The sequence below is a fragment of the Heterodontus francisci genome, unplaced genomic scaffold (assembly GCF_036365525.1).
Source record: "Heterodontus francisci isolate sHetFra1 unplaced genomic scaffold, sHetFra1.hap1 HAP1_SCAFFOLD_43, whole genome shotgun sequence".
Taxonomy (NCBI): domain Eukaryota; kingdom Metazoa; phylum Chordata; class Chondrichthyes; order Heterodontiformes; family Heterodontidae; genus Heterodontus; species Heterodontus francisci.
In genome coordinates this window covers 7,720,816-7,792,904 of record NW_027141852.1, presented here as the reverse complement: position 1 = coordinate 7,792,904, position 72,089 = coordinate 7,720,816, and the positions used below count along the sequence as shown (strand labels likewise).

General features: G+C 44.8%; 3 non-coding genes across 3 annotated transcripts; all 3 read right to left on the bottom strand.

Moving 5' to 3' along the window:
• Positions 1-21,610: 21,610 nt before the first annotated feature.
• trnar-ucg (transfer RNA arginine (anticodon UCG)) lies at positions 21,611-21,699 on the bottom strand. Its single transcript is given in 2 exon segments — positions 21,611-21,646; positions 21,663-21,699. It is a non-coding gene; the product is annotated as a tRNA-Arg (tRNA).
• A 5,652-nt stretch (positions 21,700-27,351) lies between these two features.
• On the bottom strand, positions 27,352-27,425 carry trnat-agu (transfer RNA threonine (anticodon AGU)). The gene has a single exon. It is a non-coding gene; the product is annotated as a tRNA-Thr (tRNA).
• Positions 27,426-65,338: 37,913 nt separating this feature from the next.
• Positions 65,339-65,420, bottom strand: trnas-acu (transfer RNA serine (anticodon ACU)). Its single transcript has one exon. It is a non-coding gene; the product is annotated as a tRNA-Ser (tRNA).
• Between the last annotated feature and the right edge of the window lie 6,669 nt (positions 65,421-72,089).

Below are 72,089 nucleotides of genomic sequence, written 5' to 3'. Positions count from 1 at the left end.
ATATGGCCCAACCATCAGCCTCACGAAAAAGAACATCATGGGACAGGACGTCAGAAATGCTCCATCCATCAATATCGGCGACCACGCTCTGGAAGTGGTTCAAGAGTTCACCTACCTAGGCTCAACTATCACCAGTAACCTGTCTCTCGATGCAGAAATCAACAAGTGCATGGGAAAGGCTTCCACTGCTATGTCCAGACTGGCCAAGAGAGTGTGGGAAAATGGCGCACTGACACGGAACACAAAAGTCCGAATGTATCAAGCCTGTGTCCTCAGTACCTTGCTCTACGGCTGCGAGGCCTGGACAACGTATGTCAGCCAAGAGCGACGTCTCAATTCATTCCATCTTCGCAGCCTCCGGAGAATCCTTGGCATCAGGTGGCAGGACCGTATCTCCAACACATCCCCAGCATATACACCCTAGTGAGCCAGTGGCACTTGAGATGGCTTGGCCATGTGAGCCACATGGAAGATGGCAGGATCCCCAAGGACACATTGCACAGCGAGCCCATCACTGGTATCAGACCCACCAGCCGTCCATGTCTCCGCTTAAAAGATGTCTGCAAACGCGATATGAAGTCCTGCGACATTGATCACAAGTCGTGGGAGTCAGTTGCCAGTGATCGCCAGAGCTGGCGGGCAGCCATAAAGGTGGGGCTAAAATGTGGCGAGTCGAAGAGACTTCGCAGTTGGCAGGAAAAAAGACAGAAGCGCAAGGGGAGAGCCAACTGTGTAACAGCCCTGACAACCAATTTTATCTGCAGCACCTGTGGAAGAGTCTATCACTCTGGAATTGGTCTTCATAGCCACTCCAGGTGCTGCTTCACAAACCACTGACCACCTCCAGGTGCTTACCCATTGTCTCTCGAGACAAGGAGGCCAAAGAAGAAGAAGATTCTTACACCTCTCTGAGATTTGCCGACATATTTTCTCCTCTATCTCTTCCTGTCTGTTTAGAGGCCTGTAGTACACTCCCAGCCAAGTGATTGTCCCCTTTTTGTTTTTAAATTCTACCCATATGGCCTCATTTGAGGAATTTCTAAGAAATCATCCTTCCTTACTGCAGTCATTGACTCCTTGATCAACAGTGCAATGCCACCTCCTCTTTTACCCCGTCACCTGTCTTGCCTGTAGATTCTGTACCCTGGAATACTGAGCTGCCAGTCCAGCCCCTCCCTCAACCATGTCTCTGTGATAGGAATAAGATCATAATCCCATCGCCCTCAATTCATCTGCCTTATTAGTAAGACTCCTTGCATTAAAATAGATGCAATCCAGCCTTGCATTTTTCACTTGTGCCGTAACAGGTCTATATTTGCTCTGCCTTCCAGACTGACTCAGTTTCTCTTTTAAATTTGACTGTGTTTAACCCCCTACTGTACCTCCACTCTGTATCCGACCCCCCTGCCAAATTAGTTTAACCCCCCCCTACCCCCCAAAACAGCACTAGCAAACCTCCCAGCAAGTATGTTGGTCCCGTTCCAGTTCAGGTGCAACCCGTCCAACTTGTATCGGTCCCACCTTTCCCAGAAACAGACCCAGTGGTCGAGGAAACTAAGGCCCTCCCTCCCGCACCATATCCTCAGCCATGCATTCATCTGCTCTACCCTCTTATTCCTATACTCATTAGCATGTGGCATTGGGAGTAATCCAGAGATTACAACCTTTGAGGTCCTGCTTTTTAATCTGCTATCTAGCTCCCTCAAATTCTGGTTGCAGGACCTCATCCCTCTTTCTACCTATCTCATTGGTGCCAATGTGTACCATGACCTCTGACTGTTCACCCTCCCACTTGTCCTGCAGCCACTCTGTGACATCCTTGACCCATGCACCAGGGAGGCAACATACCATCCTGGAGTCACGTTTGCAGCCACAGAAATGCCTATCTGTACCTCTTACGATAGAATGCCCTATCACTATAGCTCTTCTACTCCTTTTCCTCCCCTCCTGTGCAGCTGATCCACCTGTGGTGCCACAGACTTGGTTCTTGCTGCATTCCCCTGAGAAGCTATCTCCCCCAATAGTATTCAAAGTGGAAAATCTGTTAGAAAGGGAGATGGATCCAGGGGACTCCTTCACTACCTGCCTAGTTCTTCTACTCTGCCTGGTGGTGACCCATTCCCTTTCTACCTGAGCAGTCTTTACCTGCGATGTGACCACCTCCCTATACGTGCTATTCATGATGATCTCAGCCTCGCGGATGCTCCACAGTATCTCCAGCCGCCGCTCCAGATCCGAAACGTGGATTTCGAGTAGCTGCAGCTGGAGACACTTCCTGCACACGTGTTCGTCCTGGATACTTGAAGTGTCCCTGACTTCCCACGTTGCACAGGAGGATCACTCCACATTGCTGAGCTGCCCTGCCATAACTTACCCTTAATTTATCCCCTTAAATTACCCAAAAATTAAATTATTTACACTTGGGACCTTGATTCTCCCCCAAAAAACACGACCTCCTTTATTGAAAAAACTGTAGACCTTTCCCTTTACTTTTAGTTACTTACCCATCTATTTAGAGTAACTCCCTAACAGCAGATACTCACCAACCAATCACCTTGCAGCCTTCCTGTGACATCACAGCTCCTTTGTTTTCAAACTCCGGCGTGCCTGGACTGCTCTCCGCTTCTTACCTGGAAGGTGAGTGACTAGGCCGCGATCCTCAGGCTCAATTTATCGGCTCCACTCTCGGTGTTCTCCCCACAGGTCCGCTCCACTCCCGGAAGGTGAGTGACTGGACCACGATCCTCGGGCTCAATTTATCGGCTCCACTCTCGGTGTTCTCCCCACAGGTCCAGTCCTCTCCCGGAAGGTGAGTGACTGGGCCGCGATCCTTGGGCTCAATTTATTGGTTCTGCTCTCGGCGTTCTCCCCACAGGTCCACTCCTCACCGCTCCGCCCCCGGAAGGAAAGTCAGTCTGGTATCTGTGACGGACAATGAGGAGAAACACAATATAAGGAGAGAGTGAAATACATTTTACTCTTTAGACGATATTATTTATTATATTTCAGCTGTTCCTTATTTCACAAATATTTTTGCGGGCTTTTCAAATTTGTGAATGGATTTCAGCTCTGACAATTTGCCACTGTCAATCTCCGCCCCATTTTCTCATTGCCCTTTGATGATCGGCGAAATAGCAGCTACCTGATTGGTGACATGAACCAGCCAATGAGATTCAGCAGACAGTAACCAATCAGAAGTAGCCGGACTGCATTCCTCCAGAAGGTAAAGCAGGGAAGTGCGGGAGGAATTCCTCACTCTTTGTGAAAGTATTTGTGAGATTGTGGAAATGTCTGGAAGAGGAGCAGGGGAGAGACCATGATCCTGTCTCAGGTAAGTTTTTGAGTAAAATGGCTGTAACCAATTCTGTAACTTCAGGCCAGGGAGTGTGTAACACCGTTCGGGTGGTAGTGAAGGATAATGATGGAGATGCACCGGTTGATCGTGCCTTCTTCATTAAGAAAATCCTTATTGATTGCTGTGGATTCCAAGCTGCGAACATCTTCTGCCTGCAGGACTTCCCCAGCTGTGGATATTTTGACGTGACGTCCAAGAACGTGGAGGATGCATCAAGTTCCTGAAGGTGATCAAGAAGAAGGGAAACCAGGCGCCGCTGTCAATCCTCACAGTGGAGCCACTCTTCACACTGCCATCGCAACGTGACCGGGTGGTGAGAAGCCACCTCTACAACCCCCATGTTCCTGTCGTGGATGTACTCACCTTCCTCACCAGGTATGTTGAGGTGGCCGGCGGCAGCACTGATGTCAAGGACCCATTTGGATTTGGACCAGCTAGCGGCAGGTCAAGGTGACCTTGAAGGTCGATGCCAACGGAGCCATCATCCATCCTCCCTCCAGCTTCGCTTTCGGGAGAAGTCGAGGCTTCATGGTCTATGCGGAGCAGCCCAGAGTTTGTCGTACCTGCGGCAAATCTGGTCACGTGGCAGCTAAATGCAGCACAGTCGTCTGCAAGAACTGCAAGAAGGAAGGCCATCAGACCAAGGACTGTAATCATTGTAAGTACTGCAACCTGTGAGGTGGGGCAGGCCACCTCTACTAAACCTGCCCAAACGCTGCCTCAGTTATGCTCAGGCAGCAAGGATCAAGGAAAGACCGGGTTAAGGAACGGTGAACATGTCTGGTGCTGGGAGGGAAACAAGCAATCCTCCCCACAGCGATGAAAGTCTATCTGAGAAAGACAGGAAAGGGGAGGCAGCTGCAACCAGTGACCCAACACCTACTCCGTGCCTGGAAACTCCTCCTCCACAGACAGAATTAATGGAGGAGGAGGCAGCAGATGGACAAACAGGTCAGTGGCAGGTGGTACAAAGGAAGACCACAAAGAAAAAAGCTCCAGAAAAAGAACAGGTCAACACCCAACCAGTGGCAAGAGGAGGCTACCGTCTGAGACAGACTACAGCAGCTCCTCCTCACTGGACGAGGAAGGGCCGGAACGATGGCACCTCCAAAAGAAGCAGCAGAACTCAAAGGAGCTGGAAGATAAAGCCCACCAGCTCCGGGGCACTGGAAGCTGTGACACGCCCAGCGCACCCCAAACCAAAAGCATGGAACCCAAGGAGATGCTCAGTGCACCCCAGCTCCGGGAGACCGAGAGCAGCGAAGTGTCCTGCGCACTCCAGCTCCAGCTCCGGGAAGTCAGGAACAGTGATGTCTTCGAGGAGGGACCGAGGGGAACGACACCAACAATAGAGGACAACCCAAGCCTTGCTGCCTACAAGACCCGCCCCCCACCCGCCGATGTCACCCCAGTGGAACAAAACCCTCATGAATAACCATGAGGTTTTTCTGGGCTCAACGAATGTGAAACAGCTTGCGTACACTATGGGTATGCAGGAACATACTCAAGGACCGGGACTAGCAAGGACACCTGGTGTGGTAAGCAACACCCAACTTTATAGTGGATATAAAGATTGCTTCGATTAACATGCATTGTGTTAAATCCACCACGTGATGTGTTTCAACCTTGGATGACTTCGCAAAGGTCAAAGCTGGCGCACTGTTTCGTCAGGAGTGTGGAATCCTGCACCGCAGCACTTACAGGCAATGGTCACGATGGTGATCCCATGGGTCATCGATCTGGTCCAGAGGAAATGGTTCCTGTTCCTCCGGCCTGGGGATTCTGCTGCGGGAAGGCAACTTAACCATCTCTGAAGTTAAGATGCTGGTGGGCGGTCGCCTTCTCGTAGCAGATGTAATGTACAACAATGCTCCGCTCCAGTTAAGCAACGTATATGCCCCGGTCCAATACAGTGAGCGGCTGACCTTCCTCCAGCAACTCCCACTGCTGCTGGCGACATCCAGGCCGATCATTCTTGGAGGTGACTTCAACTGCTTCATTGATGCAGCTGGACGATCTGGCAGTGAGGACAGAAAACTGGACGCTCCGCCCAGATTCTTAAAGGAAACAGTATAAAATGCCAAACTGCACAATGTCTTCAGCAAACCTGCAGACAGAGAGCAGCGTAGATACGCCTGGTCAAGATCGGACGGGTCTGCCCGTTCCAGGATTGACTTCCTGTATGTGTCCCCTGCTTTCACGGTCAGATCCACCGACGTCAAGCCGGTGTTCTTCTCCGGCCACTGCCTCTTACTGGTTGACTGTCACTTACAGGATGACCAGCGGGTTGGCAGGGGGACATGGAAGCTCAATGCTACACTGCTAACCCCAGAGAACATTGAGGAACTCAAAAGAGATTGAAAAAGTTGGAGAACAGTGAGACCCTCTTTGAGTATCCGGTGAACTGGTGGGAAGTGATCAAGGAGAACATCAAGAGGTTCTTTATCTCCAAAGGTGTTCAGAGGGTGAGAGAGACAGAGGGAAATGTCCGCACTCCAGAAAAGAATGCAAAATCTGCTCTGGCTGCAGTCGATGGGGGTTGAGGTCAAGGAGGACTTCCAAGAGGTGAAGAGCCAGCAGGCCTCGCTCTTTGCCACGGAGGCCTCCAAGATCATCCTCCGGTCCAGAGTCTGCTTCATTGAGCAGGATGAGACGTGCTCGCGTTTCTTCTTCCAAAAGGTACACAGAGAGAGCTCTGTGATCAGCAGCTTGAAGGAAGAAGATGGCTCGGTCACAACTTCGCAGTCCGACATACTAAGGATTAGCAAATCCTTGAATGCTGGGCTGTAAGACGTGAAGTCTATGGACAGCACGTCCTCCCAGTCCTTCCTGTCATCCATCACAGAGGTCTTAGATGACAGCATGCAGGAGAATCTGGACAAACCGCTAACTCTGGACAAGCTGACAAAGGCCATCAAGTCTTTTGAGACGAAGAAAACTCCCGGAAGCGACGGCTTACCAGTTGAGTTGTATTCGGCCCTGTGGTACTGGGTCAGCCCAGACCTGCTGGAAGTGTACGAGAGTACGCTCCTGGACGGCAGCATGTCAGAATCCATGAGGAAAGGCATCATCACCCTCATCTACAAGCAGAAGGGGGAGAGGGCAGAAATCAGAAATTGGCGGCCCATCTCACTGCTTAATGTAGACTACAAGGTTCTGTCCAAAGTCATCGCCAGTCGAGTCAACTCTGCTCTGGAGTTGGTGATTCACCCTGACCAGACCTGTACTGTACCCAGCAGGAAGATCTCTGATAGTGTCGTGCTACTCAGGGATACGATCGCCTATGTACGGGTCAGGAGGGTGGACACCTGCCTCATCAGCCTGGACCAGGAGAAGGCTTTTGACAGGATATCGCACACATACATGATGGATGTGCTTTCCAAAATGGGGTTTGGGGAGAGAATCTGCAATTGGATCAAACTGCTCTACACAAACATCAGTAGTACAGTCCAAAAAAATGGGTGGTAATCAGAAAGTTTCCAATCAAATCTGGAGTCAGACAGGGCTGTCCTCTTTCCCCTGCCTTGTGTGTTTGCTGTATCGAACCCTTTGCTGAGTCTATTTGGAAGGATGCGGGCATAAGAGAGGTGACAATCCCAGGCAGTGGAGTCACTCAGGTCAAAGCCTCCCTGTACATGGATGATGTTGCTGTATTCTGATCGGATCCGCTGTCCATTCACAGACTGATGAGCATCTGCGACCAGTTCGAACTGGATTCGGGAGCCAATGTTAACCATGGCAAGAGCGAGGCCATGTTCCTTGGAAACTGGGCTGACCGATCCTTTGTCCCCTTCACTGTCAGGTCAGACTACCTGAAGGTGCTGGGGATATGGTTTGTCAGGGCCGGGACGTGCACCAAAACCTGGGAGGAGCGAGTAGCCAGGGTACAACATAAACTGAGCAAGTGGGAGCAGCGATCTCTCTCTATTATGGGTAAGAACCTGGTCATCAGGTGCAAGGTGCTCACGTTGTTGCTGTAAGTGGCACAGGTCTGGCCCATACCCCCCTCCTGTGCTGTGGCGATCACCCGAGCCATTTCCCGCTTTATTTGAAGACGCAAAATGGACAGGGTCCAGAGGGACACGATGTTCAAACCTCTGGATAAAGGCGAAAAAATGTACTCAACGTCGCCCTCAACCTGATGGCCGCCTTAGTATGTGGCTGCATCAAGCTGTGCGTAGAGCCCCAGTATGCAAACACCAAGTGTCACTATGTGCTGAGGTTCTATCTGACCCCGGTGTTGCGAAGGATGGATCTGGTCACATTGCCACGGAACGCTCCATCCAGTTGGACTGTGCGTTCGTGGAAATGTTTGTGTGGAAAACACCTTTGACCACCAATCCATCAGGCAGTGGTCTGCACGGAATGTCCTCAAGTCTATTTTTGGAAAAGAAAAGTCTGGAAGAGGAAAGACCGGCAGGAAAGCTCGGTCCAAGGCCAAGTCTCGCTCCTCCCGGGCTGGACTGCATTTCCTGGTGGGCCGTGTTCACAGGCTCCTGAGAAAGGGCAACTATGCTGAGCGTGTGGGTGCCGGAGCCCCGGTCTATCTGGCTGCTGTGCTCGAGTATCTGACCGCTGAAATCCTCGAGTTGGCCAGTCACGCAGCCCAGGACAATAAGAAGACCCGCAAAATCCTCAGACACCTACAGCTGGCTGTCCAGAATGACGAGGAGCTCACCAAGCTGCTGGGAGGGGTGACCATCACTCCAGGCTGGGTGCTGCCTAATATCTAGGGCATTCTGCTGCCCAAGAAAACCAGCGCTCCGGGCACCAAAACCAAGTCAATCTGCCAGGATTTTATCAAATACCCAAAGGTTCTTTTCAGAGCCACCCACAGTATCATTCTTGTAAATCTCCTCTGTACTCTCTACACAGCAATTATGTCCTTTCTGTAATGTGATGACCAGAACTGTACGCAATACTCCAGCTGTGGCCAAACCACCGTTTTAAACAGTTCTCGCATTACATCCCTGCTTTTGTCAACCAAGAAAGGAAAGCATTCCATATGCCTTCTTCACCACTCTATCTACCTATCCTGTCACTTTCAGGGACTTGTGGACATGCACTCCAAAGTCTCTCACTTCTTCTACCCATCTCAATAACTTCCCGTTTATTGTGTATTCCCTTGCTTTGTTTGCTCTCCCCAAATGCATTACCTCACACTTCTCCAGATTGAATTCCATTTGCCACTTTTCCGCCCACTCAATTAACCCATTCGTAAGTCTACAGCTATCCTCCTCACCATCAATTACACAGCCAATTTCCCAATCATAGCTCCCACATTTAATTCCAAATAATAATTATTTTTTTTTGAAGAGATACAGCACTGAAACAGGCCCTTCGGCCCACCGAGTTTGTGCCGACCATCAACCATCCATGTTATACTAATCCTACACTAATTCCATATTCCTACCACATCCCCACCTGTCCCTATATTTCCCTACCACCTACCCAGGGACAATTTATAATGGCCAATTAACCTATCAACCAGCAATTCTTTGGCATGTGAGAGGAAACTGGAGCACCCAGAGGAAACCCACACAGGCAGTACCCAGAATTGAACCCGGGTCGCTGGAGCTGTGAGGCTGCGGTGCTAACCGCTGCGCCACTGTGCTGCCCGTGTGGTAACATACACCACAAACAGCAAGGGACCCAACACTGAACCCTGTGGAACGCCACTGAAAACCGCTTTCCATGTGCAAAAACATGCGTTGACTACTATCCTTTGTTTCCTGCCACTGAGTCAATTTTGGATCCAACCTGCCACATTCCCCTGTATCCCATGGGCTTTCATTTTATTGACCAGACTGCCATGTGGGACCTTATCAAATGCCTTACTAAAATCCATGTAAACCACATCCACCGCACTATCCTCATCAATGCTCCTTGTTACTTCCTCAAAAAACTCAATCAAGTTAGTGAGACATGACCTTCCCTTAACAAATCCATGCTGACTATCCCTGATTAACCCATGTCTTTCCAAGTGGTAGTTTATCCTGTCCCTCAGAATTGATTCGAATAATTTACCCACCACTGAGGTCAGACTTACCACATCCTTTTAAAATAATAGTACAACGTTCGCAGAGCTCCAATCCTCCGGCACCTCCCCCATATCCAGTGAGGATTTGAAGATGATCCTCAGCGCATCCACTATTTACTCCTTGGCTTCCTTTAACAACCTCAGATGCAAACCATCTGGCCCTGGTGATTTATTCATTTTCAAGGATGTCAGACCCTCTCGTACTTCCACTCTCATTATGCTTATCGTATCTAATATTTCACACTCCTCTTCTTTTACTACAATGTCTGCATCATCCCTCTCCTTTGTGAAGGCAGAGACAAAAAACTCATTAAGAACCCCGCCCACATCTTCTGGATCCACACAGAAGTTCCCTTGTACATCTCTGATAGGCCATACCCTTTCCTCAGTTATCCTCTCGCTCTTCATGGACTGATAAAACATCTTTGGGTTTCCTTCAACTAGTTGTATCCAGTCCACATCCACCAAATCACCTCTCAGTTTTGTAAAATTTGCCTTCCCCCAATTTCGAACTTTTACTTTTCGAGCTGCCCTGCCATTACTTAGCTTTACAAACTCATTATTGCTCGTGTAATAAGTAGAATAATTTACCAGTTACTCACCGATCAGCTTCTTCCCCTGTATCATGGAGGCTGAAAAGGCAGAAGAGAAGAGACCAAAGAGCACCTCCTTCCCCTAGTCAGTGAAGTCCCTCACACATCAACTCACAGCTTTACACTCTGTCCAAACAGCACTTTCTAATTAGTAATTATTCATAAATTACACTAACTAAAACATTAGTAATCTGACCAATTATAAGGTAGCTATTTGAGGGTTTTTAAACAAAGAGCTTTTTTCCCAATCCCAAAGGCTCTTTTCAGATCCACCCACAGTATCTGAAAGGGCTGATTACTGTCTGAAGTCTGCTGTACCCACACCTCTGTCTATCCCTCTTCATCGAGAACAACCAGCGTCATCTTCCATTCCTTTCACCATCATGTGTTTAACTCGCTTCTCCTTATAGACAGTCAGATATCAATGTAATAATGAAATGATCTGTGTCAGTGCTGGCCATTTCCCTGTCCTGATTTCAGACCCCACTCTGGACACTTGTTTCCCATTCCAGGACCTTCTTGTATTAATATTCAGCACCACCTGTCAGTCAGAAACTTGTCTCAATGAACCGATCCTTTTACTGAACTTCCAACTGCTGCTGTCTATTTCTCGAGGGAAAGAGCAGCTCACTGTGTAAGGAAGTGAGGGGAATGTAACCCGGCTGCTGGTGAGAAGGTCCCGTCTTCTCAGTCAAAAGCCTTTTATTTTACTTCAGTGATTCCCAGATTCCCAGCTGGTCCGTTGAGGATTTTGTTTTCACAGAAATAGCTTGTTAAATACAAATCTGATTCCAACATGTCAGTAACAGGACAGAATGGGAACCTTTAAAAGGATGAAGCAACTATTTCAGCGGCTTCTCACTGTCCCCCTGAAGCCTGTGTGAAGGGGAATTACCAATAGTCTGTAATTTATTACTTCCACACCGGGTTTGAGTTATTTGTCGTGTGAAAGATTGCTGAACGGAGTCTTTTACTGTCAGTTACGGATGAGAAGTTGACAAAAATTGGCAAAATAAAGCTGTTCATAAAATAGCACCAGAAATTTGAGTCGTTAAAAGCAAAATTGTGTTTTAAAAGTTTATTTAAACCGCTACGGGAAAATAGATTTTTATGTACTTTTCCAGTCGATCACTTCTTTTCCACAGTGAAATTGGCGGCTTTCACAAATTCAAATATTCTGCCAGGTTGACAGGTTCAACCAATGATTTTTTGTATTTTGTGCTTCGAGATTCTCTGATTGAATCGTTCCTGAGGACTAATGGCTGTGTGGTCCAATGGATAAGGCGTCTGACTTCAGTATATTCGATGATGTTATCAGAAGATTGCAGTTTCGAGTCCTGCCGCAGTCATTTTGACCCAAAGGGATGATGCAGGGCTTTGGGGATCAAGTCGGGGACTGAACAGATTGGAAACCCGACATGGACTTGATGGGGCGAATGGCCTCCTCATGTGCTGTCACTGACTTTATGAGAAGAGGGTGACCAATCAGAAGTGGGCTCGGGTTCCAGCGGGCTCAAACTGCAGGAATTCCAGGTCCCTGAATGACTGAGCTGAAACTGATCAGTTTCACTGCAGGAAACACCGTCTCGGGAGAAATAACATCACAAATAATTCAATTTGACTAATTATTCAATTATCAAACAATGGGCAGATGTGAAGGTGTGATGTTACTTTTCACTGTGAGGGGAGAATCCACCATCTGGGTAAATCAGCAACTTTATAACATCGTCTGTACGTTTGGAAAAGAAACGATGAAAACTCTCCCCATATCCCTGGTGCGGTGGAACGGCTCAATTCAGAGATTGGACTATAACGAGAGCACAACATAAATCATTAACTGATATTTCCGGCATAAAACACACCCCAGCTCCCGTTCCCATGTCACTGCTGTCCCTATGAGGCGGTGGCTGACTCTGAAAAGAGACTTTGTTTTGTGTTTCTGCAGGAAAACCACAAAGATCCTCCCAGGCAGTGAAACTCATCTTCCCAGAATCTCCATACCAGATTGAAACAGAAAACACAAAGACAGTGAGAAAGTTCCAGAGAGTTACTGAGCATTAAAACCAATGAAATAAACCAATTCTAGAGAGATGTTGGTGCAGCTTTTTCAGAGAGATTGTGGGTGGCTCTTAAAAGAGCCGTTGTGTTTCGAGTGTTTTCACTACACGGTGGAGTTTTACTTGGAGTTGATGTACTTGGTCACTCACTTTGTCCCTTCTCACATTCCGAGCGCTTTGTTGGGTGGAAATGTTTCTTCAGGCAGTTTCAACAGCTTTGAGCCGACATTGAGTCAGAAACCAGAAATGGAAGTACGGGACACAGACAAGGAATTGAGGCTGAACCTTTATAAATCTCACTGGTTATGGGCCTCAGTTAGAGCGTTGTGTCTAATTCCATGCTCCACACTTTAGCAGGAATGGCAAGGCCTTAGAGAGGGTGCAGAGGAGATATACTAGAATGTATCAGAGATGCAGGAATTCAGCTAATGTGGAAAGAATAGGGGTCTGGGGTGTGTGAAGCTGGGGTCCTTCTTCTTAGAGAAGAGCTGTTAATGGGGCAGTTAATAGTTGTGTTCAACATTGTGAAGAGTTTTTATAAGAAGAAAGAAGTTTGACTACAATTAGGCAGAGCCTTGGTGAGATCACACCTGGAGCACTGTGTACAGTTTTGGTTCCCCTTATCTAAGGAAGGATATACTTGCCTTAAAGGAAGTGTATCAAAGTGTCACTCGATTGCTCCCTGGGATGAGGGGATTGTCCTATGAGAAGAGATTGAGTAGACGAGGCCGATATTCCTCAGAATTGAGAAGAGTCAGAGGTAATCTGACTGGCACCTAAAAATCTTAAGGGATTTAACAGGGTAAATGCTGGGAGGATGTTTCCTCTGGCTGGGGAATCTAGAACTAGGAATCACAGTCTCAGTATAAATGGCTCCATCATTTAGGACTGAGAAGAGGAGAATTTTTTTTCACTCAAAGTATTGTGAATCTTTGGAATTCTCTACGCGCAGTGGTTAGCACCGCAGCCTCACAGCTCCAGTGACCTCGGTTCCGTTCAGGGTATTGCCTGTGCGGAGTTTGCAAGTTTTCTCTGTGACCGCGTGGGTTTCCGCCGGGTGCTCCAGTTTCCTCCCACAGCCAAAGACTTGCAGGTTGATAGGTAAATTGACCATTGTAAATTGCCCCTAGTGGAGATAGGTCGTAGGAGAATGGTGGGAATGTGGGATGAATGTAGGATTAGTATAAATGGGTGGTTATTGGTCGGCACAGACTCGGTGGGCCGAAGGGCCTTTTTCAGTGCTGTATCTCTCTGTGACTCTAGAGATGTGGATGCTCAATCATTGGGTATATCCAAGAGAGTGATCGATAGGTTTTTGGATACGAAGGGAATCAAGGGATAGATGGAGTTGATGTAGGAGATCAGCTGTGATCTTATTGAATGGCAGAGCTATTTCGATGGGCCGAATGGCCTACTCCTATTTTTTATGTAAAGTTCCATTCCTCTCGGAATATTTAATTTTCAAAAAGAGAAATACTGCACACACTGGAAACCTGAATAATAACAGAAGATTCTGGAAACACTCAGCAGTTCCAGCAGTATCTGTGTAGAGAGGAAGGTAGGAGCAATGTTTCAGGTCTATAGAAGGGTCACAGAACTGGACCACTAACCCGAGCTTCTCTTCTCCACAGTTGTTTCCGGACTGGCTGAGTGTTTTCAGTATTTTAGGCTTTTTCTTTCTGTATTTCATCCTTTTCCCATTTGACTATTTGCTGTGAAACTTTCAGCGTTGTGCTCAATTCTTTGTGTCGTTGTGTTTTCTTTATTTGAAGTAATGTAAATAGTAACCTGAAATGAATTTGCCAAATGGTTGGGCAAATTGTTACAACCAGTTTTTGAGCAAGTTCTCCACAAACACAGTGAAGGATTCCTTCACATTTGTGAAGACCATCCAGGACTTGCATATCGATAGCAATGCCGTGTCCATGTGTCATTTGACATTGCTAGCCTATTCACCAATGCACCACTTCAGGAAGCCATAGATATTTGCACTGCAGTGCTATATCATGGTGATCTAGACCCGTCACCATTGTGCGAATCAGTATTCATTGAACTTATGAACTCGGCAACTTGCACAGTTGAGTTCAGTTTTATTGACACCATGTATCGCTGGTGTTGCCATGGGATCCCCTCTAGGCCCAGCTCTCACAAACATCTTTGTTGGATTCCATGACAAACCTGTTTTTAAGGGAATGACACCTAACCTCCGACCTCTTGCATATTTCCAATATGTAGATGATACGTTTGCTATATTTGAATCCGCAGCTGCATGAAATAATTTCCTTGCACGTCTTCATGGGCTCCATCCTGCACTCAAATTCACCTTTGGAATAGAGCTGTCAAATGAGCTCCCTTTCCTTGATGTACTAGTTGAGAAATCTGCTAAGGGGTTTTTGACCACGGTCTACCGCAAACCTACCTTCACTGGTCAATACACGCGTTGGGATTATTACAGTTCCACGCGCTATAAGATTGGCCTTATCGGCAACCAATCACTGACCGACATTGGCTCCTGGTCCAGCAACAACTCAACCTCAAAATCCTCAGACCTGCTGAGTGGTTCCAGCATTTCTTGTTTTTATTTCAAAATACTCATCCTTGTTTCTAAATCCTTATGTGTTCTCACCTGTCCCAACCTCCTTCCTCCCTCCGTAACCACCTCCCTCCCTCCCTCTGTAACCACCTCCCTCCCTCCGTAATCACCTCCCTCCCTCCCTCCGTAACCACCTCCATGCAAGCTTGATGCTGAAATAGGGCGAATCAAAGACATCCTGCATTACAATGGCTGCACTGATCAGATCATTTCTCACTGTATATCGCACAAACTTATAAACGGGCTGAAGGACGTCATTTTGAGCCCTGAAAAGTGCCCAGTCTCCCTCAAATTACCCTGGAAGGGTAATTTAACCCCAGTATTTGAGTAACAGGTGAAGCGAGCTGTTTCCTGCTGTTACTATGCAGGAGCAACAAGTGTGGTGTTCACCACTAACAGGATGCTGCTGTCAAACAAAAGAGACGTCCTGCCTATCACACAAATAAGTAACGTGATATATGAATTTCAATACCAGTGTGATGCTCGGTTTCTAGACCGTACATCCCAAAACTGGCGGATTGTATCAAATAACATGTCCCTTCCGCTGTTCGCAATGGGCCCTACCCAACCAACCCGTGCTTGCAAAACTCAAAACACAGTATCCAACATGAGATGTGATTCCACAATAGGACAACATTTGCTAAATAATTCTCAGTGTGCTAAGAATTACACTGACAACCAATTTAAGACTGTCAGTAGGGCTCGCAGTGTGGTGCATTGGTGTGTACTGTAAACTACATATATTAATACACAGGGCCCTGTTCTTTGCAGACAGAAAGAACATGCACACACATTGTGCCAGTTTAAGCTAAACAAAATAAGTGACAGCCATTCACTGGCTCATTCCACAGGGCAATGCCCTGACCAATCAGAGTCAAGCTGCCTGGTTTAAACTTCAAACAAAGCTGGGCAGTTATCTGTCAATGACCATAAACTGATGCATTCTGAATGGCAATGCCTCGACCAATCAGAGTTCACTTGCCAACCAATCAGCACTCTCTTCTCACACAGAAGAAAGTTGGTGTTTTCCCTTAAATTGGTATTCTTGTGGATTGCCCTGCTGAGTGCAAGACGAAAACAACTGGCTACCAAAGTTTGGACAACATGTCACTATTTTCACGAAATGATTACTTTTATTTTCAATATAAAAATATAAAGCAATATGAGTGTAACTTTTACAGACAAATTCTATTACCTCACATTGCCTGATTCTTTCACACTGACAGACTATGTGAACTACTGTCCCGATTTTGCAGTTCTCACTTCCAGTTAGCAAATTTCCGCAATCTGTGATACAGTGCAGTTTACAGACCAGACCGTCAATCACAACATGCAATAATTGTTCAGCTTATGTTGGACTGGTGGGATTTAGAAATACTAGGAATTGAGATGAGCTGTTATTGCATTTAATTATTTGTTTCATGGGATGTGGACGTCGCCAGCCAGGCCAGCATTTATTGTCCATCCCTAATTGCCCATGAGAAGGTGGTGGTGAGCTTCCTTCTTGAACCACTGCAGTCCATGTGGGGTAGGTACACCCACAGTGCTATTAGGAAGGGAGTTCCAGGAATTTTACCCAGCGACAGTGAAGGAATAGCGATATAGTTCCAAGTCAGGATGATATGTAGCTTGGAGGAGAACTTTCAGGTGGTGGTGTTCCCATGCATCTGTGGCCCTTGTCCTTCTAGGCAGTAGATGATGTAGGTTTGGAAGGTGCTGCCTGAGTAGCCTTGGTGCATTGTTGCAGTGCATCTTGTAGATGGTACACACTGCTGCCACTGTACGTCAGTGGTGAAGGGAGTGAATGTTGTGGACGGGGTGCCAATCAAGCGTGTTGCTTTGTCCTGGATGGTGTCGAGCTTCTTGAATGTTGTTGGAGCTGCACACATCCGGGCAAGTGGATAGTATTCCATCACACTCCAGACTTGTGCCTTGTAAATGGTGGACAGGCTTGGGGAGTCAGGAGGTGAGTTACTCACCGCATGCTTCCTACCCTCTGACCACCTCATGTAGTCACACTATTTATAAGGCGACTCCAGTTCAGTTTCTAGTCAATGGGAACCCCCAGGAAGTTGATAGTGGGGGATTCAGCGATCGTAATGCTGTTGAATGTCAATGGGAGATCGTTAGATTCTCTCTTGTTCGAGATGGTCATTGCCTGGCACTTGTGTGGCGCGAATGTTACTTGCCACTTATCAGCCCAAGCCTGGATATTGTCCAGCTCTTGCTGCATTTCTACATGGACTGCTTCAGTATCTGAGGAGTCGCAAATGGTGCTAAATTTTGCAATCATCAGTGAACATCCCCATTTCTGACCTTATGATTGAAGGAAGGTCCCTGATGAAGTAGTGAAGAAGGTTGGGCCGAGGATACTACCCTGAGGAACTCCAGCAGTAATGTCCTGGTGCTGAGATGACTGACCTCCAACTATCACAACCATTTTCCTTTGTGCTAGGTACGATTCCAACCACTGGAGAGTTTTCCTCTTGATTCCCATTGACTCCAGTTTTGCTCTGGCTCCTTGATGCCATACTCAGTCAAATGCTACTTTGATGTCAAGGGCAGACACTCTCACCTCACCTCTTGAGTTCAGCTCTTTTGTCCTTGTTTGAACCAAGGCTGTAATGAGGTCAGGAGCTGAATGGCCCTGGCGGAACCCAACCGAGCGTCAATGAACAGGTTATTGCAAAGCAAGTTCCCCGTCGATGACACCTTCCATCACTATACTGATGATTGAGAGTAGACTGATGCGGCAGCAATTGGCTGGGTTGGATTTGTCCTGCTATTTGTGTACAGGACATACCTGGGCAATTTTCCACATTGCCGAGTAGATGCCAGTGTTGTAGATGTACTGGAACAGCTTGGCTAGGGGCGCGGCAAGTTCTGGAGCACAGATCTTCAGTACTATTGCCGGAATATTGTCAGGGCCCGTAGCCTTTGCTGTATCCAGTGCCTTCAGTCGTTTCTTGATATCACGTTGAGTGAATCGAATTGGCTGAAGACTGGCATCTGTGTTGCTGGGGACTTCAGAAGGAGGCCGAGATGGATCATCAACCCGGCACTTCTGGCTGAAGATTGTTTCAAATTCTTCATCCTTGTCTTTTGCACTGATGTGCTGGGCTCCCCATCATTGAAGTTGGGGATATTTGTGGAGCCACCTCCTCCTGTTGGTTGTTTAATTGTCCACCACCATTCATCATTGGATGTGGCAGGGTGTAGATCTGATCCGTTGGTTGTGGGATCACTTAGCCCTGTCTATTACATGCTGCTTCTGCTGTTTGGCATGAAAGTAGTCCTGGGCTGTAGCTTCATCAGGCTGACGCCTCATTTCAAGGTCTGCCTGGTGCTGCTCCTGGCATGCCCTCCTGCGCTCTTCATTGAATTAGGGTTGATCCCCCAGCTTGTTGGTAATGTTAGAGTGGGGGAATATGCCGGGCCATGAGGTTAGAGAATGTGGTTGACAACAATTCTGCTGCTGGTAATGGTCCACAGCACCTCATGGATGTCCAGTTATACATTGCTAGATCTGTTCAAAATCTATCCCATTTAGCACAGCTGTAGTGGCACACAACACGATAGAGGGCATCCTCAATGTGAAGACAGGACATCATCTCCACAAGGACTGTGCAGTGGTCACTCCTACCAATACTGTCATGGACTGATGCATCTGCGGCAGGCAGATTGGTGAGGATGAGGTCAAGTATGTATTTCCCTCTTGTTCGTTCCCTCACCACCTACTGCAGACCCAATCGAGCAGCTATGTCCGTTAGGACTCGGCCAGCATGGTCAGTAGTGTTGCTACCGAGCCACTCACGGTGATGGACATTGAAATCCCCCAGGCAGAGTACATTCTGGACCCTTGCCACCCTCAGTGCTCCCTCCAAGTGGTGTTCATCAGTCTCTCGCTGTCTCTTGCTGGTTTACTCAGTCTCTTTCTCTGTACCTTTCAAAACGTCAAAGGGTCACTGACCCGAAACGTTGACTCTGCTTCTCTTTCCACAGATGCTGCCAGACCTGCTTAGTGATTCCAGCATTTCTTGTTTTTGTTTCAGATTTCCAGCATCCGCAGTATTTTGCTTTTACCTTTCTCTGTCTGTTCATTTCTGGGTCCTGATAATCTCTTCCTGGTTTTCTGTGTGTCTTTCTCTGCCTGCATCATTGTTGGTGCTGTTACTCTGTGTCCTTGTGTCATTGTGCAATGAGGGTGAGTCCGTCAGCACGTGTGTTGCTGAGTCCGGGATTCTTGAGAAATCCGACGACAATCCTATTTTCATAAAAACATGGGGGAAATGAACATATTTCACTAACAGGCAGCTGCAATTTAATGCAGCAGTTAGCAGAGTGGCGCAGCGGAAGCGTGCTGGGCCCATAACCCAGAGATCGATGGATCGAAACCCTTTTCTGCTATTTATGCTTTGTAAGAATGCAAACCGTTCACTTTCAATACGTCAAGTATTTACCCATAATGACAAGATGCTTCCAAAGGCACTCTATTGCAATCAGCATTTTCCTTCCAGTGAACACATCAATCAGCAACAACTCACTTTTGCTCACACGAACACAAGCTGCAAACACGGACCAGCCGAGTCTCTCCCACTTTGTCAACCCCTTCCTGCAGAGCCTCCGCTCCACCACCAGATGGTGATGTTGGCCACAATAAAACCAGGGCAAATGGTCACAGTGAGGAGACGGTCAGTAACAGAAAATAAAACAATAACAGGGAAAACCTTTACACAACAACAGGGTACATCTTTACACAACAGAAACATATTTACACACCAGGAAATACCTTTAGACAACAGGGAGAATACAATCATGTTTCTCCATCTCAGTCTCGTTGTCTCTCTCTCTCTGTCCCTCAGTTTTGCTTCCTCACAGTCTATTGGTTTTCTGTGTGTTTTTCTCTGTCCTGTTGTCGATGGTGTTACTCAGCGTCTTTGTAACATTGTGTAGCCAGGTTGAGCCTCCCAACACCTGTGTTGCTGTAATAAAAACAGAAAATGCTGGAAATGCTCAGCAGGTCTGGCAGCATCTGTGGAGAAAGAAACAGTTAACAGTTCAGGTCTGTTTCCTTAGCTCACATTAACTTTGTTCCCTCTCCACAGATGCTGCCAGACCTGCTGACTATTTCAAGCATTTTCTGTTTACGTTTCAGATTTCCAGCATCTGCAGTATTTTGCTTTTGTACGTGTGTTGCTATGTCTGGGACTGTTTGAGTGCAATGCTATTGCTTTATAAACAGCGTTGAAACAAACATTTATCTCGCTAACACACAGCACTAATACACAGCTGGATATAAACAGCAGCCTGCAGCAGAGGGCACAGTGGAAGTTTATTAACACAAATAATTCACCAACACTATATTTACTGCTATCCACATTCACACCACGCTTCATTTTAACACGTTTTACTCTTTATTTACATCAACTTCTTGCTTCCAATAAACACTTCAATTTGGAACACAGCTTCCAAATCACCTTGATTCACTAACCCGAACACAAGCTGCAAATGCTGCAAACACACACCAGCCCAGACTTTCACCTTTCTGTCAACACATTCCTGCATCACTGCCTCTCCACCAACAGTTGTCGCTAGAATCATACAATCAGAATGGCGACAGAACAGAAGGAGGTCATTCGGCCTGTCGAACCCGTGCTGGCTCTCTGTTGGAGCAACTCACCTCGTCTCACTCCCCAGTCAGTTCAATTTTGGTGGTGGGAAAACTTCTCGAAAGAATAATTCGGGACAAAATTAATAGTCCCATGGACAAATGTGGGTTAATTCAAGAAAGCCAGCATGGATTTCTTCAGGGAAAATCATGTTTAACTGTCCTGCTGGAGTTTTTTGATGAGGTAACAGAGAGGGTTGATGAGGGCAATGCTGTTGATGTGGTGTACATGGACTTTCAAAAGGTCTGGCAGCATCTGAATGGTCACTGACCTGAAACATTAACTCTGTTTCTCTCTCCACAGATGCTGCCAGACCTGCTGAGTATTTCCAGCACTTTTTGTTTATATTTCAGATTTCTGGCATCTGCAGTATTTTGCTTTTATTGACTTTCAAAAGGAGTTTGATACAATGCAACACAACAGACTTGTGAACAAAGTTATAACTCATGGAATAAAAGGCGCAGTAGTAACATGGATATGGAATTGGCTGAGTGACAGGAAACAAAGAGTCGTGATCAATGGATGTTCTTCGGGCTAGAGGAAGGTTTGTAGTGGAGTTCCCCAGGAGTCAGTGTTGGGACCCTTGCCTTTCCTGATATATATTAATGACCTAGACCTTGGTGTACAGGGCAGAATTTCAAAGTTTATGGATGATACGAAAATTGGAAGCATTGTGAATGTGTAGTAACAATTCTGTGATTCTGTGATTCCAATATTCAAGTCATTTATTATATATGGTGGTCCTGACACTGACACTTGTGGACATCACTGTCCACCATCTTCCATTCTGAAAAACAACTAAATACCACAACTCGCTTTTCTTGATATTTCATACATTTTTTAATCTAAGCAGATACTGACCCTCCTATTCCAGGAGCCTCAGTTTTGTTACCCAGCCTTTTATGTGGTAGTTTGTCAAACGCTTTCTTAAAATCCATGTAGACAACATCCATTGCTTTCCCTTCATCAACCATTCTGTTACTTCATCAAAAAAGTCAGTTATTTATGAATAGATGCAGTACTGAAACAGGCCCTTCGGCCCATCAAGTCTGTGCCGACCAACAACCACCCATTTATGCTAATCCGACATTAATCCCATATTCCCCATCACAGCCCCACCATTCTTCTCCCACCTACCTGCACTGGGGGCAATTCACAATGGCCAATTTACCGATCAATCTGCAAGTCTTTGGCTGTGTGAAGAAACCCACGCAGTCACAGGGAGAACTCAAACTGCGCACAGGGACTGAACACGGGTCGCTGGAGCTGTGAGGCTGTGGTGCTCAACACTGATCGCCCAAAATGACCGTGGCAGGACTCGAACCTACAATCTTCTGATAACCTCGTTAAATACACCGAAGTCAGCCGCCTTACCCATTAGGCCACACGGCCAGTCGTGAAGGTTTGAAAAGGTGCTGAACCTCTCAGTTTTCGGTCTACCCAAACTAAGTTCAAGGCCTGAATAATGAACCAATTGCCTCATTAGTTCTGTGAATAATACAATGATTTAATAGACAAAGTTTTGAAACATTCCTGCCCATAAATCTTGATAACAGAGAGTGCGTGGATCTTTTGACTCAGAATGTTTAATGGATACAGTCCTCAGATCCTACAAGGAACCCCTGAACATCCACAGTAAAGATAGTGTGGATGAGGAAATGGAAGAGCCGGGAGCTGAAACTCAGGGACGGCCGAGCTCTCCTGTCATTGAGCTTGTGTGTCTGCTCTGCTCGCCGCACTTCCGGCTCTACTTTGTTTCCAATGAAAAGATGAAAAGGGCCGTTCGGTTTTCCTCTCACTGACAGCGTGTTTCACTCGGGTTAATATAACCCGGGACTTTTGCTGCTGAAATGAATTCTGCAAGGTCCCAGCAAACACACCGGCTCCCTCCTTTCTCCCCTCTTTCTATCGGATTGTTTTACCAGGAGGGGCTCAATAATAACAAACCCCCTGCAGGGAATGACCGCAAATTGAGCATCAAAATGGGGCAAGTGGGCAGCTTTCTGGGTTCTAGGTTCCCCCTACCCCGTCCCTCCCTCCAGTCCAAGCCCCTCTTCACTTTCTTTGGGACTTTGATGAGGGTGAAATGGGGAAAGTTCCCATTGATGTTTGAATGCTGAATTGCTGCAGAGATCTGCGCACGCGCTGTGTTGCCCCGCCCCCAGTGGGACATCACAATGAGGAGTGGAGCCATTGCGCATCCTTTCCCCAACCCAGTCTGTGAGGCCATTCACTCAATCAGGGGAAGATGCTTTAAATCAGCTGCTAATGGAGACTTCCCGGGCCCGGGGGAAGGGAACAAACAGCATCTGCTTCCAGCAGCCATTGCTTTGGGAGCGTGTCCGCAGATGTGCTCAGAGATTAGCACTGAGTGGTGGGAAGTTGAGGGGGAGTCGGGGAGTGTTTGTAACAGAAACTGTGGAGCAGGAGCTGCTCCTGGAACATGGAGTGAGCCGGGGACACGGGGAAGGGAGAGTTCATTCTCGGACAGTGTCTGTACAGGCTCAGGGAGACACAATGGGAAGAAATCACTATTGAAAATCACTGACAATTTCACCACCCAAAGGAGAGGGAATTTTCCTGCTTTAGTTCCAGTCTCTCACTGTTTGTTGGATTGTGAACAGTGGGGGGAAAATAGCCGCAAAATAACGATGTGGACAGTTAGACAAAGAGCATTTATTGCAGACACCAGGTGAGAAGTGTGAAAGGCACATTTTAAATAGTGGCTGCTTGTTTTCCGTTGAAATAGAAATGTGACTGTGTAAAGGTCACTGCTCTATCGGACAGTCCCAGTCATTGAGCAGTGCAGGGCTTGTGTTGTTTCTGAATGTCAAAAAACTTGTTGCAAATCCACTGCAAACACCTGGTAAACAGAAGCTGAATACTGTAGTACTGTAGTGGAGTCAGACACTGACACTGTTTGTGTTCCTGGTTTTCATTTTATGATTGTTCATAATGATTATTATTGGGACGATTACATTGATCGCTTTTGTATCTTCTATCTCACCAGTTCTTTCATTCCTGCAGGAAAATACATGAAGGAACCTGACTGGATGTGGTGATTCTTGGACACAAGGAAAAGTGCAGTGATCTCGTTCCAACACACAGTCGGTACAGGATCACTCCCAAAGCACAGAGATACTGCCAGCTCATCAGTTCCACTGGAACAAACAAAAGAAGTAGTCAGACAGACACTCATCCCAAAGTCAAGAGAGACACATTTTCAATCCAACAGTCAAACAACAGCAGGAGAGACAGAAGTTGTTTCTATTTCACTCCAATTCAGTACAGCTGACAGGTTGATACATCAATCACAGTCCAAAAACAAACTCACTATCAGATCTAAATAAACTCTGTCACCATGGTCACATTTTAAATATAAAATCTGAAATAGAACAGGCAAAATTTACAGAATTCAAAGGTACAGAATGAATGCAAGGAGGCTTCAAGGGGATTTGGACAGGTTAAATGAATGGGCAGAACATGGCAGATGGAATATAATGTGAATAAGTGTGAAGTTCTCCACTTTGGTCGAATAAACAGAAAGACAGAGTATTTCTTAAATGGTGAGAGGTTGAGAAGTGTCGATGTCCAAAGGCACCTGGGTGTCCTTGTTCATGAGACACGAAAAGCTAGTATGCAAGTGCAGCAAGCAATTAGGAAGGCAAATGGCATGTTGGCTTCATTGAAAGCGTATTTGAGTACATGAGTAAAGATGTATGAAGTCTAGATGAGACCGCACCTGGAGTATTCTGTCCAATTTTGGTTTCCTTATCTAAGGAAGGATAGACTTGTCACAGAGGGAGTGCAACAGAGATTCACCGGTCTCATCCCCTGGGATGGTGGGATTGTCTTATGATGAGAGACTGCAGAAACTGGGCCTAAATTCTCTAGAGTTTTGAAGAATGAGAGGTGATCTCATTGAAACAGACAAAGTTCTTACAGGGTGTCACAGGGTAGATATGGAAAGGATGTTTCCTCTGTCTAGTGAGTCCAGAACAAGGGGACACAGTCTCAGAATAAGGGCAGACTGAGATGAGCAGGAATTTCTTTACTCAGAGGGTGAGAAATCTGTGGAATTCTTCATCCCAGAGGGCATTGAACATATTCAAGACAGAAATCGATAGATTTCTAAATACTAACAAGATCAAGGGACATGGAGATGGCAGGGAAAAATGGCGTAGATGCAGATGATCAGTCACGATCTGTTTGAATGTTGGAGCAGGCTTGGTGGGCTGAATGGCCTAATGCCCCTATTTCCTATGATCCTATGAATCCCAATAATGTACATCAGAACGTTAAACCAAGTTATGCATTACATACCAGTTCAAAAATCCAACAGAGATTAAGACTGAAAGATACAGTATCAAGCCATTACTACAAAATGAAGGACTTGGAGCATGCAGACCAGCCCATGTATAAGATTGAAAGTTATATTTTCATTCACAATCATTTTCACAGAGCTTAATATTAAATACCAATCCACAACTTGCACAGGATTACCAAATAAAACCTACAACTGTAAAATACAGTTAATCCATATTTTAAATTAAACACAAGACAAACAAATATTGATACATTAAGAGAGCGGGAAACAGTGAGAGCAGAGTGGAGCATAAAGAGCCCAGGAGAGAGAGGGAGCAAGAGTTCACTCGGAGAGCAGGGAACAGCGAGAGCAGGCGTCAAAAAAGGCAAAGGAATACACAATTAATGGGAGAACACTGAACGGTGTAGAGGAAGTGAGGGACGTTGGAGTGAATGTCCATAGATCCCTGAAGTAGCAGTACAGGTCAATAAGCTGGTTCAGCAGGTAAATGGAATCCTTTCCTTTATTAACTGAGGTATAGAGTATTAGGGTGACCTGGTATCCATGGCAATAAGTCACTGACAGCTAACATTCAGGTGCAGCAAGCAATTAGGAAGGCTAATAGTATGTTAGCCTTTATCACAAGAGGATTTGAGTACAGGAGTAGTGAATTTTTGCTTCAATTGTATAGAACCTTGGTTAGACTGCACTTGGAGTACTGTGTGCAGTTTTGGTCCCCTTGCCTTAGGAAGGATATTATTGCCATAGATAGAGAGCAAAGAAGGTTCATCAGACTTGTTCCTGGGATGGTGGGACTGTCCTATGAAGAGAGATTGGGGAAACTGGGGCTGTATTCTCTGGAGCTTTGAAGAATGAGAGGTGATCTCATTGAAACCTACAAAATATTTAAAGGACAGTCAGGGTAGATGCAGCTAAGATGTTTCCCCTGCTTGGGGAGTCGAGAACCAGGGGACGCAATTTCAAAATAAGGGGCAAGCCACTTAGGACAGAGATGAGGAGAAATGTTGTTACTCCGAGGGTTGTGAATCTTTGGAATTCTGTACCCCAGAGGGCTGTGGAAGCTCAGTCATTGAGTATGTTTCAAGCAGAGATTGACAGATTTCTAAATACAAATGACATAAGGGAATATGAGGAAAGTGTGGGGAAAAGGGCATTGAAGTGGATGATCAGCCATGATCATGTTGAATGGTGGGGCAGGCTCGATGTGCTGAATGGCCGACTCCTGCTCCTATGTTCCTATGTTCCCAACTCCACATTATCGATGAGACACAGCCTCAGGCCGACTTGTCGGGTGTTGCAAACAGATAACACTGCTTCTGATCTTCACCAGAACAGAGAGTCAGATGTAAAATTGATCATCAAACAGACTGTGAGAGAATACAACAGAATAAAACACATGGAGAGACACTGTGGAATAACAAATAGATTTGATTGGAATGTTGAATTATGATTGGAATGGATAAAACAGCAGATTAAATTGGGACAGAAAAGAGAAACTGATGGGAAGAAGGAAGAAAAGAAAGGATGGATCTGTTCACTTTTTTCAGTTTTTTCACTGGTCCATAAAAGCTGGATTTAAAAAGATGCAAAAAACAGAGAATTTCACCAAAAAGGGAGATTAAATGCTGCCGAAACCTTGGATCGAAGGATGCCCCAACAGATCACCTGTTTAACTGTCTCCTCACTGGGGGATTTCAATCATTGAGCAATATTATTCTCTCCTTTTCTTTTGTTAAATGAAACCACTACTGTCACTTGGAGTTAATATCACTGTGTTCCAACTCCTGAATAATAAAATTGTGAGTTTCGTGATATTTTCTGGATACATTTCCTGCTGAAAGAACTAAGAACTCTTTTCTAATTTACACAATACTATATACACACTCATCAAGCCTCCGAAACTCGCATCCCTGGTGCTGCTCTCTCCTCCCAAACCTCATCTCATGTGACTGTTACATCATCACTCTGATTGTGGGAGGGGTTAATCCCACTTCTCTTCAGCATTAACCCTTTACATCCTCATACTGCACTGTCTGTCCAAAAAAATCGGTGGAGGGAACTTGAATTATCAAAACAGCAACAGCTGCCAGTTGAAAATCAACTCCACCCATCAGAGAGAGACTGTCAGAGAACTTCCTGCATCCAGTCCTGACCCTGTCACATGAAGCAGCTGCTCACCCAGACCCAACTCTCATCAACACTGAACATTTTTACTGAGACCCTTCAAATACTGTTTATAAAAGTCAGGAAAGATCAAAGTTCACACAGTTGTATTAAATACAACAAAGTTTAATATCTTCTCACCGTTTCTCGGTTACCACATGAGACTTAGGTTTTCTTATTGGTTCCTTTGATTTTTCTTGTTCCTGACTGACAGATATTCCAAACCTCAGATAAACCCTCCCACTTGCGTCATGTCCCAGTCTCGGTTAAAAGCAACACATAATGACACAAACACTCTCCTTCAGTGAGATTAATATCAAGCTGTTTTCCAGGTTGAATTGAACTGTGAACAAATTGATGTCAAAGAAGTTACCTTTGATGTATCAGCACTGAAATTCTGTACAAGGAGGAACAGCCATTCTAATCTCATATCCTTCACAAAGGCTGTTTTTTTATGCGATTGAAACTCATCAAGTATTTTGAATTAAAGTTCACAAGACACAGATGTCAATGTTGATAACGAAACTTTTCAAGCATGTTGTTACTGTGAAATAAGGCTCTGCTGGGAATTGAACCCAGTATCTCCTGTTTACTAGACAGGTGCTTTAACTAACTAAGCTACAAAGCCAGATCACGAATGTGTGTGCAATTGAAATCAGAGGAAGGCCTTGTAGATAGTGGGCAGGCTTTGGCGAGTCAAGAGCTGAGTTCGTCACGGCAGTGTTCCCAGCCTCTGACTCGCTCTTGTAGTTGTAGCTGTAGTTGTAATTGTAATCGGCAACCGTCCGTCTCGGAAGACGATGGGCTACACCCGGGGTGTACGTCACTTCTGTGTGAAACATCGTTTGTTGTGGCTGGAGAGGACGACTCGTGAGTGACGATCCCTTCCTCAGCTGGTACAGATGAATATCATTGGCCCGAGGTCGACGGATAATTTTTCCTTCCTCTGAGCTCTCTTTCCCACCATCTGGTCATTTCTTTTGTCCTCTGCTTTTCCCATGGTCTTCCTGAATGCCTTTCTCCAGGAATTCCAGTCAGCAGGAAGGACTTCCCATGCATCGACTCCAATCCCAGTCAGCTTGAGATCTCGCTTTGCAGATGTCCTTGTATCACAGACGTGGGTGACCTGTTGGTCTCGTGCTGATAGCAAGCTCACCAAAGAGCATGTCTTTGGCAAAGCGACCGTCATCCATTCAGCACACATGACCCAGTCAACAGAGTCACTGCTGACTCAAGAGGGCAAACATGCTGCAGATCCCTGCACGCTGGTGTACTTCTGCATTCGGCACTCTGTCCTGCCAGGAGATGCCCAATATCCATCTGAGACAGCGGAGGTTGAAGCTGTTCAGCTGCTTTTCTTGGCTTGCATAAGTTGTTGATGCTTCTCCACTAGAAAGGAGGGTGCTGAGAACACAAGCCTGGTACACGCGGAGTTTTGTATTTTCGATCAGTTTGCTGTCGGATCACACTCGTCTTCTCAACTTTGACATGACAGCTGCAGCATTGACAATCCTGGTGCTGATTTCAGTATCAAGGGCCAGATTGCTGGTGATTGTTGATCGAAGGTCTGTGAAGCTGTTGACAACCTCCAAAGTGAGGCTGTCGATGTTGATGGAAGGTGGAGTCTCTACGTCCTGGCCCATAACTTTGATCTTCCTGATGCTGATCGTCAGTCCAAACTCCTTGCAGGCCAGGGAGAACCGATATACAAGCTGCTGTTAATGAACTTCATTATGGGATGTCAGCACAGCGTCATCAGCAAACAGCAACTCACAGACCAAGAACTGACTCATTTTGGTCTTGGTGCGCAGTCTTGCCAAGATGAACAGCTTGTCATCAGCTCTGGTATGCAGGTGGACACCCCCATCTGAGTCACTGAAAGTTTAAAATAGCAGCATGGAGAAGAATATGCCAATTGTAAAGGATGTGAGCTGTGAGGAGGTTACAAGGAGGCTTCCAGGGGACTTGGACAGGATAAGTGAATGAAATGACAGATGGAATATAATGTGAATAAGTGTGAAGTTATCCATTTTGGTAGAATAAACAGAAAGACAGAATATTTCTTAAATGGTGAGAGGTTGGGAAGTGTTGATGTCCAAAGGGACCTGGGTGTCCTTGTTCATGAGACACTAAAAGCTCGCATGCAGGTGCAGCAATCAATTAGGAAGGCAAATGGTATGTTGGCCTTAACACAAGGGGTCATGAGTACAGGAATAAAGATGTCTTGCTGCAATTGTATAGAGCCTTGGTGAGATCCTGCTGGAGTATTGTGCACAGTTTGGGTTTCCTTATCTAAGGAAGGATATACTTGCCACAGAGGGAGTGCAACGGAGGGTCACCAGACTAATCCCTGGGATGGTGGGATTGTCTTCTGAGGAAACGGGGCTTGTATTCCTTAAAGTTTCATTTAAAAGGCCATTTAAAACTGAGATAGGGTGGAATTTCTTCACTCAGAGGGTGGTGAATCTTTGGAATTCTCTACCTCAGGGGTTTGTGAAAGTTCAATCATTGAGCATGTTCAGGACAGAAATTGATAGAAATCTTGATACTCATGACATCAAGGGATATGGGGAGAGCGCGGGAAAGTGGTGTTGAGGGAGATGATCATCAAGGATGTAATTGAATGACAGATCAGGCTCGACAGGGTAAACTGCCTCCTCCTACGTTCCGAAGAGAGTTTGCACCAGGACACAGCCCTGTTTTACCCCACTGCTGATCGTGAAAGTGTCTGATGTTGCTCCATTGTAACTGACGGAACTGTGCATGTTCTCGTGGAAAGAAGAGATGACGCCCAAGAGTTCAGGAGGGCAGCCTAGTTTCCACAGCAGTTTGAAGAGTCCGTCTCTGCAAACAAGATCGAAGGCCTTGGTGATGTCTATAAAGACAATGTAGAGTGGTCTGTACTGTTCACAGTACTTCTCCTGTAACTGCCGAAGTGAGAAAATCATGTCGACTGTCGATCTACCAGCTCTGAAGCTGCACTGAGACTCAGGATAGATGTGATGTCAGGGTCTGCAATCTGGTCAGAGCAATGCGAGCAAAGACCTTCCCCACAATACATAGCAAGCAGATGCCTCGCTAATTGCTGCAGTCACTGCGATTGCCTTTATTGTTGCACAAGGTGACAATGTTTGCATCACGCATGTTGAGAGGCGCAGATCTCCCCTTCCAACAGAGACACAGAAGTTCATGGGGATGCTGCAGCAGAGCTGCTTTTCCACTTTTGATGATTCCAGGTGGAATATCATCATTTCCCAGGGCTTTACCACTGGCAAGACGGTCAATGGCGTTGTTGAGCTCCATGGTGGTGTCGCTGTCCAGCTCCTCCATGACAGGGAAGTCTGGAATGGTGCTGAGAGCTACTTCAATGACAATGTTCTCCGTTATGTAGAGTTCAAGGTAATGCTCCACTCACCTTTCCATCTGCTTGTTAGGTTCAGTGATGATCACCCCTGTCTTTGTCTTCAAAGGTGTTGATTTAGTTACTGCTGCTCCCATTGCTTTCATAATTTTTTTTTTATTCATTCATGTGATGTGATCATCACTGGCTAAGCCAGCATTTATTGCCCATCCCTCATTTCCCATGAGAAGGTGGTGGTGAGCTGCCTTCTTGAACCGCTGCAGTCTGTGTGAGGTAGGTACACCCACAGTGCTGTTAGGAAGGGAGTTCCAGGATTTTGACCCAGCAACAGTGAAGGAAAGGCCAAGTCACGATAGTGTGTGGCTTGGAGGGGAACTTGCAGGTGGTGGTGTTCCCATGAATTTGCTGCCCTTGTCCTTCTAGTTGGTAGAGGTTGCGGGTATGGAAGGTGCTGTCTAAGGAACCTTGGTGTGTTGAATTCCTTCATATGTCCCTCTAGCATCCCCCAGATTCAGTGGCAGTTTGTATGCTGTTGCAGAGTTTTAACCAGTATTGATTGGTGCAGTGCTGAGCAGTCTGCAGAGACTTGTTTCTGGCAGCTCTGAGAGCGTCTAGAGTTTGTTTGCTGGTGACTTGTTTGTAGTTCATGAGGACTCTCTTCTTAGTTGCAGTAACTGACTCCATTTCAGTCCAATAAGCCTCAAACCAGTGAGCATTCCTCCCATCTCTTTTCCTATACACAGCGAGTGCAGAGTTATAGATGGTGGCGTGCAGATGATTCCACTTTGATACCACACTGAGGCCTTGGGCGTTTTCTGAAAGAGCCTGATCGAGGATGTTGAGGAACTCCTGGGTCCTTTCTGGATCAGTGGTTCGGCAAGTGTTGATCCGAGAACGACCTTTCTTCTTGGATGGGTGAAGCTTTCTTGGCTGAAGCCTGACCTTGCTACACACCAGGGAGTGGTCAGTGTCTCAGTCAGCGCTATGATAGCTGCGTGTGATGAGGACACTGCTGAGGGTGGTACGTCTGGTGATGATAAGGTCTAGCTGGTGCCAGTGGCATGATCTCGGATGTCTCCAGGACACCTTGTGGCACAGCTTGACCTGGAAATAGCTGTTCGTCACACAGAGTCCATGGTGACAGCATAGCTCCAGAAACCTCCGTCCATTTTCGTTCATCTTGCTAATCCCCTGGTGCCCTATGCTCGTTGGCCAAGCTGTAGTCAGTACCCAAGCTTGCGTCGAAATCACCGAGAAGATACAGTCCCTCAGTGCTGGGAATTCTACTGATGGCAGTGTCAAGTGTCTCATAGAATTGAACCTTGACATCTGGGGTGGAGGTGTGTGTCGGCACATAGATGCACATGAGATTAACTGGGCCCGCGCTTGTTGACAAGTGAAGAGTAAGAAGTCTCTCTGAGCCTACTGTGGGTGGTTCACTCATCACAAGTAGCATGTTATTTACTGTGAAACCCACTCCATGCTCACGAGTTGCCTCTTGGGCTTTCGCCTGCCAGAAGAAGGTGTAGTGTTTCTCTTTGAGGGATCCACTTTGAATGAGTCTAGTTTCTTGCAGCACAGCAATGTCCACATTGAGCCTTGTGAGTTCCTTGTCAATCACAGCTGTCTTGTGTGTGCTATCAACCTGCAGAAGGTTGTCGGTAAGGCCAGGACACATGGTTCTTACATTCCAGCTTGTGATGCGAAGCACTGGTGTCTTCTTTGTTGAGTTTGTCTTGCCTGGTGCATAGATTATCAATCCGCCAGTTGAGAGATATCTTTCGAAGCCGCAAGCACCCATTGAAGCAAGTAGGTCGTGGCAGGACAGCACCTAACTGACGGGGGGCTGCACAGCTTGGAGTAGGTGGTAGTTATCCATTGAGACGCGATGATCTCTCCCACTGTCAAAAGTAGCCCCTGGTGCTCATACTCTACACCAATTGAGTGAGAGCTTATAATCGGTAACTGTTTCTTCCCATGTTTTGCTAATGTTTAACCATGAAGCTGGAGTGTCCTCTCCAGGGCACAGGCCTGGGCAAATAGTATGGAGACACTGAGCATCAGGACCCCCTCTCAGCATTGCTAGTATTGTCCAAAGGAAAGGAAAAAAACAGTACTATTTGGTACCAGCTCTGCTGTAGGAGTTGCTGGAAAACTACCTGATAAGTAACAGGTATGGGACTCCACTCCGGATTTACTGTCCAGGTTTACTCCCTAAGCCTTCTTCTCTCTCAAGACACCCACAGGGAAGTGAGACTTTTTGCCCATAGATGGGGCTCTGTTTCTTGGCATCAGGATGGAACCACACGCCAGTGGGCCTGCATGACATGCACAAGGATATCACACACTGCCCCATCCCTGTGACAGCTCAGAGAGATACCCTGATGATAATATACCCCACAGGAAAATCACAAACAGCCCCCTCCCTAGGACAGCTCAGGGTCAGACACTGCACACACTGCAACAACAGTGACATTACTGTATTAGTCCCTCCATTCTGAAAAACAAGGATTCACCCGACTTTATGCTTTCCGTCTCTCAGCCAATCTTGTATCCACGCTGCCACTGCCTCTTTAATCCCATCTGCTCAAATTTTGTTAACAAGTCTATTTTATGGTACTTTTTCAAACACAATTTTGAAGTGCAGACACACACCATCAACCTCACCACCCTGGTCAACTCTCTCTGAAAGCTCATCAAAGAAATTAATTCATTAATTAATTCATACACAATCTTCTGTTAACCAATCTGTGCTGGCTGTCATTTATTAGCCCATGTTCTACCAAGTGCCAGTTAATTTTCTCCTGGATAATTGTCTCTAAAAGTTTCCCCACCACTGACATTAGACTAACTGGTCTGTAGTTCCTGGGTTTATCTCTCTTTTTAAACAGGGCTGTTAAATTAGCAATCCTTGCAGACTTATCTTTCAGTTCTGGAAAGTCTATTGTGGACAATCTCTTTGGGCATGACTTTAACCAATTAAAGCAACAGGATACTTGATTAATAAGTCCAGAACTTTTATTGAGAGTAAAATAGTACTTAATAATTGGAAGTAAAATTATCTTGAACAAACTTGGGGAATATAACTTTACAGCTCTGGCAGGTGTGTGGACTAGTCGAGCTTGGTCTCAGAGTGTCACGGTCCTCTTTGTCCAGCCTAGATCCCTCATCAGGTGGAGAACTTGGTCGATGATCTGAGCCTTTACCCCTGAGATCTTCTCGTGTTCCTGCACACTGAAACCTGACAAGATCCCTACTTTTAACCCCTGGATGGCCATCACACCACCTTGTAAAATAATAATTGGTCTGAGCTGTTGTTACGTACATTTAATTGATGATGTCTTCCACTAACAGCCAACTGTCCTCAGAATCTCAGACATGAGTACAATGGAGTGGTTTCACACTGTCTCCCAATCTGATCTGAAACAAGTTTCCTATTCATTAAATCGAGACTCTTGAAAATGATGGAAATACTCAGCAGGTCTGGCAGCATCTGTGGAGAGAGAAACAGAGTTAACGTTTCAGATCTGTGATCTTTCATCAGAACTGGGCTGAAATTGTCTGAGGGACTGAGATTGTGGAATCATTTTCAGGGTCAAAAACATTGTACTCTGTAAGGATAGGAAGATGGTGATTATTAAGTATAGTGCAAGAATATAGATGCTTTTACATTATTTGAATCAACATTGATTTAAACTTTGTGCTCACGAAACCTATCTTTTGATCACAATGACATTGATAACAATGGAAAAAGCAACACATGCATTTCACGACCACAGGACTTTGTAAAGCCTTTTACAGCCAATGAAGTACTTTCCAAGTGTAGTCACTGTCCAGTACAATACAATACCCTACAATAAGGATATTTCACATTCGAGTCACGCAAGTCCCAGGCAATGACCTTCTGAAACAAGAGAGAATCTTACCCTCTCCCCTTGACATTCAACAGCATTACGAGTGCTGAATCCCCCACTATGAACATCCTGGGGGTTACCATTGACCAGAAACTGAACTGCAGTAGTCATATAAATATCATGGCTACAAGAGCAGGTCAGACAGTAGGAATCCTGCGGCGAGTAACTCACCTCCTGACTCCCCAAAGCCTGTCCCCTATCTACAAGGCACAAGTCAGGAGTGTGATGCAATCCTCTCCATTGCCTGGATAGGTGCAGCTCCAACAGCACTCAAGAAGCTCAACGTCATCCAGGACAAAGCAGCCCACTTGATTGGCACCTCATTCACAAAATTCACTCTCTCCATCACCAACGCACAGTGGTAGCAGTGTGTACCATCCACAAGATGCACTGCAGCAAGGCAGCAAGCCTCCTTACACAGCACCTTCCAAACCCGTGACTTCTACTACCTAGAAGGACAAGGGCAGCAGATGCATGGGAACACCATCACCTGCAAGTTCCCCTCTGAGCCACACACCATCCTGGAATTGGAACTATATCACCGTTCCTTCACTGTGGCTGGGTCAAAATCCTGGAACTCCCTTCCTAACAGCACCACATCGACTGCAGTGGTTCAAGAAGGCAACTCACCACCACCTTCTCGAGGGAATTAGGGATGGGCAATAAGTGCAATAAATAAAAATAAAATCAATAAAAAATGACAATATCCTGTAATCCCCAAAAGTAGAAAATACATATGAAAATGAAAATATAATAAAACACAGTCAGCATGGATTTCACAAAGAAAGACTTGATTAAACTTATCTTTGAAGAATCAACAGCAAGAGTAATACAGCAGATGTAGAAGAGTTTAAGTTAATAAAGCCTCATCCTTTTAAGTGCTTGAACCAACAAATTGTGGGTTAACAAACAAGCACACTAACTGACAGAGCTGGGTGTTGTGCTTTCTAGATTACCCGAAAGCAGGGTGTCAATGAGTTAAATCTTCAGGTTGCTGCAACCAGAATAGCCATTGTCCACGATCAGTTTTACTGTCACAAATAAAGGGTGGAACATTCATTGAGAATCTATAGAAACAGTCTGGTCCTGCACACTGCAGACACATCCATGTCATCAGCAACCAGCTCTCCTCCAATAGATGCAGTTATTTGACTTTTCCCCATTAGCTCCATGGAATTAATTTTGAAAGATTTTAAATTCCAAGAAGCTTTGTGAATATTCAGCCCTTGAGAAGAAATCATTCCCTGGCCACAGTGGAGAGAGCATTGAAAATAAAATAGTAGACTATCAGGTAACACAGAGAATGCTCATCAGCTAATCTATAATTGCTTAGTTTTCTTACTTTTGCTCTTATTATTCGGTTTTTCATCCTTTTCAGTTCCTGACTCCGGATATTATTGTGATTAAATGTGAAAAGATACACTGTGTCTCAGCCCCGGTATATTGGCTCTTTCTCTGTGCAGTGCTGTGTGCACTCAGATACTGACAGTGTCTCTCCCTCCCTCAACTTTCCAGCCCTGACGGTGCAGAAAGCGCTGCTCAAAGTTACACATTCTGACTGTTTGCAGTTGATTAGTTAGAGATTATTAACGTATCCTTCTGCAGCGCTGCCTCGGTTAATAACAGCAGATCGAAGTCACATTTCAGATACATAAACAGATGCATCAATTATTCACTCTTTCCCAGAGTGAGTGAGGCCGGGACAAGCAGCAACATTCCGGCCCCACACTCTGCAATTACCCAGCACCAGCGGAAAGCAGTGAATACAGATTCAATCAGTGGGTTAATGTCCATTACAGGGATGCAAGATTCCACGGCCCAGGACAAACATCCCCATACACCGAGAACAAGCTCAGGAAAACCCGGGGGAGTTAATATCCCAATCACTGAGCATTCCAGTAACATTGAACAAGCTCCTGAACTGAGTGAACCTTTCAAAGGACAGAAGTGATGACGAGGTCAAAAAGGTCTGAACAGTTGAGGTGACTGAGCGGTTTCAGCTTCTCTGTTCAGGTTGCAGCTTTCACTGGAGGCATGTGTTTAAATCCCACTTCTGACAACTTGATTTTCAGTTACTTTGCAGAGCTTCCTTGAAGGTTTGAGGTAGAGTAAATACTGAGGAACTGTTTCTAACTGCTGAACGGTCAGTAACCGAAGGTTACAGATTTAAAGTGACTCACAAAACCAGAAGGAACATGAGGAAAAATTCCTTTCTGCAACGTGTGGTTAGGATTTCAGTTATGTGGATAGATTGGAGAAGCTGGGGTTGTTCTCCTTCGAGAGAAGATTTGATAGAGGTGTTCACAATCATGAGGGGTCGTGACAGATCCGATAGAGAGAAACTGTTGGTAGAAGGATTGAGACTCAGGTAAAAGCTGTGGCTCAGTTGGTCACACTCACCTCGAAATCACAAGCTTCTGGGTTCAGATTGCACAGCTGACACTCCAGTGCAGCACTGAGGGTGTTGAAGGTGCTGCCTTTCAGGTGTGATGTTAAACCAAGACCTGGTCTGCATGTTTGGGTGAATGTAAAAGATCCCATGCTGCAATTTCAAACAAGTGAAGAGCAATTCTCCCTGGTGTTGTGATCAATATTTGCCCCTCAATCAGATCAGTTGGTCATTATCACATTGCTGTTTGTGGGTATTAGCTGCTGCATTTCTGACATTACAACAGTGATTACACTTCAAAAGTATTTCATTGTTTACAAAGTGCTTTGATATATCCAGTGGTCTTGAAAGGTGCTATATAAATGCAAGTCTTTTCTTTCTTTATCACAACACATTGCAGTGTAAAAAATGGTTCCTCAGGTCACCTCTGGTTCTTCTGCCAATCACCTGATATCTGTGTCCTCTGCTTACTGACCCTTTTACCACTGGAAACAGTTTCTCCTTATTTAAACTATTGAAAACCTCCATGATTTTGAACAAATGTGTCAAATCTTTTCTGAATTTTCTCTGCTGCAAGGAGAAGAACCCCAGCTTCTCCAATCTCTCCACATAACTGAAATCCCTCACCCTGCTACCATTGTGGTAAATCTCTTTTTTATTCTTTCCTGGGTTGTGGGCACTGCTGACACAATGTGATTCCTATCAACGGAGCGGCCTGCTGACATCATCAGAGAGCGCCAAGCTGCGCATAGGCACAGCTACATCTTGCCAGGGTTAAGTGGCACATGCACAGGATGATGTCATGGCTCAGCACCAACATCATCGCAAATCAGCGCCTGGTCCATCTTCGCACATGCACGCTAAAGCGTCATCGGGTATCCAGCCTCTCACTCAGCTGAAGGAAGCGGCTGAATGGGAGACTTTGAGGTTGGAGCTCTCCCCACTCGGCCTTGACGCTTCTTCTCCTCAGCTGCTCGCTCTCCACCTCGCTGCTCCCCTGGCCGATTGTTCCCTGTTCGCGTCACCCAGCTCTCCTGCCACTCGCTCCCAGCCCCCCAACCCCCACTCCAGCCATTAGCTCTATGCCGTGCCACTTTCCTCCTCTTGGTCACTCGTTCTTCACTCCTACGTCACGCTTTATGAGAGGCATAGATAGTGTAGATAGCCAGACTCTGTTTCCCATGGTCGGGGTGACTAAAACTAGAGAGCATAGATTTAAGCTAAGAGGGAGGAGGTTTAAAAGGGGTCAAAGGGGTAAATTTTTCACAGAAAGAATAGTGGGTATCTGGAATGAGCTGCCTGGTGGAGGCAGGAACAGTAGTCACATTTAAGAGGCATCTGGACAGGTACTTGAATGAGCAAGGCATGGAGGGATATGGAATAAATGCAGGCGGGTCTGATTAGTATAGATAGGCATTATGGTCGGCATGGACGCGGTGGGCCAAAGGGCCTGGTTCTTTGCTGTACGACTGTATGACTCTCTGTGACTCCTGTTAATTGTTTAATTATCCACCACCATTCAGGACTGGATGTGGCAGGACTGCAGAGCTTTGATCTGATCTGTTGATTGTGAGATTGCTGAGGTCTGTCTATTGCATGCTGCTTCCGCTATATGACATGCAAGTAATTCTGTGTTGTAGCTTCACCAGGTTGACACCTCATTTTTAGGTCTGCTTGGTGCTGCTCCTGACATGCCCTCCTGCACACTTCATTGAACCACTATTGCTCCCTTGGCTTGATGGTAATGGTAGAGTGAGGGATATGCCAGGCCATGAGGTAACATATTGTGCTTAAATACAATTCTGCTGCTGCTGATGGCCCACAGTGCCTCATGGATGCCCAGTTTTGAGCTGCCAGATCTGTTCATTTCTTCCCTCAGACATAATTGAAAAGGAAAATTCTGAAGAAATGCATGAACTAAATAAAAAGGAGAGAGAAATAAATACTGACAAAATAGATGGCAGCATTTGGAAGGTAAAAAGATTTCAGATTTATTATTGATGAGTGAGAGGAATTTCTCACACTTTGGGGCTTCTGTAAGTGGATTTACTGTATCAGAGTAGAAGTACTGTTTCAGGCCTTGTTAGCTCAGTTGGTACAGCATGAGACTTTTAATCTCAGGGTCTTGGATTTGAGACCCTTGTTGTGTGGTTGCTCTTCCCTTTTTCAGTCTTCATCGGCAGAGAGTTCAAGGAGTGTTTGAAATTAAACTCAACAACATCACCAGATTTCAACCCCCACCCCTTGCCCCCCTCCCAGTGTCGTTGACAGGACCATCAACCTCTGCCTTCCCCCTTCCCCTCCCTCCCAGAACTGCGACAGGAATCCCCTTGTCCTCACTTTCCACCCCACCTGCCTCCACATCCAAAGGATCATCTTCCACCATTTCCACCACCTCCAGCGTGATGCCACCACCTACCTCATCTTCCCCTCCCCTGTCAGCATTCTGTGAGAATAAGAAATACTGAAATGTTGTTTCTACAGCTTGTGGAAAGTTACCAAGAAGTCATTTGTACGCAACATAATGAAATCACTGAAAAAGAGAACTGATAAGGGTATGTAAGTAGAGACCTTAAGACAGTACATCACTGAAAAAGAGAACTGATAAGGGTATGTAAGTACAGACCTTGGGACAGTACATCACTTAAAAATTGTGCTTAGGCAGATAAAAGAGAAACAGCAAGAGTTAGAACAAAGGATGTAGTGAATAAGAAACTGCCCCACGAAGATAAAGGCTGACAGCTGCAAGTTAAAACACACAATGGAGAGCCAAATAAGGTGAAACAAAAACAAGAGTTAGGGGCTAGAAAGTTAGAGTAGGGGGAGAAGTAAACAGAGGAGGAGACTGTAGCAACCAGAGGATAGGTTAGTGTCATAATACGTTATAACCAATAATGTAAAATAAAGGCGTGGACAAATGGATTTGTATTGTATAAACATGAACTGAATATGTTGATCGGTGTGCCTGCTTGTAGGACACCCGATCTTGCAAGAACGTTAAATAAACTTACTTCTTCAGAGTTTGACTTGGTGTAAATTATTATTAAGTGGGCTACGTTTCTCACAATTGGGGGCTCGTCCCGGATCTCTTCATCATTGCCGGGACCGCGGCCGACGACAGACGAGAAGACGCGTCCCGTTAATTTAAAAACGGTCTCGTTTCTCTCGTTGGTAGCGGACCCGAGTAATTGACTGAAAACGATCCTAGGGAAGTCACTCTGAACGAGTATTTAGTGCGGCAGGTACACATGTGAAGTCAGGCAACTCCGTGCACGGACCAAGGTAAGAAAAAGGACTTTTAAGTATTATCTTGGTGACTTATGGTTAACTGTAGGATAAGACCTTCTAAGTACCAAAAGTCCTTGAGGAGTGAATTTTACAGTCCTGCAGTATAAGACCCTTCAGCTAGGAGGTGAGTACTGTATGGTATAAGACCCTTCAGTTAGGAGGTGAATACCGTAAGGTACAAAACCCTTCAGCTAGGAGGTGAATACCGTAGGGTACAAGACACTTCAGTTAGGAGGTGAATACTGTCGGGTATAAGACCCTTCAGTTAGGAGGTGAATACCATAGGGTACAAGACCCTTCAGTTAACCATGGGAAATAAATCGTCTAAAAAGAAAGACGATGGGAGACAAGGAAAGTCTGCCGGCAACATCCCTCCAGAAAGTCCATTGGGACGGATGTTGGGGTATTGGGATTTAGAGTCAAAAACCAAGGAGAAAAAGACCCAAATATGATCTAAGGATAGCAAGAAGGACCACCCCTAAACCCGACGATAACGACGACGATAGAGACAGAGAGTCTACTAAGACAATGATGCCCTTGAGAGAGGTACCAATAGGAAAGAATGAAATTGGATTTGTTAGTGCACCATTAACGTCAGGAGAGGTAAGAGTGTTTAAAAAGGAAATTAAAGTCCTCGTAGAAGACCACTGAAAATTTGGGAAAGAGAAAACCCTCCCGGGGCAGGGGGAAACGAACCAGCTGAACAAAAATACCCTAATCAAGACCCGCAGTGGCAGCACAATAATATCGGCCATAGGGGCCAGATGAAAGACCTTAGAAATCTGATAGTAAAAGGCATTGTTGTAAATAAGTAGTTGAAGCCCCTGCAAAACTTATGCCTTTACAGAGTTACCGCAGGCGCCTCTTATGGCACAAGCAGGCGACGTATTGAGTGCGACCCCTCTGGGTGTTGAAGGCTGTTTCTAGACAAATAGAGACCATTAAAGGCACCTAGGTGGGATCAAGGGATTGATTTTTAAAAATGTTTTGAAGAATCAAAAGGGGGAACTGTGAGAACAGAATTTAGATTTTAGAATTTTTAAGAACAGAATTACATGGGAACATTTAAGATGAAACAATTAATCAGTCATGTATTGCTAACAAGCTAGCTGACTTCATAACTTCAGGGCTGCAGAGGCAACTTGGCCTTGCAGCTGGTACAGCGAGAGAGAGAGAGAGCGAGACATTGTACTTCAACAGCACTCTTCTTATCACCCAGACATGACAATCCTAGGGAAAGGCTAGAATGAAAAACATACCGACCAGGCTAATACACGCCCCCTTGTTAGAGGGTGGCTCAGCCTACCCTGACACAATTAATCAGTCATGTCCTGCTAACAAGCTAGCTTCAGTGCTGTCGGGAGGGACAGCTTATCAGAAATGACTTCATAACTGTTAGAGGGTGGCTCAGCCTACCCTTCTGATTCAGCAGTGGCTGAGTTTTTTATATTTGCTTTTATCTTATACTGTTTAAATGTTATTTGAGTAAATAGATCCATATAATCCTAGTGAATATATATAATCATATATAAGTTGATCAGTAGAGAGAGAAGGTTATCATAGAATGATAAAAGGGGGGAATGTGGAAGTGAGCAGAAAGGCATGGCACTATGCTTAATGGGAAATATAGCCAAGTTAGGAATAGTAGCTTTGCTGAGCTTTGATTTTAAGTGGCAGAAACCACAATGAAATAGCTAAAAGGGATGGCCAGAGTGTGTGCAAGCTGTGGCAGCCACAGCACTTCAGACCAAGGAAGTCATTTTACCTCGAAGCTATAACAAGAAATAGTTAGGGGATTGGGAATCCAATGGGACTGCCATACCCCTTGGCACCCTCCCTCTTCAGGACGGGTGGAAAGAATGAATCAGACCTTAAAGAAACACCTGTCCAAACTGATACTTGAAACAAGGTTACCCTGGACAAAATGTTTACCTATAGCGATACTCAGAATTCGGACAGCCCCTAGAAAAGATGTGGGACTGTCCCCCTATGAAATGCTATTCGGATTACCCTATATGGGAACCAGGGGCAAGATGCCAACCTTAGAAACTAAAGATTTGTTTCTAAAGAACTATATACTGGCGTTGTCTTCCTCATTGTCATTCCTCAGGAAGCAAGGCCTGTTTGCACAGACACCACCTCTCGAATTTGCAGTGCACAAGATCCAACCAGGAGATTGGGTTCTGGTGAAATCGTGGAAAGAGACTAAACTACAACTGAACTGGGAAAGACCATACCAGACTCTCCTAACCACTGAAACAGCCATAAGAACGGCAGAAAGAGGTTGGACCCACTACACAAGAATCAAGGGGCCGGTACAAACCCCGGCCGAGGAAGGAACTTGGACAACCGAATTAACAGAAGAACCATTGAAAATAAAGCTAAAAAGACTTTGAATAACAAACTTTTTTTTAATATAACGGCGCGAGCGCGGAAATACTGTCTGTAATATTGTGTGCCTTCTTTCTTTCTTTTCAAAAGTAGCCAGGAAATAAAATGGGTTGGATGTTTTTGTATTACCCACTTCCAATTAGACAACAAGGTGTTTGGAGTAACAGTTAGAGAAGGGAAAAAGAAAGGTGAATTAAAATGTTGTTTTCAGGTAACAATAGATAAGACTGGTAAACCAGCTAACAAACTAAAAGGGACCTCTCATAACGATCCTAACATAGTAAAAATAATAGAGGTAAAAGACTTGAGAAAGACAATTGAGATAGAAACCGGTTACGGGGACACAAATGCCTGGGTAGAATGGATAAAATATACTGTAAAAAGTTTGAACAAAAACAATTGCTATGCTTGTGCATCTGGTAGACCGATAGCTCAAGTAGTACCTTTCCCGCTGGGGTGGGAGCGTGACCGAAAGGGCATGGAATGCATGTTAGCCCTATATCAGGATAAGACGGCTTGGGGTATTCAAACTTGCATATCCTTGTCAATAATGTTCCCTCCCCTAGAGAAAGAAGATTCAAGGACTCCCCCTTCATTTTTAGCCACCAGTGTGAATCACACATCATGCGTATGTCGACACGGTGTGGAGCGAACCAGCAATATGGGAGAGTTGAAGTCATGCATAGAGACTGAGGACGTAACTGGAAGAGTCAGCGGAGGGAACTACTCATCATTGAATGTTCCCAGAGCGGATTTGTGGTGGTATTGCGGAGGAAAAATCCTGAGACAGACCCTACCCTCCCAGTGGAAGGGGACGTGCGCAATTGTTCAATTGGCAATACCATTCACCTTGGCAATTGAGAAACAAAAGATAATAACGAGGGAAAGGGGTAAAAGGGAAGCGATAGCGAACTCTTTTGACGACCAGGTATACATGGATTTCATAGGGGTCCCAAGAGGGGTACCTGATGAATTCAAGGCCCGAAACCAAATAACCGCCGGTTTCGAGTCTTTGTTTTGGTGGGTCACTATTAACAAAAATGTAGATTGGATAAATTATATTTATTACAACCAACAAAGATTTATAAATTATACTAGAGATGCGGTAAAAGGTATAGCTGAACAATTAGACGCCACTAGTAGAATGGCTTGGGAAAATCGACTGGCTCTAGATATGATCTTAGCAGAAAAAGGAGGTGTGTGTATAATGTTAGGAGGGAAATGTTGCACACTTATCCCAAATAACACAGCACCCGATGGTTCAATCACCCGAGCACTGCAAGGGTTAACAACTTTAGCAGAGGAGATGGCCGAAAATTCAGGAGCAGACACTTCCCTGACGGGGTGGCTTGAATCCTGGTTTGGAAAATGGAAAGGCATGATAATCTCGGTTTTTACCTCCCTGATCATGGTTGTCGGAATACTAATAGCCATCGGGTGTTGTATTATTCCTTGTGTAAGAGGGCTGACACAGCGATTGATTGAGACAGCTTTGACGAAGCAGATGTCAATACAAAGAGGACAGGAAGAGAGTATGTACCTGTTAGGTAATGACAAAGTGGATAGTATCAACGGAAATACAGACATTGAAAAGGCGGCTGAAATAATGCTCAGAGGATTTGAGAGGACATATGAGAACCCTCCGCAGTATGTAGAAAACAACAAGGATTAAGTAAAAGAAAAGGGGAAATTGTGAGAATAAGAAATACTGAAATGTTGTTTCTACAGCTTGTGGAAAGTTATCAAGAAGTCATTTGTACACAACATAATGAAATCACTGAAAAAGAGAACTGATAAGGGTACGTAAGTAGAGACCTTAAGACAGTACATCACTGACAAAGAGAACTGATAAGGGTATGTAAGTGGAGACCTTAATACAGTACATCACTGAAAAAGAGAACTGATAAGGGTATGTAAGTACAGACCTTGGGACAGTACATCACTTAAAAATTGTGCTTAGGCAGATAAAAGAGAAACAGCAAGAGTTAGAACAAAGGATGTAGTGAATAAGAAACTGCCCCACTAAGATAAAGGCTGACAGCTGCAAGTTAAAACACACAATGGAGAGCCAAATAAGGTAAAACAAAAACAAGAGTTAGGGGCTAGAAAGTTAGAGTAGGGGGAGAAGTAAACAGAGGAGGAGACTGGAGCAACCATAGGATAGGTTAGTGTCATAATACGTTATAACCAATAATGTAAAATAAAGGCGTGGACAAATGGATTTGTATTGTATAAACATGAACTGAATATGTTGATCGGTGTGCCTGCTTGTCGGGCACCCGATCTTGCAAGAACGTTAAATAAACTTACTTCTTCAGAGTTTGACTTGGTGTAAATTATTATTAAGTGGGCTACGTTTCTCACAATTCTGAAGGGATAGTTCCCTCCACGACACCTTGGTCCACTCCTCCATTATCCCTGACACCTCGTCCCCTTCCCAAGGCATCTTCTCATGCAATCGCAGGAGATATAATACCTACCCTTTTCCCTCCTCTCTGCTCATTATTTAAAGCCCAAACACTCCTTTCAGGTGAAGCAGCGATTTACTTGTACTTCTTTCAATTTAGTGTACTGTATTCGCTGCTCACATTGCAGTCTCCTCCAAATTGGGGAGACCAAACGCAGATTATGTCGAACACCTCTGCTCAGTCCGAAAGCATGACCCCGAGCTTCTGGTTCCTTGTCGTTTCAACACTCCCCCCTGCTCTCATGTCAACATTTCTGTCTTGGGCCTGTTCCAGTGTTCCAGTGATCATCTCCATGGAAAGATCAATCTTACACGCTAGCTCAAATGTTGGATTTTGTATGTTAAGTATCTTCTCTCATCCAAAGATTACACTATCAATCATTCTCATCACTCTGTCTTCTCCTGAACTTCGAGTTCAAATTTGTTTGTGAAGTTGAGTGACACGTTAAGACAGCACAGTCTTTGTCTTTGTGAAGGAAGTGATTTCGGAATGGCTGTTTGAAACTGCCCCTCCTTGCACAGAAATTCAGTGCAAATACTCAAATCACCCACAATTTCTTTGTGAGAAATTTGTTCACAATTGCATTCGACATGGAAACCGTCTCAACATTAATCTCACTGAAGGAAAGTGTGACTGTGTTGTTTGTTTCAGAGTGTTGGGGCTGTTATGTGTTGCTTTTAACCAAGACTGGGACACAACGCAAGGTTGATCCAAGGTTGGCATATATTATCATTCAGGAGCAAGAAAAATCAAAAGCAACCTAACAAGAAAACCCAGTCTCCAGATGTGAGAATCTGTAGATCTGCTTTGGGAAAGTGAATCAGAGCAGAATGAAGGGTGAGCTGTCCGACTACCCAGAAGAGATGAAGACACAGCTCAGTCAGCACGTTCCCCTGGTTTATGATGCTGGAACATTCCTCACACAGAAATTATTCAACCCGATGACAAACGTGCTTACAGCCGATAATTTATTAAGATAATTTTTTTTGAGCTACAACACAAACAGCTACTCGACAATGTGGAAAATTGCCCAGGTGTGTCCTGTCCATAAAAAAAAAGCAGGACAAATCCAATCTGACCAATTACCGCCCCATCAGTCTACTATCAATCATCAGCAAAGTGATGGAAGATGTCATCAACAGTGATATCAATCACCACGCATTTAGCAATAATCTGCTCATCGATGCTCAGTTTAGATTCCGCCAGGGCCTCTCGGATCCAGGCAAACATTTGGAAGCTGGAGTATAATGTGGGAAAATGTGAGGTTATTCACTTTGGTAGTAAGAACAGATAAATTAAATATTATTTAAATTGCGAGAGACTACAGAATGCTGCGGTATAGAAGGATCTGGGTGTCTTCGTACGTGAATCACAAAAAGTTAGCATGCAGGTAGAGCAAATAATTAGGAAGGCAAATGGAATGTTACCCTTTATTACAAAGGGGAATGGAGTATAAAAGGAGAGAAGTCTTGCGACAAATGTACAGGGTGTTGGTGAAACCACACCTGGAGTACTGTGTACAGTTTTGGTCTCCTTATTTAAGGAGGGATATACTTGCATTGGAGGCAATTCAGAGAAAGAGGTGGGCAACTGTCTCTTCCCCACCACAGCCACCTCGAGGGCATTGTGCGGAAGGGGTTAGACTTCGGGCGTGCAGGAAGGATCTGATGGGGAGGGCTCTTCTCACCACCAGCCAAGTTTCATATTGGTGCTTGTTTGAAAGTTCTGGTGATGAGGCATTCCGCCAAATGACTTTGGCAGTTTGCTCGGGGAACCATCCGACTGGATCCACCATCTCCTTTTCCTGTCGGGCCTTGAGGACATTCCGTGCAGACCACTACCTGAAGGATTGGTGGTCAAAGATGTTTTTCCACAGAGACTTTCCCACGAAGGATAGGTGGTATGGCACGGTCCAACTGGATGGAGCATTCCGCGGCAATGTGACCAGGCCCATCCTTCACAACGCTGGGGACAGATAGAACCTCAGCACGTAGTGACACTTGGAGATTGTGCACTGGGAATCTGCGCACAGCTTGATGCAGCCACACACGAAGGTAGTCATCAGGATGAGGGCGACGTTGGGTACATTTTTCCCGCCCTTATCCAGGGGTTTGAACATCGTGTCCCTCCAGACCTGGTCCATTTTGGAACCCCATATGAACCGGAAAATGACTCGGGTGATCGCCACAGCGCAGGAGTGGCGTATGGGCCAGACCTGCACCACGTACAGCAACGTGAGCGCCTCGCACCTGATCACCAGGTTCTTACCCACAATGGAGAGAGATCGCTGCTCCCACATGCTCAGCTTATGGTGTATCCTGGCTACTCGCTACTTCCAGGTTTTGGTGCACGTCCCAGCCCTTCCAAACCATATCCCCAGCGCCATCAGGTAGTCTGACGTGATGGTGAAGGGGACAAAGGATCGGTCAGCCCAGTTCCCAAAGAACATGGACTCGCACTTGCCGTGGTTAACTTTGGCTCCCGAGGCGAGTTCGAACTGGTCGCAGATGCTGATCAGTCTGCGAACGGACAGCAGATCCGAGCAAAAGACGGCGACGTCATCCAGGTACAGGGAAGTTTTAACCTGAGTGACTCCACTGCCTCGGATTTTAACCCCCCCTTTTGCTTGCATCCTTCCTAATAGACTCAGCAAAGGGTTCAATACAGCAAACAAACAAGACAGAGGAGAGAGGACTGCCCTGTCTGTCTTTGCAAAGCAGGTGTAGAAAAAGATGCAGTGGTTTTTATCGCGGTTCATCCCAAGCAGCTGTGTAACACAGGCGTCTGTGCTCTACAGGCTGTTCTCAGGGATGCACACCGAGATAAACATCAACTGCTGCTGGAGGACTATCAATTCGGTGAAAGACGCCCTTTGGTCTGCCCGAAACTTGCTGGTCGTCCAGCGCACAGAGTTGTCCACGACCTAATGTTGCAGACTGGCACATTCCAAGGTCCAGGACTACGTGCTGAGGGACGCACTACAGCTTGGGGCAGCCGCTGCAAAGGTTCACTGGGGAAGACCACTGTGTAAGGTACCCCCACCAAGGTGAAGTGAGGGACTGGATCCATGGAAATCCCCTCGGGCTGTATCCAGAAAATATTTCTCCGCCTTCAGGCTCACTTCTTTGACCAGGAGTCCTCCTCCCGACCAGCAGACCCATTCTCCCACCTCCAGCATTCTCCCTCTACTTGGACCCCCCCCCCCCCCCCCCGGCCACTTACCCGCTCTTGATCTCTTCATTGAAAACTTTCGGCTAGACATTTGTCATCTCAATTTCTTTGCCCCCATCACTCACTCTAACCTGTCCCCCTCTGATCTTGAGGCACTCCGTTCTCTCAGGTCTAACCCCGACATGGTCATCAAACCTGCAGACAAGGGTGGTGCTGTTGTTGCATGGCGTACCGACCTCTACCTTGCAGAGGCTCAGTGCCAACTCACAGATACTTCTTCCTACCTCCCTCTGGACCATGACCCCATCACCGAACATCAAGCCACCGTCCAAAGGACTGTCACTGACCTCATCTCCTCTGGAGATCTTCCCTCTACAGCTTCCAACCTCATAGTCCCGCAACCCCGGACAGCCCGCTTCTACCTCCTTCCCACAATCCACAAACGGGTACGTCCCGGCAGACCCATTGTGTCAGCCTGCTCCTGCCCCACTGAACTTATTTCTTCCTATCTTGACTCTATCTTTTCTCCGCTGGTCCAGTCTCTTCCCAACTACATCCGTGACTCTTCTGACGCCTTGCGTCATTTTGACAATTTCCAGTTTCCTGGTCCCAACCGCCTCCTCTTCACTATGGACGTCCAATCGCGCTGCACCTCCATCCCCCGCCAGGATGGTTTAAGGGCTCTCCGCTTCTTCCTGGAACAGAGGCCCAACCAGTCCCCATCCACCACCACCCTCCTCCGCCTGGCTGAACTTGTTCTCACATTGAACAACTTCTCCTTCAACTCCACGCACTTCCTTCAAGTAAAAGGTGTCGCTATGGGTACCCGCATGGGTCCTAGTTATGCCTGTCTTTTTGTGGGATATGTCGAGCATTCTTTGTTCCAGCCCTACTCAGGCCCCCTCCCCCAACTCTTTTTCCGGGACATTGATGACTGTATCGGTGCCATTTCCTGCTCCCGCCCCGAACTGGAAAGCTTTATCAACTTTGCTTCCAATTTCCACTCTTCTCTCACCCATACGTGGTCCATCTCTGACACTTACCTTCCCTTCCTCGACTTCTCTGTCTCCATCTCTGGGGATAGGTTGTCTCCCAATATCCATTATAAGCCCACCGGCTCCCACAGCTACCTCGACTACACTTCTTCACACCCTACCCCCTGTGAGGACTCCATTCCATTCTCCCAGTTTCTCCGTCTTCGACGCATCTGCTCTGATGATGCTACCTTCCATGACGGTGCTTCTGGTATGACCTCCTTTTTCCTCAACCGAGGAATCCCCCCCACTGTTGTTGACAGGGCCCTAAACCGTGTCCGGCCCATTTCCCGTACTTCTGCCCTCAACCCTTCCCCTCCCTTCCAGAACCGTGACAGGGTTCCCCTTGTCCTCATTTTCCACCCCATCAGCCTCCATATCCAAAGGATCATCCTCTGCCATTTTCGCCACCTCCAGCATGATGCCACTACCAAACGCATCTTCCCCTCCCTTCCCCTGTCAGCATTCCAAAGGGATCGTTCCCTCCGCAACAACCTGGTCCACTCCTCCATTACCCCCACCACCTCGTCCCCATCCCATGGCACCTTCCCCTGCAATCGCAGGAGGTGTAATACCTGCCCATTTACCTCCTCTCTCCTCACTATCCCAGGCCCCAAATACTCCTTTCAGGTGAAGCAGCGATTTACTTGTACTTCTTTCGATGTAGTATACTGTATTCGCTGCTCACAATGTGGTCTCCTCTATATTGGGGAGACCAAGCGCAGACTGGGTGACCGCTTTGCGGAACACCTCCGCTCGGTCTGCAAGCAGGACCCTGAGCTTCCGGTTTCTTGCCATTTCAACACTCCCCCCTGCTCTCATGCTCACATCTCTGTCCTGGGATTGCTGCAGTGTTCCAGTGAACATCAACGCAAGCTCGAGGAACAGCATCTCATCTATCGATTAGGCACACTACAGCCTGCCGGACTGAACATTGAGTTCAATAATTTCAGAGCATGACAGCCCCCCATTTTACTTTCATTTTTAGTTGTTCTTTCTTTTTTCTTCTTTTTTGCTTTTTTACATTTTTTGCAACCTTTTATATTGCATTTATTTCATTTCATCTTAGTTTATTCAGTTTGCTTACCCACTGTTTTTTTTTCAGGTTTGCACTTGCTGCTGTTCAATATTCAGTCCGTTAACACCTACTCTGTACTAATGCTTTGTCTTTCAACACACCATTAACATATTGTTTGCTTTGCTCCATGACCTTTTGGTCAGCTATGTGGCCTTGTCCAACCTGCACCTTCTCCTTTGTTATCTCTTGCCCCACCCCCACCTCACTTGCTTATAACCTGTGACATTTTTAATATTTGTCAGTTCCGAAGAAGGGTCACTGACCCAAAACGTTAACTCTGCTTCTCTTTCCACAGATGCTGCCAGACCTGCTGAGTGGTTCCAGTATTTCTTGTTTTTATTCCAGAAAATATTTGTTTGCTGCAAAAAGTACATGGCAGGTAAAATGAAATGGAAGGGTTGTGAGGCAATTCACTCCTGTACTGAAGGAAACTGATCTCCTTTGCAATCTTTGTATTGTTGACTTGGTGCTGTTTTTGAACTGTTTTGTAATGTATCTTTTTATAGTTTTTTTAACGAATAAAGTATATGTTGGAAATTTTCAAAAAAGTTCAGAGAATGTTCACTGGATTTATTCCTGTGATGAGGGGGTTGTCTTTTGAGGAGGATTGAGCAGGTTGGACCCATACTGATTGGAGTTTAGGAACATGAGAGGTGATCGTATTGAGACATATAAGATTCTGAAGGGTCTTGACAGGGTAGATGCTGAGAGGATGTTTCCCCTCGTGGTGGAATCTAGAACTAGGGGACACAGTTTCAGAATTAGGGATTTTCCATTTAAGAAGGAAAGGAGGAGGAATTTCTTCTCTCAGACAGTTGTTCATCTTTGTATTTTTATCTACAAGGAAGTCAAGGGTTATGGGGGGCAGGCAAGAAAGTGGGGTTGATGCCATGATCAGATCAGCCATGATCCTATTGAATGGCAGAGAAGGCTCGAGGGGCCAAATGGCCTACTCCTGCTACTATTCCTGTTCTTATGATCTCATTGCAGCTTGTTCCAAATAGAGACAAAAGAGTGGAATTCCAGAGGAGAGGTGAGAGTAATTACCCTTGAGTGAGTGTGGCATCAAGGATCCCCAGCAAAATTGAAATCAATGGGAATCAGGGGAAAACTGTCCACTTGTTGGAGTCATACCTAGCACAAAGCAAGATGATTATGGTTGGTGGAGGCCGATCATCCCAGCCCAGGACATTGCCTCAGGAGCTTCTCAGGGTCGTGTCCTTGGCTCAACCATCCTCAGCTGTTTTATTAATGAGTTTCCCCTCAACTTAAGTCAGAAGTGGGAATGTTAGGTGATGATTCACAACTCCTCAGATACTGAAGCAGTCCATGTCTGCAAGCAGCGAGACCTGAACAACATTCAGGCTTGAGCTGATAAGTGACAAGCGACTTGGTTGCCACAAAAGTGCCACGCAGTGAACATCTCCAATGAGAGAGAATCAAACCGTCTACCTTTTAATACTCAGCAGCATTATCATCACTGAATCCCTCACCAGCAACATCTTGGGGGTTATCATTGATTATAAACTAAACTGGACCAGTCACATCTATGCTGCGGCTTTTAGCGTAGGTCAGAAATTGGGAATTCTGCAGCAAGTATCTCACCTCCTGACATGCCAAAGCCTGTCCATTGTCTACAAGGCACAAGTCAGGAGTGTGATGGAATACTCTCCACTTTTCTGGATAGCTGCAGCTCCAAAAACACATAAAGAGCTCAATACCACCCAGGACAAAGCAGTCCTCTTCATCGACACCTCACCCACCACTTTAAACATTCACTCCCTCCACCACCAGAGCACAGTGGCAGCAGTGTGTACCACCTACAAGATGCACTGCAGTAACTCGCTAAGTAACGTTCGACAGCACCATCCAAACCCGTGATCACTACCACCTCGAAGGACAAGGGCAGCAGATGCATGGGAACACCACCACCTGCAGGTTCACCTCCAAGTCACTCACCATCATGACTTGGAACTATATCACCATTTCTTCACTGTTGCTGGGTCAAAATCCTGGAACTCCCTCTGCAATAGCACTGTGGGTGCTCCTACACCACATTGACTGCAGCAGTTCAAGAAAGCAGCTCCCCACCACATTCTCAAGGGCAATTAGGGATGGACAATAAATGCCAGCCTTGCCAGCGATACTCACACCCAAGAATGAATAAAAAAACAAATCATTCTCCACAGATTCCCCAGAATTCCGGCTTGGACATTTACTTCAGGAGCACAGAGCTTTATATAACTACAACATGAGTTCCAATCTTCAGATTCCATCCGCCTTTCACATTATTTTCTACCAGTCCACTAGCGTTTAGTGATTCAGCACTCGGGTCTCTGCTTCTCCAGTTTCTAACATCTCGCCCCTTATAAAACACACTCTGATCTATCTTTCGTAGGTCGTAGATGACCCCTCATTTTCAACTCCATCTGCCAAAGCATTGCTCACTCACTTAATCTATCAAGAAGATTTGAAAATAAATTTCTTGCCAAAGGATAATGTTCTGCTTCTGCTCCCTCGCCGTTTGCTTTTCCCGTTAGTCTTTCATTTGGTGTAAATCCAGGGAAAGTAAAGATGGAAGGAAGGAGGGAGGGAAAAATCTCCTTTTCGTGATCCCTATTTGATCTTCATTCCAGTCCAATTTGGGTGAAGAATTCCGATTGTCTGTCTCAATTTTAATAAAGGACAAACAATTCTGGAATCACCAGTGAGATATTGACAAGAACATGTTTCCAGGCCAACTTTCCACAAAAGCTCCCCCACAACAATGTACTAGACACTTCATAAACTAATGACAAAATTGGGATCCGAACCCACACATGCAAAGCAAAATGTATTAGCACGCCACCGTCTTAACCTCTCGACCACCTTGTCAGCTGTTTGGTCAATACAGATCCTGGCTGTGCAGCCAGATGTGCAATGATGGAAATGTAGCTTCTGTAAGTAAATGAAATTTCCATCACATCAGGTCATGGCCTGTTGGGAATGGAGCGGTGTGAAACATTTCCAGACCATGTCCAACACGTTTCTACTCAGTGTGAAAACCCACCACGGAAAGACTGGAACATACAATCATTTCATCACATCATGATTAACATCACTCAGACACCTGATACATTTGGTCACTGACGAAGTCATGATGACCGAATTTCTCATGAAATGACAACTGAACTAACTGACTGGAAGAATTGCTTTAATTCCACATGATCAGAGAGGCACAGCCTCAGACCGACTTGGCAGATGAGTATTGATTGAATAATTTCTGTGTGAGGAATGTTCCAGCATCATAAACCAGGGGAACGTGCTGACTGAGCTGTGTCTTCATCTCTTCTGGGCAGTCGGACAGTTCACCCTTCATTCTGCTCTGATTCACTTTCCCAAAGCGGATCTACAGATTCTCAAACAGATCTGTTCACAAGAAAACAGATGTAAACGATTGATAGCTAAACTTTTGAAGCAAGGATGTGAATCCAAGATTTTCTGATTATTGGACAAACACTCGAGCCAACAAAGCTGCAGAGGCAGGTCACAAATGCTGTGACAACTAAGGGCAGAGTAGGGCACTCTTTATTCTCATCCCACTTCTCCACAGGTCACAACATCTATCTTAACTTTTCCCACTTACTGAAACAGTCAATCATAGACTCTATTTTTCCCAGAATAGAAGACACTGATCAGGTTTCTTTAATGAACAACAAAATGATTCATTTATTGTAGAACAAGTTTTAACTAGTCATGAAGTAAAGCATAAACACACAGGTGGAAATTTTAAAAGTTCCCTTTTCACCTTTACTTTTAAAGTCTTTTTTTTAAATCTTCGAGCCACATGCACACACACACATACACCGGTTAACTGAAAAGATGAAAGGGATTTAAAAAAAAAAATTTTTACATTTTGTTATGTTGCAGAAAATCCAGATTGCGCCCAATTGTTGAACAAATTCTCCGGACTCAGACCTTGAGAATCAAACACTTTATTGCATGATATCATGGGGGATAACACCTTACCTAAAGGCGGTCCAGTGCTACTCCCAAAAAGCTACAGATCGCCGTGGACTTATATAGTATAAAAGAGGCAGAGCTAACAGTTTCACAATTAGATAAGCACCCACAAGACTGCCTCCGTAACGGTGCACCATGCAGGGTCCGAGGTCTGCAAAACATCAGTTTCAACAATAACAAGCTAGTTCCTTAATTCAATGCCCACTCCAGACACCATATCTGGCCGTAACGTCTGATTGTGGTTAGCTGCTCTGTCTACATTTTATGACCGTTGGTTATGGTTAGATTAGCTACAAGCTGTCTCCTGCTTTTCTGCTTCTACAAAGTTAAGTAATAATTAGCAAAGCTAAGAAAATTTCTCCAACAATCCCTCCTTTTATCATACCATGATAATCCAGCATCATCATGAGTCGAGGGAGAGGCAGGGGCTTAAAGTAAGCATTGAAGCATAATATCTTTTTCTGCCATTGCGCTGTAGCAGCCGCAAGGCCAAGCTAGCAATACATGATTGATTAATCTCAGCTTAAATGTCCCCATAATATTCTGTTCTTAAAATTCTAAAATTCTGTTCTCACAGTCCCCTCTTGACTCTTCTACAACCCTTTTAAGAATCCTTCCTTTGATCCCACCTCAGTGCCTTTAATGGTCTCTATTTGTCTAGAAACAGCCTTCAACACCCGGAGGGTCGCACTCAATACGTCGCCTGCTTATATCACAAGGGGGCAGCGGGAACTCTGTCAAGGCATAAATTTTGCAGGGGCTTCAAATACTTGCTTACAAAATAAAAGGGTGGTACACTTGTACAATTACAAATTCATTTAAACATCACTGTTACATTATCGATTGTATAAACATAATACAATTTCATAAAGTACATTGATCATTCATTTGCTCACTTTAAGTATATATGAAAAGGTTATACAATTACCCTTTTATGGCATAACTAATTGTCCCTCCTTTGACAGAGTAAGTTCGAACACTAATTGCTTTTCGGGTAGCTGTCCAACCTGTGTTCATACATCCTCTTGCATCGCCTAATTAATTTCTTAAGTTGCCAAATTAAGTATGTCACATCTAACACCATGATACCCAAAACCACTATCAGGACATGGGAGATGATTCTAAACCAGGGGTGTATCTGCACGTCTGACCCCAGTTCCAGAAGTCCTCCTGCAAGGTAGAATCATTTATCTTGTCAATCTCATCTTGTAGCATCTTCGACTGTTGTTCCAGCTTGCAATGGCTTCTAGCTGCTGTCTATCTTTACCCAAGTGTGTGGGCAATGGTTGAATAGTATATTCATAGTCCCGGAGGTAATATGTCAAATCCTCCTTAATACTTTCTGTCACAGTTATCGTTTCTGCCTTTTGTTTATGTTTCTCTACCAACTCCATTTTCCCTACTCGGGTTGGTATTTGTGGGTTGAACCAAAATGTACTGTTGCTCACTGGACAAGTCCGTTTCTGTCCATACTGGTACTCCTTCGCTGTGGTGGTTAAGCAATATCTCCCCTTTCCCACATAGGCCACATGGGTTAGTCCTGACAATGCTTTCCCAGCCTCCCTGGTGCTATTTACAGTGGCATTAAATCCACATTTTGATTCTGCCAATTTATCTATAGGATGAGGACATATGATCACCTGGTTTTCCAGACTACACTCAGACAATGGACAATGTTGTTCCAATTACCTCTTTTCCAATTTCCACAACATAGGGTAAAATATCATTGTATCATTACCAAATTCCTTTCTCAACAATTGTCACAGTAATATCTTGTACAACTCTCGGGTCTTCTCAGGGCACCAGTCAGGTAGCTGGATGTCTGAGAAAATCAATATTACCGTTACCAACTCAAGCTTTACAATATCATATACAATTTTATTCGTTTTTTATTATCGCAAGTCCATTTTCTGGTCCTGTAGTCAATGCAAGGCAAGGGAGACCAGTCACTTGTGGCTGTTGGGTCGTAACCTTACTCGTCGGTAATTCGGATGTGGGGTTAACCGTGGGGTTGGTGCTTCTTGTCTGTTTAATCTCACAACCTGAAATAGGAACTATCCTTTTTTTATCTTAGAGCTTTAATATCTTGCGCTAGGAGGAGTTCGGGGATTGGCTGCACTCACTTTTGCTCTGTCTCATGCTTTCCCTGTGTTATTACTATTCCCAAATAAGAAACCTTTTCCTTCATTATCGGTGCCATTTTCAGCCTAACTTTCACTCTGACCTTCTGAAGGAAGGTGGAATATCGATGGATTATTATAAAATCCCTGAGAGAGACACGTCCAGATGTACTGTTGTCCCTTGAACATAAACGCAAATTTATATTCACACTCTTGTGCCAACTGTATGGACCAGAATCCATTGCTAATGTTTAACCACTGATTTTGTTATTTTCTAAAACTTTGATTGTCCTCTTAAATATCAGATAGATATCCCTTTGAGTGCTTTAAATAACCACTCATATCAATTAAATTTTGTTTATTGATTCCAATTTCTTATGCCCAGACTTGGTTGTACTTTTTGTCCATTAAGGACAGAAGTGTTTGCAACTATCTTTCCTTCTCAAGCATTTTGTCTCATTGATAAAGTTGCTGTGATATTTGATGTCTGCAATTAAGTTTTAAATTCTCAAAGCTGCTGGATCTCTTGTTGTGGCATCAGTTCTCATGTGGCCTTGGAACCTGCCGTCCCCTGCTTAAAAAGAATCCATTGTGGCTCTGCCCCTGAGCCCAATGGGTTAATTTGTCCAATTCTATCTGTCAACTTAGAAATGTAAAATTTGGCAATGTCCAATATGTATAAATTTGACTCTCAGCAATGCAAAAACTGCAGCGGGTTAAGTTCTTTGTTTGTATCCAAGGGGGCGGAGCAAAACATTCTCAGCTACGTGATCAAAAAGAACTATCCATTTTAAATTTTTTTCAATCCATTTGGTATCCTTAGGGTTTATAAACAACAAAATCATGTGTAACATTTTCAACTTCAAAGGAAAGCATCTCCATCAGGAAAGACAGCATTTTTAGATTAAACTCCAATTGTTTCCAAATTCCAATTCACTGCAATAAATATTTTTTTAAAAAATCAAAACTGCCGATGTTACATGAGTGAGTCCCACGTCCGGAACTTAAGACTCCTCCAAAACATGATATAATAAACTTGAAAGTTCATTGTTGCAACAAATGAAATTTCCAGTTCTTCAACTTAAACAGGTCAATTAACCTTAACAGTATTAATTCAATTCAGACTTATTAACTTATAATACTTATTAACTACACACAACAGAACAGAATAGCACGTGCTTATTTTAAAAGATAGGTAAATTACGTCATTTTTCTTGCTCTTTCTTCAGGTGCCAGCCTGTAATAAAACCAAAAACTAAAGAAAACGTTATTTAACATTCTTACAACAAAAGACTTAACACCAGCTTTTTAAACAGACAGAATCTTTCCTATATCTCCTTTGTTTATTTATCTCTCCCTTAAAACAATATAACAGTCAATAAAACATGTCTTCAAATTTAGACTGTAAAATAAAACAATAGCAAAGTTTCCAATTAAAACAATGTTCCAAACCCCAAATTAGATTTCTGCCAGACATGTTCAGACCTTCAAGGCTGAAGCTTATCCCTCAGAAAATTGTTCATTGCCTTTTCACAGTTGCAAAAACAACTAAAAATAAAACTTTAACTTAAAATATAATTCAATTTTATATCCCATTCCTGGGTGCACAATCTTAAATCGAAATGAACACACTCAACAATCACTTTTCACACTCATTCAATTCCAAACAACTTAATAGACTCATGCTTTTAACATTAAAGCCAGACAACAAAGAGTTAACGACAGTCAGTTCTACAGAACACAAACTGTAAAATCCAGATATTCAATTCATTCACGGAAGCTTCCGACATTCTCACAGTCGAATCAAAGACATAGTTACTTGTTTTACTCTAAAACATACCTATCTTTCAAACACATATTTACCGTGGCGCTTCTGCGTCTTCTTCGAGGGGGGAAACGGACGTGGGTCGCCATTCTCCAGAGGACATGGATTACTCGTCCCCGGGGGCAACCCTTCCTTCTTGGAAGCCGTTGAGTCCACTCCTACGTCTACTTTCTCAAAACCTTCTAATTTTGTGAGTTAATTTCGATGGAATAAACAACATTAACACAAACAAAAGACAAAACCACACACAAGGAGACAAACAGGCGCAGTTAATGTTAAATTCTCAAGGTCAGCTAACCGGCTCATCCCTGTCTCTTCAGGTCAACGGTATTTTCGTTCTCCAACTCTTGTCACCCGCATCTTTCTCTAGGGCCAGATCAGCGGGTGTACTCAGGAGCCCCGAAAACGTGCCTGTTGGGTCAATTTGGTAATTTAGTTACAGCCCCAGTCATCTCTGTCCCATATCTTGTCACCGTATTTTACTCACTTCCCATGTCTGAGAGTTAACTTCGTATACTCAATGGGATCAGGTATTCGGCCCAGCCGACTATGCCAGATTCCTAAATTTACTGGATTTTCCACTTATCTACTTTTCAACTTCTCTTCGCAGAATTACTCACTTCCCATGTGTGAGCTTAACTTACTCAATTTTAGACCTTTTCTGATCAGGTTTCAGCCAATTCTTCCTTGACCCCTTTGTTCCCTTCGCCCATTTAAATCCTGGCCTTCACGTGGCACCCAATTGTCCTCTTAATTCCGGCTCAGGCTGGGTGATTGGGATATCAGGGTCGCAGAAAAGTTGACTTACCCCTGATCCTGTTGATTATTTTTTCACTAGGTTCTTTTGGATCCCGTGAACTCAGGGATCCTGCCAACTATGCCAAACTGTTGGAGAAAATCCAGATTGTGCCCAATTGTTTAACAAATTCTCCGGACTCAGACGTTGAGAACAAACACTTTATTGCATGATATCATGGGGGAACACACCTTACCTAAAGGCGGTCCAGTGCTACACCCAAAAAGCTACAGATCGCCGTGGACTAATATAGCATAAAAGAGGCAGAGCTAACATTTTCACAATTCGATAAGCACCCACAAGACTGCCTACGTAACGGTGCACCATGCAGGGTCCGAGGTCAGCAAAACATCAGTTTCAACAATAACAAGCTAGTTCCTTAATTCAATGCCCACTCCGGCCACCATATCTGGCCTTAACGTCTGATTGTGGTTCGCTGCTCTGTCTACATTTTATGACTGTTGGTTGTGGTTAGATTAGCTACAAGCTGTCTCCTGCTTGTCTGCTTCTACGAAGTTAAGTAATAATTAGCAAAGCTAAGAAAATTTCTCCAACATGTTACAAACACAAAAAAAACCTATTGGGCTGTTTACTAGCTCATTTTTGAAGAAAACATCAGATGATATACGTTGCTCCAAAATTGGAATACAGTCTAACTTCTGAGTATACGTAGACAGGTCACTAGGGTATTTTAGAACCGTTCTTTCCAGAAGGCATTGAGAATTAATTTTAGCAGGCCTTCTTCAAAGACATGCGACAAGATGAATTAACTCAGTGGACTTCGCAGGGTCTTTTAAAGATTTTCTGGAAAACAAGCTGGGTTGTGGTCTTTTCTCCTTCCTTGACACTTCTTCAGGCTAACTTTATCAGCTGCTCACTCCAGCAGGTAAAACACACTGACTCTACAACCAAAAGCTTGTGAGTTTTCTGCTGTCTTAGGTGTACGCTGCTGCTGCCGAGCTTGTCCAATCAAGGGGCGCGAATGACTTCCCTAACCACATCTCCATGTTACGATGGTTTCTGTTCTATATTTAACTTGAATTATGTGACAAACAGTACACATAGTTGCCAAATTGGCTCTTGTGGTGCTCTCTTGAAAAAGAACTGGTCCCACATTTATTCAGTTTGATTATGACTTCTTCAAAAAATATTTTAACAGAAGAAACAGAATCACTTCCATAACATCATGTAGTTTCCCTGAGCTACAGGTTATTGCAAGTCTCTCTGGCTGTGTTTATTTTAGGTGATTTTGTACTCAGGTTCTTTTGGAATCCATGTGTTTGCAGATCTTTGTGAGTGATAAATGTGGTAATATGTTTAAAAGATTTCCCTATAAATTATTCATATTTCCGTCTTTCCCCGAACTTTGTGCAAACATATTAATGAGGGAATCACACACATCAAGCCGTCAAACCTGTCCGCTAAACATTGAAAGGTAACAGTGTTTATTGTAACGGGGTTCCATTTATTCAGACACATCTTGATGATTCACACATGTAATGTATTTGTATATTATATTCATGACATAATGACGTAAATAAACACTTCCTTGCACTTGCCACGCTTGGTAAACATTTTCTCTGCTGATGCCCCCTGAATATATTAGAGAACATGGTGTCGAGGTTGAGATAAAAGTCTGTAAATGTAGGCAGCAAACAGCAGCAGGGACTGCAGTGAACAAGATTTACGTGACATATTTGTGCTTCTATTGGTGGGTGAAATAAGATATTAAACACACAAAATCCTACATTTGAGCTCGCGTAAAAGATTGCTCTGTCTATGGAGATAGCATCAAAGAATGCTCAGGAATTTTGTCCTATACCAGTGATAGTAACACACTTCAGGGGAACTTAAAAAAAAATAGTAAAATGGGCTTTCACATAACAGATGAAATTTTACACAGAGAAGTGTGAGGTGATACAATTTGGAAGGAAGAATGCCATATAAGTGAAAGGTTACAATTCTAAACTGGGTGCAGGAGCAGAGAGACAATGTACACCAATGTTGAAAAGGTAGCTAAGAGCAAACAGGACACTTGGCTTTATTAATAGAGGCACAGAGTAAAAACATATAAGTTATGCTAAACCTTTATAAAATACTGGGAATGAATAGCCTCCACCTGTACCTCCACAGAAAGCTTCCATTCCAGGTTTACACACACTCGTCAGGATCACTCTCCACAGATTCTGCCCTCCAGGCTCAGACACCCACTTCAGGATCACTCTCCACAGATCCCGCCATTCCAGGTTCGGACACCCACTTCATGATCACTCTCCATAGATCCCAGCACTATGGGCTTGGTGACCCTCTTCAGAGATCCTAAATCTCCAGACACGGACATCCTTTGAGGACCACTCTCCACAGATTCTGCCCTCCAGGCTCAGACATCCTCTTCAGAATCACTCTCCATACATCCCGCCACTCCACGCACTGATATCTCCCTCAGGATCAGATCAAAGAATGTTGCTTGTCACTTATCAGCTCAAGCCTGAATGTTGTTCAGGTCTTGCTGCTTGCAGGCACAGACTGCTTCAGTATCTGAGGAGTTGTGAATCATCAGCGAACATTCCCACTTCTGACTTATGTTGAAGAGAAAGCCATCAATGAAAGAGCTGAGGATGGTTGGGCCTTGGACACTGCCCTGAGAAACTAGGTATCCAGTCATGAAAGGTGGAGGATAATTAAATAACGAACCAGATGAGGAGGCTCCAAAAACATCCCTATCCTCAATGTTGGTGGAGCCGAGCACGTCAGTGCAAAAGATAAAGCTGAAGCATTTGAAACCATCTTCAGTCAGAAATTGCTCAGTGGATGATTCATCTTGGCCTCTTGAGGTCCCCAGCATCACAGCTTCCAGTTTTCAGCCAATTTGCTTCACTCCGCATAATGGCAAGAAACAGCTGAAGGCACTCGAAACAGCAAAGACTATGGGCCCTAACAACATTCCGGCTCTAGTGTAAACCTGAGTTCTTTTTGCCTTCAGTCTGGTTCAGTAAATATACTGAGTCGGATGTATAGGTAAAATCAATTACTTTATTTCCGCATTTAGCCGGCTGACTTACTCTAATGCAACGACACTGACTCCACCCAGAGTCTGTCTGGTCCACTAGAGTAAGTGAAGTTTTTTGATACAGGTACTACTGTTTATACATTAAGATTCATGCTATACCCCCTTGTTTAACCAATCAGTGCGATACAATTCGACTTCACCCACGTGGTGACATGCAGTACATCTGTTACTGAGGTGACAATGCACTCCATTTTCAATACATACTTGTTACTAATAAAATATTGTTTTGTACCAGCAAGATAAAACAAAGCAGACAAGCAAGCTAATTAGCAAGAGCATAGGAATCATCAATAATCATTCTAGTCTCACTCCCTGCATGGATCATGAGTCTGTCTCTACCTTGTGACAAGTAATTGCGGCGCATCCTGCTATCTCTGTTAGGTGTACATTCCTGAGTGTTTCATGCAGTCTGCAGCTACATCAAGTAGTGGCAGTTCACGAAGATAAGAGGGGCCGAGCACTCCTCATCACTCACACAGGGATGGACATCATTTGATTCACAGGAGTCCATTTGTTCCAAACCACAGGGAGTCACACAATCAGGCCATAAAGAACAGATGTCTTTGCAATTACCAGTGTCGGCTAGTCTTTACAGTCTCACACGCTCTGCCTTTACTTTTAACTATTTCATTGTGGTTTCTGCCACTTAAAATCAAAGCTCAGCAAAGCTACTATTCCTAACTTGGCTATATTTCCCATTAAGCATAGTGCCATGCCTTTCTGCTCACTTCCACACTAGTACTGAAGACTTGTGCTCCAGAACTAGCTGCGCCCTCAGCCAAGCTGTTCCAGTAGAGCTACAACACGGGCATCGACTTGACAATGTGGAAAGTTGCCCAAGTGTGCCCTCTCCACAAAAAAAATGCAGGACAAATCCAATCTGACCAATTGCCGCCCCATCAGTCTACTATCAATCATCAGCAAAGTGATGGAAGATGTCATCAACAGTGCTATCAAGCACCACACACTTAGCAATAATCTGATCATCGATGCTCAATTTAGGTTCTGCCAGGGTCTCTCAACTCCAGGAAATAATTTGGCAGATAGAGTATAATGTGGGAAAATGTGAGGTTATCCACTTTGGTAGGAAGAATAAAAAAGGAAAATATTATTTAAATTGTGAGAGATTACAGAATGCTGCGGTGTAGAAGGATCTGGGTGTCCTCGTACATGAATCACAAAAAGTTACCATGCAAGTGCAGCAAATAATTAGGAAGGCAAATGGAATGTTACCCTTTATTGCAAGGGGGATGGAGTATAAAAGTAGAGAAGTCTTGCTGCAAATGTACATGGTGCTGGTGAAACCACACCCAGAGTACTGTGTACAGTTTTGGTCTCCTTATTTAAGGAGGGATATACTTGCATTGGAGGCAGTTCAGAGAAGGTTCATTGGATTAATTCCTGTGATGAAGGTGTTGTCTTATGAGGAAAGTTGAGCAGGTTGGACCGATACTCATTGGAGTTGAGAAAAATGAAAGGAGAACGTATTGAGACATATAAGATTCTGAGGGGGCTTGACAGGGTAGATGCTGAGAGGATGGTTCCTCTCGTGGTGGGATCTAGAACTAGGAGACACAGTTTCAGATTTAGGGCTTTTTCATTTAAGAAGGTATTTCTTCTCTCAGAGGGTCATTAATCTTTGGAATTCTTTACCACAGAGAGCAGTGGAGGCTGGGTCATTGAATGTCTTCAAGATTTTTATCTACAAGAGAGCCAAGGGGTATGTGGGCAGGCAAGAAAGTGGGGTTGAGGTCATGATCAGGTCAGCCATGATCCTATTGAATGGCGGAGCAAGCTCGAGTGGCCTAATGGCCTACTCCTGCTATGAGTTCTTCCGATCTTCTGTTCTTATGATCTCATTGCAGCTTGGTCCAAACAGAGACGAAAGACTGGAATTCCAGAGGAGAGGTGAGAGTGATTGCCCTTGAGTGAGTGTGGCATCAAGGATCCCTCGCAAAATTGAAGTCAATGGGAATCAGGGGGAAAACCCTCCACTTGTTGAAGTCATACCTAGCACAAAACAAGATGTTGTGGTTAGTGGAGGCCAATCATCTCAGCCCAGGACATTGCCTCAGGAGTTTCTCAGGGTAGTGTCGTAGACCCTAACATCCCAGCTTTTTCATTGACGACTTTCTCTTCAACATAAGTCAGAAGTGGGAATGTTAGATGATGATTCACAACTCTTCAGATACTGAAGCAGTCTGTGCCTGCAAGCAGCAAGACCTGAGCAACATTCAGGCTTGAGCTGATAAGTGACAAGCAACCTTCTGGCCACACAAGTGCCAAGCAGTGAACATCTCCAATGAGAGAGAAAAAAAATCTACCTTTTGATATTCAGAAGCATTATCATCGTTAAATCCCCCACCATCAACATCTTGACCAGAAACGTAACTGGACCAGTCACATCTATGCTGTGGCTATAAGCGCAGGTCAGAGATTACGAATTCTGCAGCAAGTATCTCACCTCCTGACACCCCAAATCCTGTCCACCATCTACAAGGCACAAGTCAGGAGTGTGATGGAATACATCCCACTCAACAACACTCAAGAAGCTCAACACCATCCAGGACAAAGCAGCGCACTTGATCGGCACCTCACTCGCCACCTTAAACATTCAATCCCTCCACAACCAGTAAACAGTGGCTGCAGTGTGTACCATCTCCATATGCACTGCAGCAACACGCCAAGTATTCTTCAACAGCACCTTCCAAACTCGTAACCACTACCACCTCGAAGGACAAGGGCAGCAGATGCATGGGAACTCACTACCTTAAGGTTCCCCTCCAAGTCACTCACCATCCTGACTTGGAACGATATCGCCATTTCTTCACTGTTGTTGGGTCACAATCCTGGAACTCCCTCCCCAATAGCACTGTGGGTGTTCCTGCACCATATGGACTGCATAAGTTCAAGAAGGCAGCTCTCCACCACCTTCTCAACGGCAATAGGAATGGGTAATTAATGCTAGCCTGAACAGCGATACTCACACCCAAGAATGAATAAAAACCAAATCACTCTCCACAGATTCCCCACAATCTGGGCTTGGACATTTACTTCAGGAGCACAGAGCTTTATATCACTGCAACATGAGTTCCAATCTTCAGATTCTGTTCACTTTTCACATTATTTTCTACCAGTCCACTAGCTTTTATTAATTCAGTATTCGGGTCTCTGCTCCTCCGCCGTTTCTAACATCTCACCTCTTACAAAAAAACACTCTGATCTATCGTAGGTAGTAGATGACCCCTCATTTTAAACTCCATCTGCCAAAGCATTGCTCACTCACTTAATCTATCAAGAAGATTTGAAAATAAATTTCTTGCCAAAGGATAATTTTCGGCATCTGCTCCCTCGCCATTTGCTTTTCCCATTTGTCTTTCACTTGGTGCAAATCCAGAGAAAGTAAAGATGGAAGGAAGGAGGGGAGGAAAAATCCTGCTCCGTTTCGTGATCCCTATTTGATCTTCATTCCAGTGCAGTTTGGGTGAAGAATTCCAATTGTCTGTCTCAATTTTAATAAAGTATAACTCATTGTGGAATCATTGTCTGGACATTGACAAGAACAGGTTTCGAGGCTGACTTTGCACATAAACTCCACCAACACAAACAATACACTGAACAGTTCATAAACTAACAACAAGGATGGGATTCGAACCCACGTGTGCAAAGTACAATGAATTAGTAGTCCATCGCCTTAACCTCTCTGCCACCTTGTCAGTTGTAGAGGTATAGTTGTCACCTTCAGCACAGTTTCTGGCTGTGCAGCCAGCTGTGTAATGATGGAAATATATCTTCTGTCAGTAAATGAAGTTGGGAATGGAGCGGTGTGAAACATTTCCAGACCATGTCCAACCCGTTTCTACTCAGTGTGAAAACCCACCACGGAAAGACTGGAACATACAATCATTTCATCACATCATGATTAACATCACTCAGACATCTGAACCATTCGGTCACTGACGAAGTCATGATGACCGAATTTCTCATGAAATGACAACTGAACCAACTGACTGGAAGAATTGCTTTAACTCCACATGAACGGCGAGGTACAGCCTCAGGCCGACTTGTCGGGTGGTGTAAACAGATATCACTGCTTCTGATCTTCACCAGAACAGAGAGTGAGATGTAACATTGATCATCAAACAGACTGTGAGAGAATACAACAGAATAAAACACATGGAGAGACACTGTGGAATAACGAATAGATTTGATTGGAATGTTGCAATTTTGATTGGAATGGATAAAACACCAGAAACAGCAGATTAAATTGGGATTCTCATCATTATATTGATCTGGGACAGAAAAGAGAAACTGATGGAAAGAAGAGAAGAAGGAAGAAAAGAAAGGATGGAACTGTTCAATTTTTTCTGTTTTTTCACTCGCCCAACAAAGCTGATAAAAAAAGTTGCAAATAACAGAGAATTTCACCAAAAATGGAGATTAAATGTTGCTGAAACCTTGGATCGAAGGATGCCCCAACAGATAACCTGTTTAACTGTCTCCTCACTGGGGATTTCAATCAGTGAGCAATATTATTCTCTACTTTTTTTGTTAATTGGTCCCAGAACTGTCACTTGGAATTAATATCTGTGTTCCGACTCCTGAATAATAAAATTGTGAGTTTCTCGATATTTTCTGGACACAGTTCCTGCTGAAAGAACTAAGAACTCTTTTCTAATTTACACAATGTCCTTGGTGCTGCTCTCTCTTCTCCCAAACTTCATCTCATGTGACTGTTACATCATCACTCTGACAGTGGGAGGGGTTGATCACACTATCTTCAGCATTAACCCTTTACATCCTTATACCACACTGTCTGTCCAAAAAAAAATGGGTGGAGGGAACTTCCTTCATTAATCAAAACACCAACAGCAGCACAGTGGCGCAATGGTTAGCACCGCAGCCTCACAGCTCCAGCGACCAGGATTCAGTTCTCGGTACTGCCTGTGTGGAGTTTGCAAGTTCTCCCTGTGTCTGTGTGGGTTTCCGCCGGGTGCTCTGGTTTCTTTCCACCTCCAAAAGACTTGCACGTTGATAGATAAATTGGCCATTGGAAATTGTCCCTTGTGTAGGTACGTGGTAGGAGAATGGTGGGGATGTGGCAGAGAATATGGGATTAATGTAGGATTAGTATAAATGGGTGGTTGCTGGTTGGCACAGACTCGGTGGGCCGAAGGGCCTGTTTCAGTGCTGTATCTCTAAATAAGAAAAGTAAAATAAAAGCTACCAGTCGGAAATCAACTCAAACCCATTAGAGAGATAGAGGGAGACTGTCAGAGAACTTCCTGCATCCAGTCCTGACCCTGTCACGCTCAGCAGCTTCTCACCCAGACCCCACTCTCATCAACACTGAACATTGTTACCAAGACCCTTCAAATGCTGTTTATAAAAGGTAGAAAAATTCAAACTTCATCACAGCTGGATTGAATAGAACAAAGTTTAATATCTTCTCGTCGTCACTCGGTAACCACATGAGACAGTCCTTAAATCAGTAGCATAAATTATCAGCTGCAAGAATGTTTGTCATTGGGTTGAATCATTTCTGTGTGAGGAATGTTCCAGCATCATAAACCAGGGGAACGTGTTGACTGAGCCGTGTCTTCATCTCTTCTGGGCAGTTGGACTGTTCACCCTTCATTCTGCTCTGATTCACTTTCCCAAAGCGGATCTACAGATTCTCAAATCTGGAGACTGGGTTTTCTTATTTGGTTCCTGTTGATTTTTCTTCCTCCTGAATGATCATATATTCCAAACTCGGATGAACCTTTCCCTGTGTCCCGGTCTCGGTTAAAAGCGACAAATAACGGCACCAACATTCTGAAACATACAACACGGTCACATTCTGCTTCAGTGAGATTAATGCTGAGGCAGTTTCCGTGTCGAATGCGATTGTGAACAAATTTCTCTCAAGGAAATTGTGAGTGATCAAGTATTTGCACTGAATTTCTGTGCAAGAAGGGACAGTTTCAAACAGCCATTCCCAAATCAATTCCTTCACAAAGACAAAGACTGTGCTGTCTTAACGTGTGACTCAACTTCACAAACAAATTTGAACTCGAAGTTCAGGAGAAGACAGAGATGTGAATGATTGACAGTGTAATCTTTAAATCATAACTTTCCGTTTCTTCTTTGAAGTGAGGCTCAACCCTAAGCCACCAGAGATCGCGGAAAGCTACAAACTTGGATCCAGAAATCAGAAAAGTAGTGAAACAGTTGGTGAGTACATTGTGACACTGACGAATTTATCACCACATTGCAACATTGGCACATTCTTAGACCGCACATTATGAGACAGATTTGTGCTTATATTGGTGGATGAGAAAGATACCAAACACACAAAATACCACATTTGAGCTAGTGTGCAAGATTGCTCTTTCCACGGAGAAAGCATCAAAGAATGCTCGTGAATTTCGTCCTATGCCAGTGACAGTAACACACTTCAGAGGAACTTAAACACACTGGTAAAATGGGCTTTCACACAACAGATAAAATTTTACACAGAGAATTGTGAAGTGATACAGTTTGGGAGGAAGAATGAGACAATGTACACCAATCTTTTTTGATCAAGGTTGGAAAAGGTTGCTCAGAGCAAACAGGACACTTGGCTTTATTAATAGAGGCATAGAGTAAAAGCAAATAAGTTATGCTAAACCTTTATAAAACAGTGGGGCTGAATGGCCTACTCCTGTACCTCCACAGAAAGCTTCCACTCCAGGCTCGGACACCCTCTTCAGGATCACTCTCCATACATCCCGCCACTCCACGCACGGATATCTCCCTCAGGATCAGATCACAGCTCCACAGTCCTGCCACATCTAGTCGTGAACGGTGGTGGATAATTAAATAACTAACAAGATGAGGAGGCTCCAAAAACATTCACATCCTCAATGATGGTGGTGGTGAGCACGTCAGTGCAAAAGATGAAGCTGAAGCATTTGCAACCATCTTCAGTCAGAAATATTAAGTGGATTTGATCTGTGCTAATTTCAGCTCCTCATGCTCGCTGGTGCCTTGGTTCTCTGGTGCTAATTTCAGAGTAAATCATGCAGCTTGACAATTGGAGCCAAAGAAAAAGACACAGCAGAGGTTGAAAGTGCCAAAACCTGGGATTGAACCAAGAACTGTTTAACTGTTAGGACAACACGAACTCATAAAAGCTATTTCAACAACACACTAAAGCCACCATTCTGTCACTGCTTTGGAAGACAATATATACATTAAAGAGTTTGTAAAAAGTTACAGAACACAACATGTGAGTAATATTCCCCATTGTTTTCTCAGTACTGATGGATTGTGAAGTGGGAGACAACCAGAAGTCCCACTGTGCCACACTGACCCTGAGCTGTGAGTGAAATGAGATAAAGTTCAATCTTTAGCAGAGAGATTCTGGAGAGAGGTCAGAGTACTGAATCAAGGAAAGACTTTCTGACACAATAAAAGCAAAATACTGCAGATGCTGGAAATCTGAAATGAAAACAAAAAGTGCGGGAAATACTCAATAGCTCTGGCAGCATCTGTGGTGAGAGAAACAGAGTTAATGTTTCTGGTCTGTGACCTTTCATCAGAACTGACACAGGTTAGAAAAGAATTCGGTTTTAAACAAGTGAAAGGGAGGGGCATGTGGGAGAGAACAAAGGAGAATGTGTTTGATAGGGCAGAGGGCAGGAGAGATTAAATAACAAAGCTGTCCTGGGACAAAGGCAAAGAGTGTGTTAATGCTTGTGGTTGCCTGACACCAGTCATGCTCTGATGTTATTGAACACAATGTTCAATCCAAAAGGCTGTCGAGTGCCGAATCAAAAGGTCAGGTGCTGCTCCTCGAGCTTGGGTTGATTTTCACTGGAACACTGGAACAGGCCAAAGACAGAAATGTTGACATGAGAGCAGGGGGGAGTGTTGAATTGGCAAGCAACCAGAAGCTCAGGATCATGCTTTCGGCCTGAGCAGAGGTGTTCCATCTAATCAGCGTTTGGTCTCCCCAGTTTAGAGGAGACCGCATTGTGAGCAGTGAATACAGTATACATAATTGAAAGAAGTACAAGTAAATCGCTGCTTCACCGAAAAGGAGTGTTTGGGGCTTTAGATAATGAGCAGAGAGGAGGGAAAAGGGCAGGTATTATATCTCCTGCGATTGCATGGGAATGTGCCTTGGGAAGGGGACGAGGTATTGGGGGTAATGGAGGAGTGGACCAGGGTGTCGCGGAGGGAACAATCCCTTCGGAATGCTGACAGGGGAGGGGAGGATGCGTTTGGTGGTGGCATCACGCTGGTGGTGGCGAAAATGGTGGAGGATGATCCTTTGGATGTGGAGGCAGGTGGGGTGGAAAATGAGGACAAGGGGAACCCTGTCGCAGTTCTGGGAGGGAGGGGAAGGGGGAAGGCAGAGGTTGAGAGTCCTGTCAATTACACTGGGAGGGGGCGGGGTGGGAGTAGTTGAAATCTGGTGATGTTGTTGAATTTAATTTCAAACACTCCTTGAACTCTCTGCTGATGAAGACTGAAAAAGGGAAGAACAACCACACAACAAGGCTCTCAAATCCAAGACCCTGAGATTAAAAGTCTCATGCTGTACCAACTGAGTTAACAAGGCCTGATACAGTACTTCGACTCTGTCTGTTATTGGACGGATGCAGCTGTTGTCTCCACCCCAAGGGCGGGAATTTGTTCCACCAACTATGAAGCAGTTTCCTATCAATTCCCCAGATTATCAGTAAATCCACTTCCAGAAGCCCCAAAGTGTGATATATTCCTCTCACTCATCAATAATAAAACTGAAATCTTTTTACCTTCCAAATGCTGCCATCTATTTTGTCAGTATTTATTTCTCTCTCCTTTTTATTTAGTTCATGCATTTCTTCAGAATTTTTTTTTTCAATTATATCTGAGGGAAGAAATGAACAGATCTGGCAGCTCATAACTGGGCATCCATGAGGCACTGTGGGTCATCAGCAGCAGCAGAATTGTATTTAAACACAATATGTTACCTCATGGCCTGACATATCCCTCACTCTACCATTACCATCAAGCCAAGGGAGCAATAGTGGTTCAATGAAGTGTGCAGGAGGGCATGTCAGGAGCAGCACCAAGCAGACCTAAAAATGAGTGAAGCTACAACACAGGATTACTTGCATGTCAAATAGCGGAAGCAGCATGCAATAGACAAAGCTGAGTGATCTCACAACCAACAGATCAGATCAAAGCTCTGCAGTCCTGCCAGATCCAGTCCTGAATGGTGGTGGATAATTAAACAATTAACAGGAGGACGAGGCTCCACAAATATCCCCATCCTTAATGATAAGGGAGACCAGTATATCAGTGCAAAATACAAGGTTGAATCATTTGCAACCATCTTCAGCCAGAACTGCCAAGTAGATGATCAATCTCGGCCTCCTCCTGAGGTCCCCAGCATCACAGGTGCCAATCTTCAGCTAAATCCACTTCACTCCACATGATATCAAGAAATGGCTGAAGGCTCTGGATACTGACAACATCCTGGCTGCAGTGCTGAAGACTTGTGCTCCAGAACTAGCCACACCGCCCGCCAAGCTACAACACTGGCATCTACCCAGCAATGTGGAAAATTGCCCAGGTATGTTCTGTATACAAAAGGCAGGACAAATCCAACCCGGTCAATTCCTGCCCGATCAGCCTCCTCTTAATCATCAGTAAAGTGATGGAAGGTGTCGCTGACAGTGCTATCAAGCAGCACTTACACAGCAATAACCTACTCACCAATGCTCATTTTGGGTTCCACCAGGGCCACTTAGTTCCTGACCTCTTTATGGCCTTGGCCCAAATATGGACAGAAGAGCTGAATTCAGGAGGTGAGGTGAGGTGACAGTGACTGCTCTTGCCAAGGGCATCAAGGAGCCCTTGCAAAATTGAAGTCAATGGCAATCAAGGAGAAAAATCTCCACTGGTTGGAGTCATACCTTGCGCAAAGGAATATGGTGCTGGTTTTTGGTGGCCAATCATCTGAGTACCAGACATCGCTCAGGAGTTCCTCAGGGTAGTGTCCTAGGCCCCAACCGTCTTCAGTTGCTTCATCAATAAACTTCCTTCCATCATAAGGTCAGAAGTGGAAATGTTCACTGATGATTGCAAAATGTTCAGTTGCATTAGTAACTCCTCAGATACTGAAGCAGTCCGTGTCCACATGTAGAGAGACCTGGGCAAGATTGGGCTTGGACTGATAAGTGGCAAGTAACATGCACGCCACAAAAATGCCAGGCAATGACCATTTCCAACAAGGGTGAATCTAACCATCTCCCCTTGACAGTCAATGACATTACCATTGCTGAATCCTTCACAATCAACATCCGGGGGGTTACCAATGAGCAGAAACTGAATTGGATCAGTCATAAAAATACCGTAGCTACAAGAGC